This window comes from Aulonocara sp. 'chitande type north' Nkhata Bay, linkage group LG3 (genome assembly GCF_057382095.1).
Source record: "Aulonocara sp. 'chitande type north' Nkhata Bay isolate Kocher_YH1m ecotype deep benthic linkage group LG3, A_spYH_male_GT1.1, whole genome shotgun sequence".
Lineage (NCBI taxonomy): Eukaryota > Metazoa > Chordata > Actinopteri > Cichliformes > Cichlidae > Aulonocara > Aulonocara sp. 'chitande type north' Nkhata Bay.
Window position 1 is genome coordinate 42237799 of NC_141346.1, and position 57031 is coordinate 42294829.

Sequence of the window (57031 nt, forward strand, 5' to 3'; positions counted from 1 at the left end):
TAAAAGACTTTTAGAACAGTTTGAAATCAGGAAAAACCTGGTGGGCTGGATTTTAGGTTTTTTAACTAACAGGTCACAAAGAGTGAGAATAAATGGGATTCTGTCTGACCCAGTGTTCTCCTCCACAGGTTCTCCTCAAGGCTGCGTCTTATCTCCCTTATTATTCATTCTCTATACAAACATGTGTCAGAGCAGACATGAAAACAGGGCCATCATTAAATATGCAGATGACTCTGTTATTGTCAGCTTACTGAAAGAGGGTGAAACTAACCACGGTCCAGTCATTGATGACTTTGTTCAGTGGTGTGAGGAGTCTTATCTCCAGCTGAACATATCTAAAACAAAAGATATGGTGATTCCTTTTAGGAAACAACAAAATGGGCGCGCAGTCACTTTAATTAAAGGTCAGAAAATAGAGCAAGTACAATCATATAAATATCTTGGGACTATAATCAATCAAAATTGCAAATCAGTTTGTAAAAAGGGTCACCAGCACCTTTATTGTCTTAGGAAACTTGCTCATTTCCACACTGACCAAAAAATGTTAACTTTGTTTTATTGTTCTTTTATTGAGTCTGTTTTATCCTTTTGTTTGGTGGCATGGTTTGGTCAGACCTCTGTCACAGAGAAAAACTCTCTAAATCAGATAGTGAGATGGTCCAGTCGTCTGATAGGTGAGCCACAGTCTTGTTTAGCCTCCCTGTACTCTAAGCAGGTAGAGGATGGCTTTATCAATCCTTAAAAATGGTTCCCATCTTCTAAGGGGTGAATTTCAGCTTCTTCCCTCAGGACGGAGGTTTATAAAAATAGCTTTGTCCCCGTTGCTGTCACTGAATTAAATAAGAACTGTTTTTGATTCGAAATATTAAAATTACTATATATGTGCCGCAGTGAGGTTTATATCTTTACTAGGTATGTGTGTTTTTAAAGGGATGCCAAATGCTGTCATTTTTTCTGTAAAGCAAATTTACCTTGCCTATGGGTATAAATAAAGTAACCTTGACCTTGACCTTGATGATGGCTCTATCACAGTGTCCCATTATGTCAGAACACAAAATGCCACAACCCTAAAAGCAGCAGCATGGACGGCAGCCATCAGTAATCCCTTCATTTAGATGAGTGCTGATACCTTCTGTGATCAGCTCGTATGTATGAGAGCGTGTGACAGGGAAGAGTTGTGGCCTGTTTGCTGTTCATCTTGCATTTCCCACCTTTCATGGCCTGATTGTGTGCAGCGGAAGAAAAGAACTTTGAGTTCTCTCTCCCCCTTCACTGCAACATTTTACACACACACTGAGCCATGGCTGGCAGCGGTCAATCAAGGTTCCTGTGTAATGTGTAAACACATGTGTCTGGGTTCGCTAAGGTCACTCACCTGGCCCGCAGTCGTGTCCTTACACAAATAACAACGAGTGCGGAAGATTGATGGACTGATAAAAACACACTTTTTAACTTCTAATATTGCAACAGACCCTTTAAAACCCCCCACAGTTTCTTTCTTCTGTTTGCCTGCTGTACTTCACATTCACCACCCACAGCCATCTGCATTTCTGCAAACACTGGTCTCAACCAGCGCGGCCTTCCAGCCTCAGGATCGATAGCTTGTCCAGAACATGGCATATATGCCCTCTGGATCACAGGAATTGTGACAGCAGACACCAGCGAACTGCAGACTTTTCCACAATCTCTCTGCTCCTCATCCTAACTCGACCTCCATCTGCACCGCAGTGTAGCTGGACCAACCGTGGGCTGTGGGGACTGAACGCGGCGAGGCCTGGGTCAGTGAATGTGCTGCAGGATGACTTGGAAAGCAATGGCAGGTGCACTACTGCTCACTCTGAGCCTTATTTTGCTGGGGTGGGGAGCTGAAGGCCAGGAAAACGGAGGTGATAAGGTATGTTAGTGCAACGCACAATGCCTAGAATTAAAATGTGCACTCGGTGTGTGTGCGTAGGAAGTATCATCTATATGCACCTTTTCAGCCTTTAATGAAGTCCCTGATTCATTGTGTTTACCTAGCAAGAGAGTTGGAAGTGTGTTAGATTTGACCTCTGTATGCTAAATAAATCTGGGAAAATGTACGTTTTAGTGTACTGTACAAACATTTCAGGCGACCTCTCAACTATGTTGACATGTCCCACTTCACCCCAGTCACACACAGCGTTTGCCCTACATTTAGTTTGTTGGGATCTGGTCAAACTTGTAGGTGGCAAAGTTACAGAAGATGCCTTTAACTATTCTCTGGTCATCATAATAAGAGGATACAGAAGGAGAGCAGAAAATAATTCATTCCTAATTTCTGTCTAGAAGCAGCACACAAAGAGGTTCCAAAGAAATCTGAGTAGTAAAATAAAAAACAGTTCTGTTAATCGGAGTGGTATTTTTCAAGATTTTTTCTTTTTTAATCAAATGGTCAAAAACAAAACGTAAAAAACATGAAGTTAACTTTTTATTACTGTAGTTTACATTCACCCGAGGGCTCACCCCGCCTCCACTTGCAGCATCATTTCAGACGTAGTGCAGAAGCTGCAGGCGCTCTCTCCTGACGCACCAAACTTTATAATGGGGGGTTTTAACCATGTCTCTCTTAAATCAACTTTGGACAATCTGTATCAATATGTATCCTGCTGTACTTCACATTCACCACCCACAGCCATCTGCATTTCTGCAAACACTGGTCTCAACCAGCGCGGCCTTCCAGCCTCAGGATCGATAGCTTGTCCAGAACATGGCATATATGCCCTCTGGATCCCAGGAATTGTGACAGCAGACGCCAGCGAACTGCAGACTTTTCCACAATCTCTCTGCTCCTCATCCTTTTTTCCTTTTTCCTCGTAAATTTGTACATTTACCATTTTTTTCTCAGAATTTTTCCCTTTTTTCTCCCAAAGTTGCAAATTCTTTGCTATTATAATTGTCAATTAAATTGATAAATTTGCATTTGTATTTTTCTCTCAGAACTTTCTTTTACATTTTTTTTCTCAGGTAACTCGAACATTTCTTTCTGGTAAATTAGATAAGCTCCAGTTCTTCTAAAGATTTGTTGTTCTTGTATTGTTTTGTTGTTGTTGTTGTTTTTTTTAGTTTCATATTTTTAATTTAAACCCATTTTTTTAAAAATGAAAAATTTCAACTTAACCTTGAAAAGTAAAGCAATGCAGCTTTGCCCTTTTTACTTTATACATTTGAGTTTTTTCTTGTAAAGTTGACCATTTTTTCACCTAAATGTCTTTTTCATGAGTTTTCCTATTTTTTCTTCTGCGTTTGTGAATTTCTTTTCAATTTTTGTTTCTCTAAAACTTTTTTCTTGTAAATTTCCTAGTGTTTTTACCTCACAAATTTGAGACTTTAATCTCAAATGCCACTTTGTTTTTTTCTTGGCTTTACAAATGTGTAAAGCTATCCAAGTGTTCATAAACACTTGGATTGCCTTGTAATTTTCAGTCTTTTAAACACCACAAGACGAAGGCCACTTACTTGTTTATTAAAGTGAAAGCAGACATTTCCAAAACTGGCCACTCAAATGAGAAAAATCTTGATACTTGATGGATAAACAATACTAAACCTCGGGGGAGAAATATTTCAGTGAGATTCAAACTGTCTCTTTAATCTCTTCATGAAAAGGATGAGTCAGTCATTGTCTGGGAAATGGTTGTGGTCTCCTGAAAATAGTTGTTTCGGTTAAAGCCTAACAAACTGCTGAATTTGACTAAGAACAGATCCCTTTTTTCTACAGCACATGTTGTAGCTTTTGAAAGCAGGGAGACATAGATGGTACCATAGTAATAATAATAATGGCTCTATCACAGTGTCCCATTATGTCAGAACACAAAATGCCACAACCCTAAAAGCAGCAGCATGGACGGCAGCCATCAGTAATCCCTTCATTTAGATGAGTGCTGATACCTTCTGTGATCAGCTCGTATGTATGAGAGCGTGTGACAGGGAAGAGTTGTGGCCTGTTTGCTGTTCATCTTGCATTTCCCACCTTTCATGGCCTGATTGTGTGCAGCGGAAGAAAAGAACTTTGAGTTCTCTCTCCCCCTTCACTGCAACATTTTACACACACACTTAGTCATGGCTGGCAGCGGTCAATCAAGGTTCCTGCGTAACGTGTAAACACATGTGTCTGGGTTCGCTAAGGTCACTCACCTGGCCCGCAGTCGTGTCCTTACACAAATAACAACGAGTGCGGAAGATTGATGGACTGATAAAAACACACTTTTTAACTTCTAATATTGCAACAGACCCTTTAAAACCCCCCACAGTTTCTTTCTTCTGTTTGCCTGCTGTACTTCACATTCACCACCCACAGCCATCTGCATTTCTGCAAACACTGGTCTCAACCAGCGCGGCCTGCCAGCCTCAGGGATCGATAGCTTGTCCAGAACATGGCATATATGCCCTCTGGATCCCAGGAATTGTGACAGCAGACACCAGCGAACTGCAGACTTTTCCACAATCTCTCTGCTCCTCATCCTAACTCGACCTCCATCTGCACCGCAGTGTAGCTGGACCAACCGTGGGCTGTGGGGACTGAACGCGGCGAGGCCTGGGTCAGTGAATGTGCTGCAGGATGACTTGGAAAGCAATGGCAGGTGCACTACTGCTCACTCTGAGCCTTATTTTGCTGGGGTGGGGAGCTGAGGGCCAGGAAAACGGAGGTGATAAGGTATGTTAGTGCAACGCACAATGCCTAGAATTAAAATGTGCACTCGGTGTGTGTGCGTAGGAAGTATCATCTATATGCACCTTTTCAGCCTTTAATGAAGTCCCTGATTCTCTGCAGAAGCATGGATGACTGTAGTGACATATATTGTTTCTGCACAATTACATGCTACAGCTCCTGATGATTGGAAATATCTGCCTGTATCATTTAGATACATCTTTTTCTTCTAGAAAAATCTACTTTGTTGGCTCATAGGTTATGTTTTAAAGAATAAAAGTCTAAGGGGGAGGGGGGATCCCAACATTTGCTTAGACTTTGCTCAATTTGCTCAGTTTGTGGACGCATCAGCATAATTAAGATAAGAGAAGAAATACTTTACTTTTGTCCCAGTTTTGGGAAATTACTAACACAAAAAGAAAAGCAAGACTTGTTTTTCCTCTTAAATGTTGTACATACACATGGTTCATCTCCACAAGTGAGTGTTGTGTGGTTGCTCTTGTCAATGAAATGCAGTGATGTGGCACTTCATCACCATTTAATAATTTCTGCACACTGCTCTGTTCAGCTTTTTTTTAAAAGTCGAATCAATAACTGAATAAATTTAATCTCTCGGTTTAATGTGGTTTTAACGAGCAGCCAATGAAGATCTCTGAGTGTAAAATACTGAGGTTGAGTTCAATAAATTAGAGCTGCGTGTAATAAAAAGCTGTGAGTAACGACCTAAGTGTCAGTTCAGTGCAAGATGAAGCTTGTGTCTTCCAGAAAAAGGTGCCGGGCAGTTCTACCGTCAATCTGGGCCAGAACACCCACGACTGGAGGCCGCTGATCCACACAACGGTCAACCTTAGTGAGATCCGCAGGTACGTGTGCGATGGGGCAAATCAGTGCACCGTCAAGCCTGCACAGCAGCTCATCTGTGGGCAAGAAGGTGCACATGATTCTTCTGGGATTTCAAATTAAAACGTGACATTGAAGTTCAGTTTTTACTGAACAGGCGTACATGAGCTCTCTAAGATCATTCAAAGATAAATAAGCAGGTTGTCTTATTAATGCACCAATGAGCAGCCGTCACTCCAATTTACTGTATCTTTATTCTGCCACGCAGCATCAAATCCTCCTTTGAGTTCCGGACATTTGACCCAGAAGGTCTGATTTTCTACGGAGACACAAAAAACGGGGATGACTGGTTTATTTTGTCGCTGAAAGACGGCGTCCCTCTGATGCAGATCAACAAAGGTGTGCTCATCAGCGTAGCGGGCAACCCGAGGCTCAATGACGGGAAATGGCACACAGTAAGCATCCAGTGATCACTTGGAAATCAGTTTGTTGAACTCCAACTGGCTAAAGAACTGCTTTATGTTGCTTTTTAAAAACTCACCCCCTTATGCTTTTCCTTATTTTCTGTCATACATATACATATATCCTCACAGTAGTGGATGTTCATATTAAATATTGAGGTCAGTTTATATGCAAATTATTATGGTCATCGTCATATAAGGAAAACAGCTGTGAGCACACAAATTCCACCCATCTGCTCCTCGTGGTTTGTTTGCAAGAGACAGCCAATCAGAAGAAAGCTGGAGTGGCCTTGAAGGGGGAGTGGCTAAAACTGCTGGTTTGGGCCTGGAGAGAACTCAGGAGCTGCTCCAAGGCTCCGTATGAGAAATTATGAAGAGCTCCTTGAGAGCGCGAGAATGAAAACATGCTGGAAATGAGCATAACAGCTCATCTTAAAACTGGCTAACTGTACCGTTTGTTGTTCTCTTGATGCCACCAAGATGGAAGTGAGCAACCAGGGCAAATTTGTAAAGCTGGAGGTGGATGGCACTGGCGGGCTGGTGGTGGGCATACATTCCAAGCAGATGGAGGAAGTCATTTACGGTAAACTTCGACTGGCCCTTGGCGGGATTCTGATCAGCAAAGAAAAGATGATTCTTCAGGTACTGTGTGTATTTTGCACCATTTGTTTTAAACTGCACTTCAGCTGCAAATAGACCAGATGCTGTTTTCCTTTCCTTGCACAAGACCTCTGGAAAATAGCTTCTTGAACATGTTTGAACCGTCCCTCCTCTTCCTTTAGTTCAATCCCAAAATGGATGGCTGTGTGCGGAAAGGCAACTGGCTGAACCTCACCTCCCCATGGGTGGCAGAGGCAGACGAGCTACAGCCTTGCTATGAAAACATCCAACCTGGCAGCTACTTCCCTGGCACAGGATTTGCCATTTTCAACACCTCAGGTGGGAACACTCTGCTAAATTATCCCAGATACGAGCAAGTGTTTACACTCCTTTATTCAATAACAAGCTTTCCAGCTGGCCCGGATATTGCATTTATGCATGATATGGCATCTCGGGTAGCAATATTTCTCCTACTTCTAAGTAGGTATTCCTGATCAGATTCAGCACGTTAATTTGTATTTATCAGAAGTGGTTTTAACTGCCTCAACACATCAGCAAATGTACTTTTTTCTTCTTTTTTCCCCAGATTTCCAGATCGATGGAGATCACGAGGTCCATATTGAGCTGTGGGGGGATTTCAGCCAGATGGACGGGACCCTTTTGAGCATCAAAGCTGATGGGGAGGAGCTCATGTTCTCTGTGGTAGCTGATAATAACACTAAGGTATCCACATAAGTCAGATGTATTTGCCCTCAAAGCGGGATTATTAACTTAGCAATGATGTTTGTTTCATGCAAATAACACACACAGATCAGTGTATGTCACAGTTCTGTTTCCATTTGGCATTCAGAACTTCACATTTACCTCTAGAGAAGAGGTGTTCACCATGAAAAACACTTTCAAGAGGCTCCAAATTAAGTTTCTGAAGGATTCGCTGAGGGTGGTTAAACATGAGGAAGAATCATCGGCTGATTTTTCAGTCAGTGCAGGGAGCAACACCGGTTATTTATCAGCTTGGAGAGATGGTCATCTTGCCATCGGAGGCCTTTTGGGTGAGACTGCAGCTTTAAAGTATTTCAGTCGAATCCTGTATTACTGTGCAGCAACACAAAAAAAGGATCTGCTCTGTGTAACTCGTGAAGACGATTGTTTTCTTCATCTATTTTGTCTTTTCAGGTGAGAATGACGACGATGTCGGCTCTCAGTTCTTGACAGGCTGTCTGGAGAAGATCCAGGTCCAAGGGAAGGATTTGGATCTGGATTTGGCACGCGTGAAACACGTGTCCGTTTCCTCTCACAGCTGCCCCGCTTAAACCACAAAAGCATGCTTACACTTTAGGGTATGCTGAGTAGACATGGTGTTTGCAGTGATGAGCACTAAAGTGTTTTAAGTCAGAATTTTATACTTGTACCAGTGAATCTCTAAAGTCTAAATAATTTAGTGCTAAATATTAATATTTTACGAGATGTCTCTTCCACTTTCCCACTTTTAACACAACATACAGATAAATCTGATAAATGTGAGCAGTTTTGTGACCCTGGTACATGCAACAGCAAGTTTTTGAATAAAATATGACTTTCCCTAAAATGGTTTCTGATACATATTCATTTTTCTGGTATATTTTAAGGCACAATAGAGGAGTAAGATGTGTAACAAATAAAACTGTTATGTTATTTTGTTATGAACACCTTTATTCTTCAGCAGAGTCGGAACTCTCTTAGGCAGTTTTTTTTTTTTTGGTAATTTCTTTAAGGGGGCGTTCGTGGCTCAAGGGAGTTCGCCTTGTTGGGAGTTCGCCTTGTGATCGGAAGGTTGCCGGGTCGAGCCCCAGCTCCAACAGTCTCGGTCGTTGTGTCCTTGGGCAAGACACTTCACCCGTTGCCTACGGGTGGTGGTCAGAGGGCCCGGTGGTGCCAGTGTCCGGCAGCCTCGCCTCTGTCAGTGCGCCCCAGGGTGGCTGTGGCTACAATGTAGCTTGCCATCACCAGTGTGTGAATGTGTGTGTGAATGGGTGGATGACTAAATGTGTAAAGCGCTTTGGGGTCCTTAGGGACTAGTAAAGCACTATACAAATACAGGCCATTTACCATTTAAGAAGTCTCCAGGAATAGTTGTCCAGGCTTCCTGAAGGACATTTAAGGCTGCCTTTTGTCCTGTTCTATGTTAACATGATGGTCACCCACATTGATCATTTATCCAATCCTCTACTCTCGGCTGATTATCTATCAGCTCAAATACAGTCATTTATAACCCGGTTAGACCTCTTAGATCTTTTGCCACGAGGCTACCATCACTGAGTGTAGTCGATTTCCTTTAAAGCCAAATTTGAATTCTAATTTTCTTCAACTTACGTTCAGCCAGTCTTTTCACGCATGCCTCACAAGAACCCACTCGCTCTCGCCGAGTGACTGATCTTAGACATGAAAATTGCTCCCTCTAGTGGTTAATTAAACATAATGTAAAATTCATCAGAGACTTGTGTATGACGTCATCTATCCCATAAAATTAGATACACGGAAAAAGTCCAAATATTACTTATCAACTTTAAATTATGAAAGCAGAAAAGAAGAAAGATTAGAGCAAATATGAATGAAACGCTCAAGATCAGTTTCAGATAAAATGATGTCTGCTCGCTCGTTTCTGTATTCACTTATCGCTGCAAGAAGTCATCAAAATGTTATGTGCAGCTTTGAAATGAACTGGAAGATGTGAGAGGTCGGAGAACACAGACAGATAAATAGATTTATTTTCATTCAGAACATTATATACATTTGTTTCCCAAGACAGCATTAAAGTAGCAATAAATAGAATAAAAATATAATAACACCTATTAATATTTACCTAGAAAATCATATAATAATAAAAAAAAAACATACATAAAGCGATAAAATGCGAACTGATAACGAACGTGACTCTAACTGTAGATAAAGTAGAAAGTTTTTAGCCCTCGAGCCAATAAAGGAGAAATAATCAAAAACAAGTGTACGACGAGGCTACGTTGAATGTAAAAACGTTAGCTTCTGAACCAAAGCGTTTATATAGACTTTAAAATGACGCCACGCTTTCAGTCATTAAAGCCTGAGGTGCGGTTGCTAAGGATTCCACACATCTGCCGGCTGCCATAATGTTACTGTCGCAAAGCCTCGCTGTCGTGAATACTGGCCGCCCACTGAAGATGGCGGCGGAGCTGCATCCGCGGAGCGGAAAGCTGATCGGCCTGTCCAACTCGAACCGAACCGCCCGTCGCAACCAGCCAGTCCAGGAGTTCAATCACGGCCTGGTGCTTAGCAAGGAGCCGCTGAGGGACCGGGATGTCTTCACCGTCCGCATTGACAAGAAGGTAAACAAACTGCAGGCCCGCTGCTGGCTCCTCTGAGCGTGTGTGAGGGCAGCGGGACGGGAGTGGAGCTGGAGGGACGAGCCGGGGGTCTGTGGCTGTCCACGGTCTAAAGCTATTGCTGCTGCTAAGGCGGCACACACAGGGCTTGACAGTAGCCGCAGTGTTTACCGCTCCTCAGGCTTTAATTAGATACACCTACAGAGACTGGGGGGGACCGCAGGGAGCTGATAAACAGCCCGCTGTGGGCTGGATGTGATAAACAAGTCTCTTAGCTAACGATAGCCCGCCCGTGTTGCCTTGGTGCCGTCAGATAGCCGTGCTAATGAGCCGCTAGCAGGCTGGCCGGGGCTAGCCTTTCTGGAAGGTGCTACGAGGGCTTTGTCTGGCGCTGACAGGGACCCGATATCGTTTTATCGCGTGAAAGGATCCCACCTAAGCCGGTAAGTGCGGTTCTTTTAGGGCTTGTTTTGAAGGATCGGTCGCCTGTCAGGCTGTCTGTCCGATGGCTAATAACACTGCAGTGTTCATATCGTAGTGACTCAGAGGCCATGTGTGAACAGTACACAGTGACTACACCGAGGCTGTTACCACTGTCATTAATATTAACCAGAGCCTGTGTGCTGAAAGCCTCAGCTCTGCAGCCTCCGCTCACCTCTGTGCGTATGCAAAGCGTCTGCAGACCGCTAGAACTGCTGCTCCAAAAGTGGCTGACTACTTCATGCTGTTACTCATTAATTACATGCACTCTTTCGGCTGACTTCACAACCATTTAAACACAAAATCACGGATATCACGTGTCTAACTTTACTAGACCTGCTGCTGTTAACTGTTTGCATCATCAAGTTAAGTACAGGTGATCTTTTTCCTTTCTTTTTCCTTCATTTCCAGTCAAAGTCCTGCCTCTCCTCAATCACAAGTACAAAGACAGCTTACAGCTACAGTTCGCATCCACTGATGAAGCTTAAACCAGTTTTTAATTGTGACTTTTTGCAGGTAGAGGTGGCCCAATGTTCTCTTTCCTTGAATTAGCATTTGAATTGCATTAAGAGTGCCTGTGCACAGTGTTTACATTTCAGTTGTGGAAAACCTTCTCCGTTGTAATGGCTTCTGTCTCTGCAGTTGGCCTCCCAGCGACGCTTGCCAACAACATGGCAGCATTGGAGTCAGTGCCAAAGCCAACTGCCCCCCCACACACACGAAATGACAGTGTGTCCAGCCGTCTAAAAGCATAGCGTGTGTGCACGTAAAGCATCTGGTTTAATAGCACCTGCTGCATGCTAGATAATTATGCATCCCTGGTGGAGCTCTCAGCCTGATAAAGGCTCTCATAAAAAGGCTCACGCCCTGTCTTTGCATGCATTGCCAGTCTGAAAATCAATAGTTTGACATCACGGAGCACCCGCTGGTATGACTCTTGAGTGCTGACGTCCAGGGTGGGGGGACGTAAACACATGAGGGGGAATGAAGTGATTTATTGGAACAGGACTCGGCAGGTGTTTTAGCATTTAAGGAACTGATATGATAGGATTCAGTGGAAGATTCAACTTGTGATATGGAATACTATGTCATGCATTTTGTATACTGGGAGTTGCTTAAAGCTAAAATGATTAGCTGTGTTTTGTCTCGTGTGACAATATCAAGTTTTGAATTGTGCTTAATGGGATGAGTAGATCAATATAATTGGCACATTGATACTAATATCTACTTTGAAATGCCACTTTTCGTTTCTTGCTGTTACTGTTTAATTACGAGCTAACGCTAAAGTCATAGGTTTTCAAGTCTAACGTGTTTTAAAAGCACACAAATTCAGTAAATTGTGCCACTTTGTGTTCCTCAGTCATGCCGATCTGGCTGGAAAATTTTTATTTGCTCCCAAATAGGAGTTTGTTGTTGTGAGAATTCGCGCCGCAAAAGCTGAGCAGCTGCGTTTCCTCTCTCTAGCGGTGCTCCTCATAGGTGGTGCTTTTGAAATTGACAGACTATGAACTTCTCTGTTTCCCTATGAAAGATGCTCTGTTGTCCCGCTTAGTGTGTATATTTGTAGCCTAGAATTATTAGTCTTTTTGAGTTGAGTCGAGTGAATGACCGGGAGGCAGACGCCCACAGGCTGCTGTTACGTAAGCGAGAGCGCGAGGGAAGGAGATGTCTGTCTCCTCCACACACACAGACCCGGTCAGCCTGAGCTACTCCCAGATTTGTTAACCCAGATACCCTGGCTGCAGTAGCACACTGCCTTAGATAGCACCTGCCACGGAGCTGAGGAAGAAGTGGGCAGGAGGAGGCTTACTGTAGTGTAAAAAGGACAAAAAAAAAAAAGGTATTGATCCCGGGGAAAGTGTCTTTGGCACAGAAGTCAGCTGCAGAAAAACATCCCAGGAGCTGGAAGGGTTTCAGTGATATGGTCACGGTTATCTCTTACACTGGAGTCCTAATGGGGGTGGGGGTGGGTTATGACTGAGCATAAAACTGAGGCTTTTATCCACCGCTGAGGTTTTTGTCAGATACCTTTCTCCTTGAGCAGCAGGTGGAGTGCAGCCAGAACAGGAGTCGACTCCTCTTCAAGACGACGGGGGTTCGCATCTCCTGCGCTCAAGTGTTTTTAATCAAGACTTAAACATCAACGCCAGCTGCTGTTTACATTTTCCTTTTTCTGCTGCAGTCTCTCGTCCACGTTGTGGAGGTTAAACAAAAACGAACAATAGAATTCATCTCGGCAGATCAATAAAGTATCTCGTTGTCGTCAGCTTATGGTGAGCTTCGTGTTACCGGGAAGAAACAGATGCCTCGGGCTGCCTGTTAGGCGATATGAGGCCAATGTCGTGCAAAGGCACGAGGAATTTTTGCTGTGAAACGGGGACCAACTGCGCCATGAGTTTAGGGGATGGTGAGATCGCTGAGCTGAAGCTCAGGTGTTTGTTTTCTTCGAACGGGTTTAATCATTACACCTGGACCACAGAGCCGTCTGTGCTCTCTGCGGCTCCACTTCTTTTTATTATTTCAGTCATAAAACGGAGGAAAGCATTAGCTATGACCTCATAGTGAGAAGATCCTGAGCTTGTACCTGATTCAACTCTGTTCCTTTACTTGTGGAGTTTGCATAATCTGCCTTCAAAAGCTTGTAAAAAAATGTCCTGCCCCTGTGCCATATTTATATTATAAATCCCAAAAAACTGCCAGCAAGTTGGTGTACAAGTATACACTTAATGGGTAATAAAAAGACAAAAACATATAAACAAAACCCCTCACCCGTAACACAGCAGATAGTTGCCCCTCCCCGATCCAGAGGTTTCTTCCTGTCAAAAGGGAATTTTTCCTTCCTACAGTCGCCAAGTGTCTGATCATACGGGGTCATCTGATTGTTGACATTTCTCTAGATTATTGTAGGTAGGGCTGTGTGATATGACTAAAATCTCATATAACATGAGATATAAGAATTCTATCGTCCGATAACGATATAAATCACACAAATGTAACATTTTCTGTAAATTCTGTGAATCTCCGGCAGCTCGACTTGCGAGAAGTGTTTCCAGCTGCTCATGTAGCTGGAGTCGAGTGTTTTAACTGATGCATGAAACGATAGATTTTTAGACATAAGTTGTAACGGCGACGTTTTCTTTGTGAGTATTTATTACACAGCGTGCTGCGGGGAAAAGCCTGTTCTAACGTTTGAGTCTAAGGCTTATTTTTTAGCACCTGGCGGCTCTTTTTTACTTCTCATCCGTAAATAATCTGCTCTTTCACGTGATTAAGTTTATTTTGAAAAGTCTCAACAGGATCTTGAGCTTTATTGTGAAAGGTTTATGTGGAACATAAACAAGCAGACACGCGATGGTTTTAGCGTAGTTGTTGCTAACCACAACGGATAAAAACAGGCGCTTGTCCGTCCATAGTGTGGTTATATTAAATATAAGAGAAACAGAGAACTTTAAGAAATTAATATAGCCACTACAGTGACCATCAAAACGATGAAAAAATATTTCCGTAAACAGTTTATTTTGCGACACCACGAAACAAACGATAGCGTAAAATGAAACATAGACGTTTTTATATCGTCATCCGATATATATCGTTATATCGAACAGCCCTAATTGTAGGGTCCATAAAGCACCTTGGGGCGACTGCTGTTGTTATTGAATATAGAATTGAATTGAATTATTTACATACTAGCAATATTTCGTTACCTAAATAATCTTCCGATTGCTGTCAGTGCCGCTGTATCATAGCAGCCCTAATCTGCACACACACTGCAACATGTATCATTTCAACTGTGCTTTTTGTCATCAAGCTAATGGGACATCAGACAGATGACAAATTGGACAATATGTAGGGACAAAGCTGATTACGTCCTTCTGATGTCGTGGTCAGTTGCAAGTTGTTGTTTAATTTTTTTCCCTCTTCTGTTTGATCTAAATATAGAGCAGGATGTGTGAAACTCACCCTTCAGTATCAAAATGTATTTAACTCCCATCTTGGCAGTAAGACACCGGTATCATAACAGTGATCTAATGCAGCACTGGTGGTTTAGTGAGTTTTCTTCCAAGTTCATGTTCGTGCTGTTAAACATGACAGTGCAGCGACAGAGTTACTGTCAACTAATCTCTGACAAATTTTCATATTCTTCTACGCTCGCACTGTCCCGCTTTATTCTCAAAGGAGCGCTGCCTGAGCTGTGCTCGTCACCGGCAGATCGACTAAAAATAACAGCGGCGGATCATACACGACACGCCCTTTGTTTTCCATAGATATCTACTTGCAGTTTTTAGCACAGAGCTTCACTTTTTTAAGAGTAACTCCCACGGCACAACACAGCTCCACTCGGAGTCAGAGAAAAAATAATAATAATACATTTTTACTACTTCTGTGCTTTTTCTCAATATTTGCTGTCGACTTCACAAAGCTACATGGCTCTGACGTTATTTTTGAGCGTTTTTAAATGTTTTGCTAAATGTGGGACAAAGACTCGGTCTATGGTAAGGTGTAAAATCCATACTTTGTTGTCTTTTGCTTTTTTAAAAATGGATCTTTAATTAGGAGAAAGGTTAAAGGTCACACTGTGTCTCCTTTCAGGTGAACTCGTGGAGCGGTTCCATCGAAATCGGCGTGACGGCCCTGGACCCCGCCGCTCTGGACTTCCCCAGCAGCGCCACGGGCCTTAAGGGCGGCTCCTGGATCGTGTCGGGCTGCTCGGTGCTACGCGACGGCCGCTCCGTCCTGGAGGAGTATGGCCGCGACCTGGACCAGCTAGCTGAGGGCGACCGCGTGGGCATTCAGCGCAGCTCCCGCGGAGAGCTCCACCTCTGGGTTAACGGGCAGGACTGCGGCGCGGCCGCAAGCGGCCTGCCACCCAAGCTGTGGGCGGTGGTGGACCTGTACGGGAAGTGCACGCAAGTGACAGTTGTGAGTTGCGAGCCGCCACCGCCCTCTGCGGAAAGAGAGAGCGAGACATTAGAGCGGGAGGAGGAGGAGGAGGATGAGGAGGAGGAAGAGGTGCTAGTGTGTGGGGGTCGGGAGGACGCGGGGATCGCGGCACTGATGAATGTGACAGCAATGAATGGAATGATGAATGGAGATGAAGGTAAGAAGCCTTTGCTCTTTATCGCTACGGTTCTTTTTCCTTCTCTGTCTGTTGGACTGTGCTGATCTGCTGTCTCCTATCTCTGCCAGTGCCTGAGCTTAGATGCAGTCACAATAGACCAGACAAGTTCCTCAACAACCTGGAGCCCGATGCTGGTAAGAACATGCCCCCCAGAACCATCAGCGGACACTTTCCAGCTGGACTGGCGCTCACAGCTGTTCTCTTCACGTGTCTTTCAGTTCTGACGGAGCACCAGCTCTTTGACGTGTTCAACAACGCAATAGTGTCCTTTTACCGCTCCGAAGATGAGGGCGGAGGGGAGGATGGCGGAGGAGGCGGTGGTGGTGGAGGGGGAGGAGCAGCAGGAGGAGGAAATACAGGAAGCGACTCCTCTTCCAGAAATGACAGAGGGAGCAGCAGCGGAGGAATGAACAGCGACAGCGGGACGGGGACGACAGGAGGAGGAGCGGGAAGTGCCGGGGACAGTGGAAATTCTAACAGCAGCCCTGCTGGTAATGGAGGCGTGGGGCCGGGAGCGCTGACAGGCGCGATGACCACCAACGACGCGCTGCTGTTCCACGAGAAGTGCGGCACGCTGATCAAACTGAGCAACAACAACAAGACGGCGGAGCGGAGGAGACCGCTGGACGAGTTCAACAACGGCGTGGTGATGACCAACCGGCCGCTCCGACACAATGAGATGTTTGAGGTGCGTGCACGTATTTGATACAAAGATTTGCACATTAACCGGAAGTAGCACAAGGACGTGACAGCAGCATTAAGGGTTTATGAAAGTGCAATAAAATCTTTGGTTGACATTAAAATCAATGAATAATTGTGACAGATAATCATAATACTCTCTGCTATCAGATCCGTATCGATAAGCTGGTGGACAAGTGGTCAGGCTCAATAGAGATAGGTGTGACCACACACAACCCCAACAACCTGGACTATCCTGCAACTATGACCAATCTGCGCTCAGGTAAGGCACGAGTAATGACACGGGGAAGTCTGTTTGTCTGCGGCAAATTACAAGGTGCTGATTGTTTCTGCTTCTTTAAGGTACAATCATGATGAGCGGCTGTGGGATATTAACCAACGGAAAAGGAACCCGCAGGGAATACTGTGAATTCAGCCTCGATGAACTTCAGGTGAAGCACGTGAACACACGCGTAAACATCTCATTTAGTCTTTTTCTGGTAAATCTGACTTTACTTTCTCCGTTATCGACTTTTAGGAGGGAGATCACATAGGGTTGATGCGCAAAGCCAGTGGAGCGCTTCATTTTTACATCAATGGCATCGATCAAGGTGAGACGGATCACAGCCTTTGATGAGGAGACAGAAGTCCGGTCCAGGACTTTGAAGCTGCAGGCGCAATATGGTGGTTATGAATGAGTGAGAGATGTAGCCAGTAACCACAAAGCAGTTCATCTGGTGGTGGAGATTTCTTTTAGTTATTTACACCGATCAAGGATAACATTTTGACCACCTGCCCCGTATTGTGTTAGCCCGTGCCACGATGAAGAGATAATCAGTGTTATTTACTTCACCTGTCAGTAGCCATAATGTTATGCCTGATCGATGTAAATATGTTTTAGCTCCTGTGTTATTCTCGGCTGTTCATCTCTGTATTAAGATGTGTCTGAAGATGTAATCGTAGAATCCACACTTGGATGAAGTATTGAGTGTAAAGAATTTTACTGTTCTTGCTTTGTTTCTCCCAGGCGTCGCAGCAGCTCAGACCCCCAACGTGGTTTACGGCGTGGTCGACCTCTACGGCATGGCTGTCAAAGTCACGATAGTCCACAACCACAATCACAGCGACCGCCTCAGACGCAACAACGCCATCATGAGAGCGCTGTCCCCCGACGTGGGCCGACCCCGGACAACTCTCTCCGTCACCCCGGACGCAGAGCTGCCCGACCGTCTGCTCTTTCACCCCAACTGTGGTCAGAAGGCCGCCATCATCAGCGATGGCAGGACGGCGCTGCGACCTCAGTGAGTTGTCCTTTCTGCTACTTCATGTTAACCTCGTGATCTGAAAATACTTGTTACGGGTAATGCACACAACTACACCGCGTTCCAAATTATTATGCAAATGATACGTTTCTCTGATTTTCCTACATAGTTGATTCAAATGACAGCATCATTTTCAAGTCATCAAGCATTAGAGTACAATTCAAATGTCTTAACAGGTCAAGTTACATATTAACATGGGACCCCTTATTTGATAGCAGTTCACAGTTCTTGCACTCATGGAACTTGTGAGTTTTTGGAGAGTTTCTGCTTGAATGTCTTTGCAGGATGTCAGCCTCCCAGAGCTGCTGTTTGGATGTGAACTGCCTCCCACCCTCATAGTTTTTGCTTGAGGATGCTCCAAAGGTTCTCAATAGGATTGAGGTTAGGGGAGGATGGGGGCCACACCATGAGTTCCTCTCCTTTTATGCCGATAGCAGCCAATGATGCAGAGGTATTCCTTGCAGCATGAGATGGTGCATTGTCTTGCATGAAGATGATTTTGTTGCGGAAAGCACGGTTCTTCTTTTTCTACCGTGGAAGAAAGTGGTCAGTCAGAAAAGCCACATCCTTTGCAGAGGCCATTTCCACACCTTCAGGGACCCTAAAGCGCCGACCAGCTCTCTCCCCGTGATTCCGGCTCAAAACTTGACTCCACCACCTCCTTGCTGATGTCACAGCCTTGTTGGGACATGTTGGCTGTCCATCAACCGTCCACCAACCGTCCACCGCTGCATCCATCTGGACCATCCAGGGTTGAATGGCACTCATCTGTGAACAAGACTGTTTGAAAACTAGTCTTCATGTAGTTCTGGGCCCACTGCAGCCGTTTCTGCTGTGAGCATTGGTTAGGGGTGGCCGAATAGAAGGTTTATGCACAACAGCAAGTCTCTGGAGGGTCCTACACCTTGATGTTCGCAGGGCTCCAGAGGAACCAGCAGCTTCAAATATCTGTTTGCTGCTTTGTAATGGCCTTTTAGCAGCCACAAATCTCTTAACATTATGCTGATCACGCTTAAGTTTTCGTGAAGTATCTAAGGTTTTCATTACGTGTCCGAGTCATTCAACTATTTCACGCTTTTCAGCAGCAGAGAGATCCTTTTCTTTCCCATATTGCTTGAAAATGCTGGTCTGCTTAATAATGTGGAACATCCTTCTTTAGTGGTTTTTCCTTTAATTGTTCTCAAACCAATGTGTCCGAGATTGATTTCAGTGATCCAAAGAGCCCTGAGACACAATTCCATACATGAGTTTAATTGACAAACAACTTATTTAATCTTTATGCCACTTAAACACAATTTGCATAATAATTTGGAACGTGGTGTAAATATGTTCTTGCGGCTCAATATTTTTAGTGTTTACTCATCTTCACACTAATCTTTGCTGCAAAAGCTCCTAAAACCTCTGAACAACACGCAGGTTACCTGCTTGTCCTCTGCTGTATTTTTCATAAGTACTTGTGAAGAAAGTTGATATAGTACTGCAGTATTTCAATCACAGAACAGTGATGGAGTGTAAACAGTGCCGCTTTTACAGCGCCACTGACGACTTCAATCACGGCGTGGTCCTGAGCAGCCGGCCGCTGCGCTCCAATGAGGTGTTCCAGGTTCGCATAGACAAAATGGTGGACAAGTGGGCGGGTTCCATTGAAATAGGCGTCACAACGCACAACCCCGCCTACCTGCAGCTGCCCTCCACCATGACAAACCTGCGCTCAGGTGAGATGAGATGGAGCAGCTTTTGTAGTTTGGATAACTTGCTGCGCCGGGGTTACTGATCCCACTGGGGATGTTTTCCAGGGACGTGGATGATGACGGGGAACGGTGTTATGCACAACGGAACGACTATACTGGATGAGTATGGACACAACCTGGACCGACTCAAGGTTAGTGGTAATAATGTTTTTTTTTTATTACTATTTTAAACATGACTGTTTGTTTTGTTTTTAATGCATTGTTCTCGTTCCAGGCCGGTGACACAGTCGGTGTGGTGCGTAAAGAAGATGGCAGCCTTCATTTCTTTGTGAACGGCGTGGCTCAGGGCCCGGCAGCTTGGAATGTCCCCCCCAGCGTCTATGCCGTGGTGGATCTCTACGGCCAGGCTGCACAGGCCACCATCATGGACGACATGGGTAAGACAGGAGAGCACGAGAACTAAGAAATGTCTTTAAAAAGAAAATATTATCATCAGAGTTATTTTTCTCTGCTTCTTTCTCTTTCAGTAGACCTCCCTCCTCTTCCAGAGGACAGCTCCGAGGGACCCACAGCCATGTCCCCTGGGAGTCCTTGCTCAGTAGGCGGAGCCACCACAACCACTGACTTGCGTTTCCACCACCTACATGGCACCAATGCTGTCATCACCAACGGGGGGCGCACCGCCCTGCGTCAGAACTGCCGCAGCGAGTTCAACGATGCTATTGTCATCTCCAACAGGTGAAACACGTGACGTCAAAGTGACCTGTAGTGACTCTTAATCCATCCATGGAAGATTGTGCTTTATATAAAAAAATAAATCTTAATCCTGCAATCTTCCTAACAGCCAGCAGGGGGCAGCACCCGTTTGATTATATAGAAGTTTATAAGGAAATCGCTTTGCTCCTCTCTTGATCTTTGACCTCATAACAAAACATTTCTCACTCTCAATCACTAGTTTTCTGTTTTGTTCAACAAAACGTGCACATTTTGTAAATTATCAACCCAGCAAGAGTTAAAAAGACAGTAGAGCCATGTTGGTTTAGTGTGGGGCTCCTGTATGAGTGTGCGGCGTCTCTAGGTTTGTCCACCACTTGTCACATCTGGTTTCAAAACACCAAGATGAAACCAGTGATGGCGCTGTCCATCTTCTTATACAGTCTATGCTTAAAGACTATCCACCTCTTATTCACAGGAGATGGGCGGTGTCACCATGTTTGATTTGCTCATTAGGTGAAGGTGTAAAGCGTTTCTCTGTGGAGCCGCTAACATTCCTCTGTCATGTCTTAAACTGCTGCAGGTGCCTTCGGGACGGAGAGCTGTTTGAAATCGTGATCCAGAAGATGGTGGACCGCTGGTCGGGTTCGATAGAAGCCGGTGAGATGTTTGCCATGTGTCCAGCAGCAGGTCACTTCACACTAGAGCAGCAAAAAAACAAAAGTGTTCCTCTCCTCGTCTTCCCGTGTTTAGGAGTGACAGCCATCAGACCAGAGGAGCTGGAGTTTCCAAACACCATGACAGACATCGACTATGACACGTGGATGCTCAGGTACTGATGCTGTATGCCAATGTGATGTCATCTTGAAACTAATGTCTGTGCTTTATTAAGAAGGACTCAGTGTATGTGTGCTCAGCATGACCAATGCAGATGTGCACGTTCCCAGTTGTCTCTTTTTAACCTATTAAAACTGGTGTACAGAGAAGATAATTGTTGGAAAGTCAAAATATTTTTCCAGAACTTTTTTTGTGGAAAAATGTAAAATTTTGGTTTCAACCGAGAACATTTTTTTTTCCCTTTCTGCTTTCCTCGCAGTGGGACGGCCATCATGCAGGATGGCAACACAATGCGCAACAACTACGGCTGTGATCTGGACTCCCTGACGACGGGCTCGCGGATCGGGATGATGCGCTCAGCCAGCGGAGACCTCCACTATTATATCAACGGTGTCGACCAAGGTGTCGCCTGCTCTGGCCTCCCATCAGGTAGGAAATTGTACGAGTTGGAGGACTTGACTGAAGCAACACATACCACTACTACTTCCTCTAAATCAGCCACGCTTTCCCTCTGCACATCCAAACCATACATACTTGCTTCTGCTGCCTTTCATTCTGCCACAGGGTTGAGATGGATTATGGTAAAGGAGTCAGATTAACAGATGTGTGTGTCTGACTCTTTCAGAGGTGTATGCTGTGATCGATCTGTACGGTCAGTGCGTTCAGGTGTCCATCACCAGCTCATCGGGCCCGCTGGACAACAGCCTCTGTACCAGCAACGTCACAGAGAAGAGCTTCCCCATCCACTCACCAGGTAAATGTCAGGATCCTTACTTAGTACCAAAAGCAAAATGAGTAGAAATGACGGGTGGTTCAAGAGTTTTGCACAGCACTGCATATTTCAAAATGGAAGAAAAAGACGAAACTATGTTCTCAGAGTCTGATGTGTTTGTTCTTCATTCCGTGTGATTGCAGTGGCAGGTGTTGCCCACCGGCTCCACAGCAAACACGGTAAGAACGTGGTGCTGCTCGGCGAGGGCTGCCAGGCCGTCCGAGTCGGAGGTTACGCTCACGGCATCGCGTTCAGCGCAAAGGAGCTCAAAACGGATGAGCTGTTTGAGGTGAGGAAGAGGTCACGGTGACCAGATATTTCAGAGATGGCGGGCCTGATTTGCAACATTTGAAATGCTTAAAAGTAGAAAGGAAAGGTTTGAGTTCTGCATTTAATCCTCTCCTGCTCCTCTCTCCCTGCAGGTGAGGATAGATGAGGTGGATGAGCAGTGGTGCGGCTCGCTGCATATCGGCCTGACCACGCTGGCTCCTCTGGAGCTGCCATCCTGCCCGCTGTCAGGTCTCTCCCCCTCCCTCCCGCAGCTCCGCACCAAGGTCACCTGGCTGCTCTGCGGCTCCGAGGTCCGTCGCAACGGCGTGCTGCAGCGGCAGAACTACGGCTGCTCACTGGACCGGCTGATGGTAAGCCACGCACACACCCCCTCCTCCCCCGCCGGCTCTCTGAGCTGTGCACCGAAGCTCTTCACGGATACCTGTAAGCGGCGCTTCAAGTAACTCATTAAATTTTAAGGATTTAGTTGAAGATCAAATTAAAGACCCTTAAACCTGTTGACTTAAGAGATTCTCACAGCCTTTCAGAGAAGCTTAGAAGAATCTGCTTCTTTGTCTCCTGCACGCTCACATTTTTGTCTTTTTTATTTTGTGTTTTGTTTTTTTTAAAATTGGAGAACCACTTTTTAAAAATACAAATTTTAAAGGCACCGTCTAAATAGCTGGATCGAGGGCTTCTCACTGTTCACTGATGATTAATATTTAACATTATCTGTCCATCATTTGAAGTTGACCCCAGGGTATAAAAACCTGCAGACTTAAACACGAGCACCCACGCTCTTAATCTTCAAGTTAAAATGCAAATCCTGAATAGTTTGGAGCTGAATACTAATCGGCTTACTCCATCAGTCTTCGGGCTTTTTGATTTAAATATTGATTCATTTTCTTAATGCAGAGAAATGCTGTGATTCCTTTGTGTTGTTTATCTGCTGTGGCTGAATAAAGCTTTAAAACAGAGCGGAAACTAATGTTTTGAGACTTTTTCTAAATGTCTCTTATCTTTGAAAAGCATTGAAGCTAAAAACCAGACGAACAGCAGCAGTGTGTCATCGCCGCACGTCACTCGGAGGTGTTAATTGTGTCGTGACACAGGCGGCGTTAAACCCGGATTTGTGTTTTCAGGTTGGGAACCGCGTCGGAGTGAAGAGGTGCAACGACGACACCATGCACATCTTCATCGACGGAGAAGACATGGGGCCCGCCGCGACAGCCGTAGCTAAGGTAACCACCGCTCACTCTGACTCTCATCAGTGATGTCGGTCTGCGATGCCACTCAGCGCCTCTTTCTTGCTCCTTGCAGAACGTTTATGGAGTTTTGGACCTGTACGGGCGGATAACTGCGGCGTCCATCGTCAGCTCCTCGCTAACGGAGGACGTGGAGAGCGTTAAGGCGCCCTCGCTCTCCTCAGACAGCTGCAGCGAGGGCGAGGAGGACAGCACTCCCGTCAGAGAGGTATGAAGGATATTTAAGAGGTACCCTCCGCCTGTTCGATTTTTAGAGAGAAAGTCTGACTCTCTGTTGCCATCTTCAGGCCGAGAGCGAACCGTGCGTGCTGGTGCCCACTGTCATGGCATTCCTGGAGAATCACGGCAAAAACATCCAGCTGTCCAATCAGAACCTGACAGCAGCCAGAGTGTCGAGCTACAACCAGGGCCTGCTGGTCACCGCCCAGCCGCTGGCTCGTCAGCAGCTGTTCCAGGTAAGAGTAAGGCTTAACGTAATCATTCGGATCCTCCGAGCGATCGCTTCGATTTCGGAGGTACCGTCTTAAACCATCGCTGTTTTTGCCCACCAGTTTCACATCGACCGTCTGAACCCGTCATGGACGTCGTCGCTGTCTTTAGGGGTGATTGGTCACTCCCCCGACCGGCTCAACTTCCCCTCCACGGCGTGCTGTCTGAAGCGCTCAGCCTGGCTCCTGCAGCGAGACTCTGTCTTCCACAACTCCCTGAAGGTGTGCACTGAGATCACACAGATCTGTCATCGGGGAGGATATTGATTTATTTTTTTCTGTCTTACATGAGAGAGTCTGTTCGCACTGACCCTCAAATTTGACTTCCTTCACTTTCACTGCTTCACTTGTCTCCCCCTCTTTTTTCCAGATATGTGAGAACTACGGTCCTAACCTGGATACGTGTCCAGAGGGGACGGCGTTGGGTCTGCTGGTGGACGCCAACAGTTGTCTCCACCTTTATGTCAACGGCATGGACCAGGGCGTGGCGGCCCAGGACATCCCTTCTCCCTGTTACCCCTTCATAGACCTCTACGGCCAGTGTGAACAGGTTTGCGCACACATTAGTGCATGTTTTGCATAAAAATCCAGAAATGATTTGTAGAAGAAAACAAAGAGCCGACTAACATTAAAAAGAACATGAAAGTGTAAGCTGAGAGTGGATTTGTTTTATCGTGTTTAATGAACTTTAAGTCCAAAAACAGACCAGAGACTTCATTTCTGTCACATTTGAAGATTGCCAAAGTTTAGGGGTACGGAAAGCCAAAAGGGTCATAGCAAACCATCAGGTGGCAGCACAGTTAGCAGTGTCACCTTTCTGTGTGGAGTTTGCATGTTCCCCCCACAGCCCAAAGACATGCAGTGAGGTTAATTAGTGATTCTAAATTGGCTGTAGGTGTGAATGTGAGTGGGACTGGTTGTTGCTGTGTACCTGTCTTAATAGATTTCCATCAGGTGTTACATGTGCTACCTCGTCACAGCACAGTGTTGACCTCACTACAGAACCAGAGCATCTACAAGCTTTTATTAGATACCCACGTGTGATGAGCGATGGCACTGAAACAGACCCTGTGCGTCTTTTAGGTTTGTGCAGCTCTTCCAGCTGCTACCTTTAGACCTTCGTGTAGCTGAAAGCTGTGAATACAGTTAGTGTGTGGACTGTGAGGCAGCATGTTTATCATATGTCATGTGCTGACGGCAGGTTACAATAGTCACCAACAACGTGCCAGCTGTGGGTGGAGAAAGTGGTGAGACCCGCTGTCAGGGCGACATGGAGAAGGCAGACATGGTTGATGGTACGAAGCTGACTTTTTTTCTTTTTTTTTTTAAATATTCAAAGTGCTGAGGCCGTCAGATTGATCAGTTTTGCCTCCTTTTCTTTCACAACAGGAATCAAAGAGAGTGTGTGCTGGACGCCGCCTCCAGAGGTCAACCCCAATAAGACCTGCGAGTACCAGGCGCTGTGCTCGCGCTTTAAGGACATGCTCACGTTACCAGGTGGGTGCTTCATCTTTCAGCTTTTCTTCCCGAGACTTCATCTGGATCTAAAACGCAGCGTCTCTGTTTATTAAGATGGATACTTCAGTGAAGATGCAAAGTACAACCTGTGCTACTGTGAGTCCTGCCACAAACTCCGGGGGGACGAGGCGTATTACAAGAGAGGAGAGCCGCCCCGGGACTACGCCCTGCCCTTTGGGTGGTGCCGCTTTGGCCTCAGGTAAGAAGACGGCCTCAAGCTGAGCAGCGATGACATCACTATCCGTTTGACCTGAAACTAGCGAGGGAGTCCACGTTAATCCGTTCAGCTTGCTTTGTGTTTGCGTCAGTAACACACTCACATCTGTACAGGATGAAGTCCCACTGTGAGGTTTCCAATGCACTGAAGAAGTGGCACATCGCGTACCACGGCACCAGCGTGGGAGCTCTGCGACACACGCTGGACCACAGCCAGCTGTTGCCGGGTAGAGAAATCACCGGCACGCCTTTTCTGTATTCACACGACGACTCCAGACACACGCGAGTTGTTTAAGGAAACACCTTAAAGCAGCTAAAACAACATTTTGACGCTTTGTCTCCACAGGGATGTCGTCCATCTTCTCGGTGTCTCCAGCGAAGGTGGAAGGGCCGAACGGCTACAGCGAGCCGGAGGAGAACAGCGCCCCCGGCAGGGAGGTGCCCAGGGTGCGACTCTCCCCCACCATGCGCTACTCTGGCTTGGAGATCTTTGCTCCCAAAGTGCAGTAAGTCACATCTGCCTGTTTTATGAGTGCTAACAGGAAGTGAGGTGGCTTTTTGTACTAACAGCGCACTTCTCCTCACGCAGATTTCGGGACCCCCGTTCTCACCGCTGCCACCAGGCTCAGGTGGGATTCCAGGTGTGCGTGCGCCCGGGCTCCTACAAGGTGGGACCCCCGACGCTCGGCCACAGCGAGCCCCTGGACCCTCGCTTCAGCAACTCCGAGATCGAGTGGATCACCAAGGAGCAGGGCGGCACGCTCCTCTACGGACTGCTCGTTCGGATCGAGTGAACGGAGCAATGAAGGAAGAATTTGGGTGGAGGCGGGGTAGCTCCACACGGCACTCCTAGTACTTTTCGAACAGAAGAAAAACTTGACAACCAAATCCAGCCCTGCCTTGAGCGAGAGACTCCTCTGGAATCCAGCTGTTCCTGCTGTGGAGTGTTGACACTTCAGCATCTTTGATTTAGTTTCGTTCCTTTCGCTCTCGGACTCTTTTAGCGGCGCCGCGGCGGTTTCAAAGGACAGACACTGCCTGCACTTTATGTTTCAGACACTCGTGGGCGATTTTTAAACTTCTCATCCACACAAAGCATTCGTTCATCCGCTGTAGGGGTTTTTTTTTTAATCATTTTTATTACACTTTTCTTTTTCTTCTTTCTTTCCCGGAGCCTCACAAACGGCTTCTCTTTTTGGCACTTACTTTTAACACTGTGCTGGTCAGTGTTTTACTTTGGGAGGAGCTGCACTCCTGCCAGTCTGCACGTTAACAAACTGTCACCTAAAAACACAAATGTGGGTAAAAAAGAAGAAAAACAAAACGAGGAGAGTGAGGATGTTTTCACACACAGACAAAAAAGAAGACACACTTGAATCTGGAGGGATTTTAAAACTGGAGTGGGTGGGTTGGGGGGGCTTGTTTACACATGTACCACTGTATGTTGCTGTCCTCTTCATGTCTCCACATTAGCAGTTTGGCTTTTTTGTTTGTTTTTAAATCAGCCCCGTTTGCAGTCTTGTCCAGCATCACTTCTTTATCGAATGGGAAAACAAGTTAGGACCTGGGACCTGCCCCCGCTGCACGTTTGGGATTGTCAAAGTGCAGGTGATGAATGATAACTAACGCTCCAGCCTTACAAGTTAAGGAGATATGAAATATTTTAAGATACTGTAGAATTAAACACAAGTTTATAGTACACTGTTTAATTTAAAGAAATTACAAGCTTATTAGCATCTTTTTTTTGCTTAGATTTTACCTTTCACACCTGTATAATGATTATGAAGCTACAGCGAGCCCCTTTTAAACCTCTCCCACATGGTTCCCTGTGATACCTCACCTCATTTTAAAGGTTTTCAGACAGTATTTTTTGAGTTTAAGGTTTACAAGAGAAAGGGATGAAAATGTGGATGAAGTCGTAGGTTTAACAGCACCCGTAGCACACAGATGCTCTCCAGGTTCCTCTGGAAATGCATCTCTCACTGTTGCTGTTGTTGTCAGCGATGGCCTGAGAGAAAACGGTAACTTCAGGATGCTTCCTCTAGAGAAGCATCCTGAATCAGTGCCACTGCTCTCTATTCTTTAGTGCTTGTGCGGTTTAAACAGACCAGCGTGAGAGGACGTTAATTACCAAGCTTCAGAGGACGCGGTAGCTTTGGAGAGTCCTACAGGCTGACTGTATCTTCATGTGAAAACGCACATTTCCCCAGATGTTTAGCTTCTTCTTCTAAAGGTCAGCGAAATGGACTCACACCAAAAAAGGTGCGACCACCCTTTCATCCTTTCAGTTTACACTCGATCCACCCCCGGGAGCAGAGTCCGTGTCCCCGCGACCTACGTCCAGGTGTTTACACGTGAATGTTTCTTCATGATTTACACTCTGTGTCAAACGTTTATGCTCAACATCCACCTTGACTGCATGTCAGCTTCCCACTCTTCAGTTCAGTTTCCAACATTTCTTTCATTTAAAGAGCCAAACTCACTTCACGATCGAAGCTCGCTCACCTTCTATAAAAGCAGCTGTGACGGGGAATCTTAAGAGGAAAAGAAAAACACTTCCAATCAAAAATGTGAAAACAATAAAGTTATTAAGTGGGTTTATTTATGGCCCAGTGCTGCTTTGTACAATTTAATTTGTATTTTTTGGGGGGTTATTTCTGTTTTCTGTATGTCGCGTTGTACAGGCTGTTACATAACAGATCATATCTTCCTGATTTATAAAAAATAAAACTGACAGACAGTATGCACACATGGATGGGTAAAGTCTGTTTTTTTCCCCTTTGAGCTGAAAAACAAACAGATGCTGAAAAGAAAAGACCAAACCAGCTGGTGCTTTTTGCTTCCTTTTTTTTCACATTTTATTTCCAGTAGGAAAAAAGAAAAGTCTGGTCACTGACACGTTATTGCAGTGTTGCACACTTAATCACACCACCTCCAAAATCCTGGTGACTTGTAACTCTTTAAGGCCGATAGTGGGATTTTTCATAGCTTTTTTGTTTTCTGTACAGAAACAGCGGCTGCTTCGCGAGAAGCTCCATCCTGCTATTTAACAACAAGCACACACAATGTGATTAAAAAAAAAAATGCAGACCCAGCAAAGTGGCAGCTGAAAGTCAGAGTGAGGGAGTTTGCTGCTCCACGAACAAAAGATCTGACTGTAGTACTGACGGGGCCTGATCTACTCTGTGGTCCTGCTGGGTTGCATAGTCGGCGTCTTTTGCAAATCCATCCTCAGCGGTTAAGTTGTTTCTGCACCAGCTTCACTTTTAAGTTGGACCCTGAGATTTATTTATTTTTTTATTCATTTATTAATTTTTTATCGTCTGCTAACAGAGCTGTTCACTCTGCCTCTTTAGCTTCATTTACAGGGAATAGTTGCATGAGAACATCTTTCCTTTGAGTGAATTAAAGTGACACAGGTGAGCTAATCTCTGAGGACACTGACTGACAGAGAGCACATGGACGACCAGAGGGTCACTTTTCCAACCAGAGCCTGCAATATCCACCAGCAGCCGAACTTCAACGAGCGAGCGAGACTTAAAGTGGACTTTATTCAGCTCGTTTCCACCTGCATCATTTGTTTGCGCCACTTAGAAATAATCCTCATTTCTGGCATCCTGGACCCTGCTAGAGTCTTTCAGTTCATCCTTTCTCTGAAATCACAAAGTTTAAAAGATGGATGTAGCTCCTACAACTTCACCCACTCATTTCTGCTGCTGCCGTCCTTTTTCCCATGTGACGAGGAGGACGTCTGACTGAAACCACATGCTCACTGGCTAAAGTCGTTAGCTAATGAGTGTTTATGACAGGGACGCTACATGCATGCTTTATACTGGTCTAAACAAGCTTTTTTCTCTTATTCTTCTTTTCTTCCTCTGATTGGTTGTCATAAGGAGCAAGTGGGTGGGGCTTTGCGCTCACTGACGTCCTACAGGTCCAATAATAGAAAAAAAAACACCGCTTAGAAGAGTGAAGTGTGAGCTTTTAGCTCATATGGATTATTTCTAGACTGTAATCTCATAACTTTAAATTAGGGCTGTCAATAGTAATGCAGAATTAATCTGTCGTCACGATTAACGCAATTAAAAATTTTAACCCATCTGGAATGGAGAATGACTCAAAATCCCGGAAATGTCTGTCAACGCATTTCAAAAGTTCTGCACTCCAAATGGGTTAAATATGTTACAATTTTTATTTTATTTTTTAAATTTGAATCATGATGACGTGTTAAGGCGTGAACCTTGACAGCCCTAATTTAAACTCTTGCCATATAAATACAATCATACGTCACTGTAACAGTCTACAGTGTGTAGCAAATTAGACCACTTGTCTTAAAAACTAGAAAACATGTTAGAAATCCATCATAAGCTCTTTAAAACTAAATATAATAACAACTGATATTATTTATTATGCAAATACAACAATAACTCACAATTTTGAGGGGTTACTCTCAACTTCTCTAAGAACTCAGGAAATAATCCACCACCCAAATAAATTTTCTGTTCAGGATTTCATGTAAATAACTGTAATTTAGCATGCCGACTTAAATAATAAGTCATAATTTAATGTTAATAAACATTAAAGTCAATGGATGAAACATGTTTTTAATTATAGAAACATAATTATTTTGGCATTTACCAACACTGATGATTTAGGTCAGCTGTAGTATAAACGTTACACTGCGTGGTGGTCTAATAAATGAGCACTGTATAAATGTATACGACAGAAAATAAGGCATAGGTCCACTTTAAGTCACTGATGCCGCGAAATGATGGCAGTGCCGCTCACGGCAGAGTCATCTTTAACTGAAGTTCAGCTGCAGTTCCTCCTGCTTTAATGGACAATCGCCTGCTCTGATTTTCTCAGCTAATTCTTAGCATATTTTCCAACATGATCAAGTATTCCTTTAAACCTCCAGGCACAAGCACGGTTTAGCTAAACTGCTTGAAGTCTGGGTCGGTTGTATAATTTAGCAACGAGCTCACATTTTAAGTCTCAGAACCAAAAAAAGGGCATCTTTTTTTTTTTTGCTACGAAATATCCGTAAAATGAAGCACCTGAAGGAGAGGAAACCAAAGTGCGGCTGTTTATGGTTGAGTTTTTTCTTTTTTTATCCTGGAACAGAGATGTCACTTTAAGCAGCACGTCTGAATTAAAGATGAGTTCAGAAGGTAAATAAAAAAGCAAACAAACAAACAAACAAAAAGAAACAAGAAAAACTCTCCAGGATGAGCTCCGAGCAGACAAACGGACAAAGACCAAGTAAAAGTTTGGTTCAGCTTCTTTCAAATATACATCTTAACTTGCACGCGCGCACACGCATACAGAGTCTTTCAAATATACCAGAAACCAACAAGAAGGACAACGACAACAACAAAAAGAATAAGAATCCCACACAGATTTAAAAAAATAGCGAAAAGTTCTTTGTACACTTCGAACAACTAGTAACATGTTCTCACCCCTGACGTACAGCATTCACTCCCAGACGCAAGGTTGCAAGCTACAGCGAGTGCTTTATAAAAACGCATGGTCACAGTAGTTCAAATGAAATGGCTCCTTTTGTTTTTTTCTGAATAAATAAAACAGTTGTGACAAAACAAAACAAAAAAAAACAACCTTCATTACAAAACAACCAGTGCAGGACTTCCACGTCTTCTGACTTATTATTTAAAAAGAACTACAGCAGCTGTTTGTTTTTTTGCTCCCAGTTTGGAAATAATTTTTTTTTTTTTTTAAAGAGACTCATGGGTGGAAAAACCTTTCCTGAGCCCATCAACGCACGGATACAGCCCACTGCACCACATTAGCGAACTGGAAATGAGAAAGCTCTTCGTAAAAACCAGAGGAAATCTTTAAAAGTCGTCGGTGCTTACAAACTCTTCTCGCTCTAAAAAACAAAACCACACTCTCCTCTCTTTAGGTTTGCGTCAGGTACGTGAGGATGCCTCCTCGCTGCCCTCTGACAAAGTCAAACTTCTCTTATGTACCGCGCTGACGTGATGTCGAGGGGTGGGGGCGGAGTCTGGAAGCAGGAGGAGTAAAAAACAAACAAACAAAAGTGGTTGAACCGAGAGGAAGAGCAGGACAGCAAAACTATGGACAAAGGACTCAATGTTTTTTTTCTCTCGGGGGAAGGAAGAGGAGGAGGAGGTACTCAGGGAGACAGGAGGAAGAAAGAAGGAATAGTTCTCCCAGAATTCATTGTGGCTGGTTGTTAGGAGAACAGTGAGGAGGGGTGGTTCAGAGAAAGAGAGACAAAAGGAAGGTCACTAAAGAGGAGGGGAAGGCGAGCAGCAATTAGATTTGAGATTTGTTCTGTCTCTCATCGTCTACTTTACAGAAGTTTTGTTGGTTTTTCTCCAGATGAACAGCTTCAGAACTTCTTGGGGCCCCAGGCCGATGCCTGCTTTGGGGCTACGCCTGTCCCGAACGTGGGGAAATCCTCGGCGCTGCTCATGTCGGGAGCCTGGAAGGAAAACACACGGTCTGATGGGCCCTTACTGCACAGACATCCCTCCAACAACAGGATCATGTCATTAAACTAAGACATCCCACCTTGTTCCCAGCCGCGTTCCAGGGAGCGTCCCGCACCACAAAGCCCTTAGCCGGACCCCCGCTGCTGTCGTCCCCTCCACCTGCTCCGCCTCCCCCTCCGTAGCGAGATGGAGGCTTCATGTAAGCTGCCAAAGTCTCTGTCTCCGTCACGCTGAGCAGCTGAGAGAGATGAACAGAAGGAAAACTGCTCCTGAAAACAGCCTTTGTTGATGAGTCAGAATGATTTTCATTTCCTGGCCGGGATCCTGTGGATCTACTTGTTACCCCGAAGGCATGTAAAGCAATATATTAAATTTAAAACATAGTTACAAAATAACAGAAACGTGATTGCAAATATACCACAAATCTCTTTATCTGGTACAATAACTCGCGAACCGCAACAGATAAAGTGTTTTTTGGGGGGATTTCTGTCACAATTTATTGGAAAAACACATTTTCATCGGTGGGTTTTAATTATGATTATTATACCTCAGAGTTCATTAATATCATGAATATTTCCTCAAATCCAACAAAAACAGATTTAAAAATACAGAAATGTAAAACAAGCAAAACAACCAGATTTAAATTTGGCTGATCTCCCCTTCAAAGTCGTCTCCTCTTGTACCTCTGTGCTGCTTTGAACCTTGCTGCTGTTCTTAGATCGCGTCCTGTTTCTGACTGCTAGCGCTTGACTGAGAAGCATGCTCGGTATGTTTAACCCTAGAACCGCCAAAGAGGTCATTTTGACCTCCTGTGATTTTAAAAATCATGCAACGCCGTTAAAGTAAAACCCAATCATCTCATATTTCATGACCTTTCCTAAAATGCGTTTGTTCATCACTGCTGAGGATGGAATTTTAGCCGCATGTGCAGGACGTGTGCTGTAACTGCATCTCTGTCTTATATTCAGTGAACTCACATATTCCTCCTCCAAGTTGAGCAGGTGATCGATGGCGTTATCAACCGTCTCAGGAAGGCCCGTCACCGTCACTTTGTCGGGCTCGTCCGACCCGGGCTGAGGGAACCGGATATCCACCTGAGAAACCAGAGGAGTGAAGATCAAACATTTCCTCGTTTAACTTCAAAACGAGCGATCTATGAATCGATCCAAACCAACCTTGAACTCCTCCATCAGCTTGCGGATGGCTTTGCCGCGGGCCCCGATAATGCGGGCGTGGGTCCTCGGGTCCAGGTGAACGTCTTGGCTCACCATCTCCTGCAGCTCAGCGACAAGCTGCTGGATGGCCTGGCGCGCCTCCTCCACGTTACGCTCGTACCCCGAGATTACGATCAGATCCTGGGAGGAAAAGGAAAGGATTTGAAGTGATCAATGGGAACGGTTCGGCACAGAGCCAGGAAAAGACAAAAAAGGGAAACGGACCTGCTGCTCGTCTCCTTTGTCGGGGAACTGGATGCTCACGTCGTGGTCTTTTCTGATCTGAGAGATGACGGCTCCTTTGCGGCCGATAATCTTGGGATGAAACTTTGGATCCACAGACATGGTGACCTTGAAACTACGCAGGGCCTGAGAGGAGACAGAGCCACTGTTTTCTTTCTTTTTTAAATACATGTTAAAGAATAAGAGATACTACACACGCTACACATTCACTGCTATCAGGAAATCATGACCCCTGTGGTAATCTCCTAGCTTTAAGAATTAAACTTGTGCTTCCATTTTTTCCCCCTTTCAAAGTTTTTTAAAGAGGTTTGTCTAATCTGGATGGATGGCGTAATGATTGTGGATGATGAATAATCTGAAAATCTGTCGCTACGATCACGAGAAGCAAATGAAAAACTGAACTGTGATGATAAACATGACACAGTGTGTGCTTGTACCCTGTCCTCCTGCTCGGCCTGCAGTTCTTTCACCCTCTCCAGCAGCCCCTGTTTGGCTCGCTCCACGTTGGCTGCCAGGCCCGTCACCTTGATCACATCCAGCTGCTTCTCAGGCTGCGGCACCCAGATGTTCACCTACGTGCACAAAACCCCAAAGTTCACACGTTTGGAAAGCACGGGTATAGAAAGTCCCAGTAGATGGCACCAGAGAGCAGCAGCGTGTCGCCTTACCTCGTAGTCTTCCATCATCTTCCTGATTCCAATGCCCTTCTGGCCAATGATGTAGCGATGCAACTCATAAGACACCTCCACATCCTCTGTTATGGGCACCAACGCCTGAAGGAGGAGTCACAGAGCGTGTGCTCAGAGATATTAATGAACATTAAACAGCGTCACATCTCAGCTTAATGAAGATAGCGCCTACCAGCAGGGCTGCTTTAGCCAGCTCACATTTCTCTGCCCGCCCAGAGATTGTGATGATGTCACACTTGCGGGGCACAAACTCCGCCTCTGGACTGACCTCACCGTTCTCCTGTGGCGAAACCTCCTGAGCTGCAAGTTTACAATGAGAAAAACAGGGATTAAAAGTTTATATTTTGATATACAACTCTTAAACACTGATTTTTTTTTATACATGTAAAAGAATACGAAATACTACACATGCTACAGACTCACTGCCATCAATAGATTGTGATCTGGTGGAACTTGAAGGATTGAAGAATTACACTCTACCCGACTCTGCTAGGAACAGCTAATTTTGTTTGTGTTGCCATCAGGGAAAGTGCACAGTGCTGTGCGACTATGCAGCGTCAACAATCATAACACTGACTGACCGTTATTTCTCCCGTCTCTTCTTTGACATTTTAATTTCCCTTTATCAGCTGTTCTAAATGTTGATGCGGACAGATGAGCAGGTAGGGAGGAAACTTGAGAAAGGCCTGCTCATTTCTAACCTAGTGTGCTAAACTGCAACATAAACCCCTCTGCAGCGGCAACATCTTCACAGCAGCAGCAGGACGTAGCTGCGGGTGCACGTCGTGGGTCGTTTCTAACCTGCAGCGCTGTCGTCTCTCTCGGGGAACTTGATTTGCACCTCGTGCTCTCTGGTGATGTGCTGGATGCGGCAGCCTTTGGGGCCCATGACGGCGCGATGGTAGCGCTGAGGGATTGCCACCTCCACGGTCACCTGGGACTCCTGCTCGAGAGAGAGGAGGAGGAAAGAAGAAAACACAAAAGGTGAGCACACCGGGAGCAGGTTCGATTCCAATTATAAATAATGAGCTTATTGAAGCGTCCTTGAAATAACATCCATGTCTGTCCAAAGTAGAAAACTTGCAGCTACTTTTGACAGCATTTCTGTGACTTTCACACAGTCAGATTCTTATAAATCAGCTTTGACCTGAGTGCAGATAGCGACCGTTTGTCTCTACGTGATTTCCGTCTCTCACCAGATCCTCGATGATCTCCTGGATGCGTTTCTTTGCGGCCTCCACGCAGTCCTTCGCTCCCTTCAGCGTGACCCGCTGGCTGTTCGCTCCAGTGCGAGGGAAGCTCACAGCCACGCCGCCGTACTCCTCAGCCAGCTCCCGCAGCACCTGTCCTCTCCGACACACGAAGTGGCGGTGATGGCGAACGTCCACCACCATCCTGTCCTCCACCACGTCGTCCTGCAAAGGGAGACGGCGAGATTGTTGATTTGAAAAATCAAGAATCAAGACATGAATTAAATGGTGATGTTTTGTAGGACAAAGGTCGTCACCAGATTTTTGACCAGACTTTCCAGCTCCTTCTGGGCCTGACGTACGGCTTCTTCTTTCCCTACGATGGTGATCAGCTCCTGCTCTGTGTCGTCAGGCGACGGGAAGATGATCCGGGCGCCCGTCCGGTCTCGGACGCGGCGAATATTGGCCCCGCCCCGTCCGATTAAGAACTTGTGGTACTCTGGTTTGGCCTGCAGCTCAGCGGTGAAGTTGTTTACTTGCTGCGAAAGGCAGAGGACGGGAGGAGGATGTAAGTATTTAAACTTTTAGTCACCTCTTCTATTTATTCGCTCTTTCCTGCTCACCTTCTCTTCCGCCAGCTGCAGCAGCTGCTTCTTGGCTTTCTCCACCTCACCGACGGGCCCTCTGATCGTGACCTTGTCGGAGCCGGAGCCCTCAGAGGGGAAGTGGATGTGGACGCCGCCGCAGTCTTCCATGATGGAGCGCACGAGGCAGCCCTTTGAGCCAATCAGAGAGTTGTGCAGCTTGGCTGGGATGGTGACCTCTGCCTCTTTAATGTTGGCCTGGAGGGACGGAGAGGGACAGGCTGAGATTTTCATGCAGTTTAAAAACTGACGACAAAGACGAACATTTTAGAAGACGTAATTAATTCCCAACAGAGGAAACCAATAAATATTCAGTCCATCCACCTTCTGCTGCTCATCCAGGCTGGGGTTGCAGAGGGCAGGTCTGAGCAGGGAACCTCAGCCACCTCCTACAGCTCATCTGGGGCGATACGGTGGTGTTCCCAGGCCAGCCAAGAGATATAATATCTCCAGCTTCTTTTAACAAAGAAATCTTAACCCACTGTCATTTTTTCCTCTTTTTAATATTACTTTGGAGAATTTTGTACCCTTCTGTGGGATTGGAGAGATGATAAAAAAACAAGAGAAACCGGATTTTGGCTCAGAACCATATCTAATAGTTCATCTCTGCATATGTGGTTTCAAAAAGTCGAGCGGTGTAGGGAGAATTAAATTCTGCTTTTTAAGTCTAGAACTGCCAAAATGCTAAAGATGCCGTTTATTGAAGAAGTTAAGTTTATATCGACTCTTTAAAATATAAAATAAGATTAAAGCCAGCAAGCAACCCGCTGATTTTCCTAATGCAAGTTAGGAGTGTTTTTTCAGGTTAACAACTCCACTGATCGTCTATGGATATGACTCTAATCGAAAGATTTAATAAATTATTCATCCAAGAAACAAAAAGAAAGTAGATTTTAAAAATCTATTTTCTTCAAAACTCTTCAAGCATCAACCAAAAGCAACCATGTCTCACCAGCTCTCTCTGGATGGCGAGGATTCGGTCTCTGGCCGCCTCGCAGTTGTTCTTCTTGCCCGTGATGACGATCATCTCCGAGTTACTGTTCTCCGTTGGCAGGTCGATCTTGGTGTTGGTCTCTTCGCGGATCTGGCAGTGCGAGCGTCTGCCGTTAGTTTTTGTCTTAAACGCTACATTCTGATCTAATAATTTTAGGAGTCAGATTTGGACAGAACCTGTAAAAAAAAATAAATCTCACCTTCTTAATGTTGGCGCCCCCTTTGCCAATTATGTTCTTGTGAAACTGCTTGAAGATGGGAACGGAGAGCGAGAAGCTATTTTCAATCTGCGAGAGAAAGAAACCTGTGTAAGGGCTGAGGACAGGGAGAGGCAAGACGACAAAAACAGAGGGTCGTACCAGGTCAGCGATGATTTTCTGGAGAAACTTGGCGCATTTCTCCACCTCATTTTTTGGACCTCTCAGCTGGACGATGTCGCTCTTTTGCGACGGGTCGGGGAAATTGATAATGACCTAGAAGGCAGCGAGATGATAATCACCAAATTACATTACAGCTGAGTCAAAACAAATCATTGAACGGTGATGACAAGGCCAGACAAACTCTCGGGTCACAGAGGACGTTCACCTCGGGAAACTTATCTCGAACTTCTTTGATTTTTTCTCCTTTCTGTCCGATGATTGTCCGGTGAAACTTCTGCTCCACGATCAGATCTTTGGTGCGCTCGTTTTCCTTGAAATGACAAAAACGTAAGAAATAAAGCTCTTTATGTCATCTGGCTCTATCAAACCAATGAACCTATGCTTTGAGTCCATTCTCACCATCCTCTGAACCATCTCCATGAGCTCTCTGCGTGCCAGCTGTACTCCTTTAGGATCTCCCTCGATCCGCACCAGGCCACTTCGCTCAGAATCCTGCGCGATTCGAACCGACACCTTGTACTGCTCCTTGATACGATTTACTGTAGTGATACAGGGAAAACAGCAGAAATGAAATAAGAGTGAAAACCTGACATCACCCACTCTCACACCGGCACACTCACACTGAAACACAACCTGAAGAATGTCCTGCTTCACTGCCCCTAATACTCTAAAGGAGACCATGATTTAAAAAACAAACATCAGGACAAGTATCCATCGGAGTATGAATGTGTGTCAGTGTTAGCTGGTAACCACTTAAAGCAGAGAAGAAAGTGCTTGTGTGAATGGGTGAATGTGGCATGTTGCATAAAGCGCTTTGAAGGATCCGGGAGAGCAAAAAGCGCTAAATAAGAATCAGTCCATAGAGAACTATTTCTCTTAAAATGTTTAGAAGAAAACGTGTCCAAAAGGTTTTGAAAGTTGGTTCTTTTTATCTACATGCAGTGTTTTGAGAGGGAGAAATGTTTCGTCATTCATCCAAGCCTGAAGTAGTAGAATAAACATAAGTTCAAGCTCCATAGAATTGTACTAACTCTGTTTTGTCTTATATAGTACATGTTTGCACGTTTTAATAAAATGCTGCAACCATTTCCTATTTATCTAACAAGATATAAAGAAATGAAGGATGGAAAAGATTTCTGCAGGACACTTTAGAAGCTAAATCCATGTTTCATAGCGTCTATCCACCTTCAGACGTTTCCAGGTCCAAACTCAAAACAACACCGTGGCATCGCTGAGAGTTAAAAAGTGTCTAAAGTCTTTCATCTTTAATAAAATGATCAGTGTGGCTGCTCTACCAGGTGTAACAATTAAGTTTAACATCCACGAAAACAGGATTAATGAAGCTTAACAGAGTTAGAAGTTAGCAGGGAGTTAGCTCGCTAGCTTTCATATAAAGATGATATACCAGGTTCTGACTGAGGGATTTCTGTAAAACTAAAACGTACAGCTCTGCTATCACTTTGGACATAAATGAAGACAGAAAACTAAACAGCAGTGACTTTTGTGGGGTTACTGAAGTTGGGCTAGCTATAATGATGTGCTACGTGGTGGCTAGCTACACAGCTATGGTTAGGATAATATAAACACCTGAGCAAAGGGAAGTGGGAGGATGAACGCTAAATTTTTTTTCCTCTCAAAAAAATTAACATGAGGGTTCCTGATTGTTAGGGACAAATGCAAGGCAGGAAAAAGATGCTGAAAATTGACCAAACTTCAGAAAAACTGAGATGATCGATCATCAGCACGAGGTTGGTCATCAACATACTGCTGCGTGGTTTGGATTACTCGCTATGACAAAAATCCTGATCCTCAGCTTCATGTACTCATTCAAGTCTTCGTTAGCCTCAGAATGACTCTTTTCTGACCTGTTCAAACATCTGGTGGCAAACCATGGGCCGTAGTTACATCGCAAGGTTTTAAAAACTCAGCTTTTTCTGCTGCAGATGAATAGTGGTAATAAAAACTCAGAGAGGCCGACAGAGATCATTGACTATTTTTAGGGGCTTGTTCAGATTAAACAGAACAAGATACAAAGCATTAAAACATGTTAAAAACACAACAGCATTAATGGACGCAGTTTGGACCTGGAAGCAGGTCTCATACGTCATCACTTAACAGCCAGATAGGATTCATGCTCAAAGATGGAGCAGTTTTAAACCTGCTGGAGAACACTGATGTGCTGTAGGTAAGAGCCTGACATCTGTTATCAAAGACTAGCTCTCATGACGAAAATCAGGTCACTAACACCCGACTCATGACTCACAATCCAGTTCCCTGCTTTACAACACAAACACTGCAGGAAGTCTGAGATCAGCGACAGCCACATGACAACTTTTCAGTTTAAAAATCACTCAAAACCCTGAATTTGATGCTTTCCATTAAATATTCTACCCCAGGCAGCATTTGAATTATCTAAACTAAAAGCAACTAGAATGACTGACAGGAAAAATCTAAATACATCGATATGTGTGGATCAAATGATCTTTACCATTATATAAAACATGAAATAAAAGCACTTTTAAAAACATATTCTTTGTTAGTTTTGCAGGTAGGGAGACAAACTAATGAGGTGCAACAAGGGCTCCACCTGGGAGTATGACAGATTTGCTACAGTTTAGTTTTCAGGTCAGGGGTAAAGCGATCGACTCACTGTTGGCTCCGTTCTTTCCGATGAGGTGTCTGTGGAAACGCTGATCTATGTTGATTTCGGTGTAGTCCATCCTCACCAGCTGGACACCGGGTAAGAAAAAGGAGATTTGGATTTATAAATGTGAACCAACACTCAACCAATCAAACGTGATTCTCTCTTATCTCTCTTCGGGTCTACCGAACCATAAGTGTGTGCGGCTCTTCCAAAGCTTTGTCCAACACAGCAATATTTCTTTCAGTGACAGAAGACAATACACGTCATGTCTACCGTAGCTTTGTTGTGTTGGTGTACGTGTGTGTCTGCACTGACCAGGTCCTTGATGATCTCTTGTATCTGGGCCTGAGCCTGCTCCACCTCCTCCGTCGGCCCTTCAAGACTGATGCGCTCCTCGCCATCGGTAAACTCTATGTGAACCTACACACACAGACAGGAATAAAGGCAAGCCAGTTAGGACGTTTCCCCTTCTGTGTTGATTCTTCCATGCTGTAATTCATCTCAGCTGACGTCAAGTTTCTAAAATCAAGTGTCCTCCGCAGTCACTTTTCTCTGTCTGTGTTTTGTCCAGCATTTTTTGCTTTACTGGTCCCATTTTGCACAACAACTGCTGCCGTAACACAGCCTCCCCCCACAAAGCTTTCTGTCACGCTGCAGGAGCAGGATGTGAGACTTCTGTGTTATCTCTGGCTTTTACCTCAGATCACCCCACGCCTTCTTTGTTCTCCTTTCCTTACCCGTGGTAGCTGCTGTGTGATCCGCCCGATGTTCTGTCCTTTCTTGCCAATGATGAAGCGGTGCAGCCAGGCGGGGGCAGTCACCTCCACCACCATTACGCTCTTAGCCTGAACGGGTACAAAACATTAAAACCATGTTTGCACTGACAAATCACAGAAATAGTTTTTCTGCAATGGCTTAGTTGCAACTTAAAATAAAGGGGTTATATGGGGCTTTTCCTTCTTTCCATATTAAATATTTAAAATGAGATCAGTGTACATGCAAGTAATCCCTGTGAGCCAAAGCTCAGGCTTCAGACTACTCTACACGCTCAGTCTCCAATGCTTGTACCGAGCTGACTTCAGCTCACCACGGATTTCCTTTTATGGTCACGGAAGCTAAAGCAGCTTGTTTCAGACACAGGGTGAGGTGGAGTACGTATCCTGACCTGGTGGAGCCCAAAACCAAAGTTTAAAGGAAGACTTAAAACCAGATGTTGCTATATGACTTCTGGATTGGTCAACAAATCCATCATAAATGTTTGCCTCTAATATTGATAAACTACATATAGATTAATCATTGCCCAACTTTCCCAATTTCTTTCACTGTAAAGATGTGGATGTGATGTACTTGCTGAGGTTGTTAATCTTGCTGCTCTGAACTATTAAAAATAAATACATCTAAACATAAAGTCTCAAAAAAAAGGAAATCTAGGCCGTCTGAGTACCTCTTGGATGTACCCTGTAAATGCAACTTCAGGGACTTTTATTCCCTACATTTCTGCCATAACAAAAGCTAATTACATTAAGCAAAATGCAATCCCCATCTCTGTCCTTTAATTACAGTTTTCTCGTGTTCTCACCTTGGCGTAGACCTGTGTGAGTGCTGGTCCCAGTTTGTCAGGCTCCCCTCTGAGGATGATGGTTTCTGAGCTGGAGTCCAGAGGAGGCATCTCCACCGACACCCCTGTGGCCTCCAGGATCTCCTGCAGGGTGTTGCCCTTCGGACCTATGATGTACTTATGCTGAGACTTCTTCACCTCCACAGAGATAGTCGTGGTCTTCCGCTTCTGCGAGGAGGACATGGACAAGTGATAAGACAATCGTGGCGAGAGGATGTGGGTAAATCGAGAAGCTCGTTGAGGGATGGATGGAAACATAAGAGGAGACAGAAAGAAGAAAGAAATCAGGGAAGCAGGAAGGAGATGGGAAAAGTCAAGTAACAGAAAGACCGGACATAACCCTGGGGAAGGAGAAGGGAACAGAAGGAGGGTGACTGACAGATGAAAGTGGGAAGGCAGCAGAGAAAGTACATTTGTTTTTGCTAATCATATATATGCACTAAATGACATTAGCATTCTCATCCTGTTGTTCTCTGGGGAAATCCAATTTTCTCCCGTTATTATCTCCGGCTTGCCTATCATCGGAGCTCATCTGCCACAAACACGCAGTTCCTCTGCTTCACCCATCCATCTCACAGAGCTTCTTTAAAGTTGAGATAATGCACAAACTCTAAATAACCTCCTTAAATACAGAAACACATTAAATCAAACACCTTTGGTACAGATTAGCTTTATGGTTCATGAGATGGAGCGAACAAGTAAAACAAGACTGGTGAAACAAAATAACCACACTGAGCTGCCTGCAGTCATGCGTGTCCTTCAGTAAAACCCTAAACTAAACCGCGCGCTGCTTTCCCACAGCGAGTCGTTCGGGGTAACAGAAACACCCGAGCGTCTAAAATGTCAATGCAAATTTAGCCCGGATGAAAAAACTGGCACAAACGACTGAATAAAGCAAATAAAAATCATGCATGAAAATAACAAACACAAGACTCCCCTTTATTAAGTATGTGATCCTATTTTTATCATTTTCTTTGTTCTTTGTTTGGATTTCTGCAAAATCTTAAAGATTTGATTATATTCTGAGGACAAATGCAGCTGGAGTTGTTATTCCTGCTAAACTGCTTGCAAGTCCACTTGAAATCTAACGCACATGCATAGTTTGCATATTGTGATGTAAATTTTCTCTGGACAAGACACAAAGACGCACAGGACCAGTGTGATGACCGAACTTGCTTTACTCTGACCAAAAGGCCCCTGAGATATACGGAAAGTCTTTATTTTATATTTTTGGCTTGATATTTTTGACTCTGTGTTTTTTTAAAAAACAACAACAACAACAAAACAACAACACGTCATCATGAGTACTGATGCAAATTAAGTATTTTAAGGTCAATGACACAAACAAGTGGACCACAAAAACAAAAAGAGGAAAAAGAAAGGCATTGATGGAGCAGACAGAATCGGATGATTTCCAATCAGCCACTCAGCTTCCCATATGTCCAATGAGCCAGTCATGAATTTGAAACACATGAACAGCAGCTCAGAGAAATAGTCACATGAACGCTCACAGCCACACGCTAGCATGCTGTTGGCATAGAAACGCTTCACTTTGAGCGCGTACACAAACAAAGGCATAACTGTGAAAACGTTTGTAACAGCACAACCAATGACACACTTAAACCCCCCCTCACCTAGGGCTGGGCCATATTATACCGTTCACGGTAATACCGGTATAACGTTATATCGCGATAGAATATGAGTAAAACGCGCATGCGCAGTGCCTTTGTTTTCATACGCACATGGCCGATTGTTGAGTGAAACAGATGAACCAGAATTGGTTTGTAAAAATGGTGCAACTTCAGTGATGTGGAACTGGTTTGGTGTTTGTCCGTCAGATACACAACAAAGCACATTTTTTTGCAGAACATGCAAGCGGCCATCGTTATTGTCGTATTTGTCGGACTAAGATGCTCTTAAATCTGGGAGTAATCTGGGTCCTAAACTCAGTACACTTCAGGTCAAACAAACACTGCAGCATCACTGAGAGTTAACTGTCTAAATTCTTTCATCTTTAATAAAACGATCAGCATTGCTGCTTTACCAGGTGTAACTATGAAGTTTAACTTCCAGGCATCCATGAAAACAAAATTTATTACATTTAACGGAGTTAGAAGTTAGCAGGAAGCTAGCGAAAGTTAGCTCGCTAGTTTCGCTAGTTACCTAAACATGATATAGCATGTTCTGACTGAGAGATTTCTGAAAAAAATCAAACGTACAGCTCTGCTATCACTTCCAACATAAATGAAGGCAGGAAACTAAACAGCAGTGACGTTTGTAGGGTTACTGAAGTTGGGCTAGCTGGTATATAATGATGTGCTACGTGATCGCTAGCGACACAGCTATGTTAGCATAACATAAACAGTGAAGCTGGAGGATGAACACTAAGGTTCCTCATGGTTAGAGACAAATGCAATCGCATGGCAGGATGCTGTAAACGGACCAAACGTCAGTCAGGAGAACAACTGAGATAATCCATCCACAATACAAGGCTAGTCATTAATATACTGCAACAACATGGGAATAGAGCAGCTGCCAGAGAATTCAACATCAATGAATCAATGGTACAGAAGTGGAGGAAGCAAGAAGAATGAGTTTAATAAAGTTTGATTTATCTAACTGCTTTGTTTAGCTCAATGTGCCTTATGGTCCAAAAAATATGTACTGCACACTGCAGTTTAATGTTGCAAAGCACCTCTTTTTAACTTCAGTGGATATTATACATGGTTATGCTCAGGATATGTCAGCCCATTTCTACTGGAAATGCCTTTTGGTTAAACTTTCAGCAAGGAATTTGCATTTGCACTGTTACATTTTTATAAAGCTTTAATGTACATAAAAACCAGCTTCTTGTTTAAGTGAAAATAAATGGAAGGTTGTCTTTTTGCGCTAGTAATGTTGTGGAGTTGTATTTTGTCTCGCATCAATTATATCGTCAGTTATATCGTTATCGCAAATTTTCAAATGTATATCGTGATAAATATTTTTGGCCATATCGCCCTGCTCTACCCTCACCCCGCTTAACATGGATATTTTAAAGAAGCTGAATTTTTTATTTTAAAGAACCTGACATTTGTCCTTTTATATAAATCTGTTACACCTGCTTTTATTGGGTAAAGGTGGCTATACAGCAGCTCATTGCACATCTATAAAATACAGAAATAAAGAATAGATATATCAACTAATACAAACAATATTAAAAAAAGAAATGCTAAAAAGGCAGCATCATGGGTACAGAAAGGTCACAATTCTAGGGGGTACAATTTACAACCATACATGATCCCACCAAGCAGCAGACATCAGTGGAGGTCGTTTTCTGGCTCAATCGCTTCGGACAGTAATGGCCTTTAAGAAAATTTCCCTATCTCTCTAAATTTGGTTAAAAGCAATCAGTGAAAACTGTTCAGGCCATTACAAAGATTGACTTTAATCCATCTTCAACGCTGACTTCCTTTATTCTGAACAATTTTCTATGGATCTGAGGTTTAAAGTTTGTCTAGTCAACAAATAATGCTACAAAACCTTTAAATTAGGCTTAAATTCAGCACACCCAGAGCACCTAGCTGTTATCTTTAACTCAAACACGTGTCTCTGTTTCTTCGAGTACCACATTTGACTGATGCTTTGGTAGTCAAATGTGATCAGACAGCCGCTCCACAAACACAGTCTAGTATTACCAAGAAATAATACAATTGAAAAATACGAATTTAAATATGAAAATGTGTCGAGCCAACAAAGGTCTGGGTTTCGATCTGCTGATCGTCTGGGCAGTTTGAAAGGAGGAAGAGATGACCTTTGACCTTTTAACTCAATGTAAACATAACAGGGCATCTGATTTTTGGGGGATTTTTGACCTAAGAGGACTTAAAGTCGCTCATGTCCCATGTCTGCAGGATGGGGCATGAATAATCTCTGGAAAACAGTCCCACCTTGTCTTCGTAGATGGCTCGGATGCGGCTGACAGCCAGCGCGACCGCCTCCTTCTCGCCGGTGATGACGATCTCGTCCTTAGGCAGGCTGGACGGTGGGATGCTGATGCGGGCCCCTGTCTCAAGGCTCAGCTCCTGCACCAGCCTGTTGTGGGCTCCGGCGATGAAGGGGTGGAAGGCTTTCTCCAGGGACAGACGCTCCACCGCGCGCTTGTCCTGGTGAGTGGGTGAGGAAGAGCAGGAGAACGACGGCAGACAGAAGAGTCGATCAAACGTGACGTCATGGTGATGTTTCAACACGATTCAATATTGAATAGTAAGAAACAATTTAGTTCCTAATGCTACTGTTTGTGCATCTTTTCACATTGCGAGACCAATTAGTTTCAGTTGAGCAGAAATTAGTTATTAAAACAACCCCCACCCCCCTATCCACCCACCCATGTCTGACCTGCTCAGCAGAGATCAGCAGGATCTCATGGCGAGCCTTCTCAATTCCCTCCTTGGTGCCGGTGATGCGAATGTTGGCGCTGGGGTCGTCCGGGCGTGGAATAGCAATCTTGGTGGCAGTCTTCAGCTCCAGCTCCTGCAGCTTCTCACCGTTCTTCCCAATGACAAATCGATGGTGCTCCTTGGGGATGGCGACCGTTGCCGACGCCTAGAGGAGCAGGAGAAAGTTTTCAGGAGCAAGTAAGTTAGATTTGTAGTGTTTCCCAATGGAAATAAGCCTTCTTATTTATCAGGGTACAGCCACAGAAATCCCTTTTAATTCTAATGTTGGTGGAGCTTTGTGCACATGTACAGAAAATACCTTTTTTTAATAGTCATCATCTACCAGGGAAAGTAACAGGATGACATAAAATTCCTACTATCAAAGTTTTCTTTAAACTTGGTAAAAAGCATTCGACCTTGAAAAGAGAACAGAGAGCCTCTGCACTTTTTTCAACCAGTAACTGCAGCTCAGTGCACCAACTGAAGTGGAAATCAGCATGTTTGCTGCTGAGGCACAAAGGCCACCCCTGGGAGCTGATGGTCATTTTCCGGCTCAACTTTTTGTCCTAAACTGGCCTGATAGGATTATTCGAGCCGCAGCCGGTATTTGCCCTCCGTGTGTGTGTTTGGATCACGTTTCAACATTACGCAGAGCGAAACAAAAACATTTTTTAGCCACCGGTTACACTGTTCTGATGTTTCTGCTTCACAGTGATTTTTGTTCAAAGATAGATGGCTGCGTATTCAAATTCTTTGCTGCGGGTTTAAGTTTATCTGAGTTTCAGAGGTTTCACTGTTTTTGCAAGTCACACAAGAATGAATAACAAATGTAAAGCCTGCACTGCACAAATACTGACAACAGACTGTCTTCTGATTGGTTGCCCCTCACAAACAAGAGGTTCGAACAGCAGGCAGATGGAACTCCTGTGCTCGCGGCCAACGCTGTGTACCTGAGATGACCATATTAAGGATATCCTGTCTCTTTAACTTCGTACAGAGCTGGGGTATTAAACATAAGGCCTGAAGGCCAGAATCGGCCCAGCAAAGACTTCAATCCGGCCCACTGGAAGGCTTCAGATAACAGGAGTACATCGATTTTGAACAAATGAAAAAATTTTCCCTTGCGGTATCAATAAAGTATCAAACTATTGTCTTAAGATTTGCATATTTTCCTCCTGATAAAGTTTCCACCTGCAGCGTCATTCATTCCACACCAAAGAGTTTGGTAATAGGTGAACAATTAAATGACTGAAAAGTTCCACTTTTTCCAGCATCTACTAGAACTTTTTGTTTTTCTTGTATGTGTTATAAATACAGCACACTCTGAGCAATGAGCTAACAGAGTTTTACACATTTACAACGAGGAGGACCTCACACGTACTATTGAAATTATTCTTTTGTCTTTTTTCTTTAAAAAAAATTAAACGTAACCATCTCATATGTTGAGTTAAATCTCTTTATACTGACAGAAAGGGCAGTTACGCTGACCCACTATGTAAAATGACTTTAACATCCCTGTGTTAGAGCATTAATAACTTTTTGCTCACATTGATTACTTGTACACACTCTGACCAGCTTTTCAAACAGAAAGTAAAAAATTACATATATGTATATCCTCCCAATATTTTCCAAATCCAGATCACTTAATTATACTGTAAGTAGTACGAGTGCATTTACCTGTGTCTGCAATCGAGCTACGATTTCTTTGCGAGCCTTCATCACGGAGTCCACTTTGCCAGTGACCATGATGGACAGGCCCTGGTCTTTGGCCAGAGACAGCTCGATGTGCGCTCCCGTTCGCTGCATGATGTCCAAGCACACTTTGGCCTCCTCGCCCTCCCCAAACTGGCTGTTGTCCTTGTAACGACGCTCCTCTAGGGGCACGTGGAACACCTGGGTACAGACGAGTTGAAAGTGTTTTTTTCTTGCTTGTTGTTCCCAGAACATGCATCTTTCATTAGACCAGCTCTACTGCAGCTAAAAGGCTTGAGGCTAAATTCAGTTACAGCCATCATCATTAAAAGAGCTGAGAAATGCATTCATTCACTTTTAACAGTCCCCACAGTGGGCTCCTCACCTGGGTGATGACAGAGGCTTTGATGGGTCTGATCTTGCTCCCCCATGCCGAAGGCGGCTCTCCAGCCTTCTCCCCTGGTGCTCCCTTCTCCGGCAGTGGAGGGAAGGCCTCCAGATAGGTAGGGATGTAGGCCTCATCCTCCGGGACGCAGCCTGGCCCGGAGAGATAAAGATAAAAATGGCAAGGAAGGAGTAAGAAAACAGTATGTGTAGGGAAGGATTGTTAACAACAAAGATACCAAACAACAATAAAAATAAGCCTGTGTCAAAAACACAAAATGCACATATCAGAAAATCTAAACACATTAAACTTGGGCTAATAATTTGCTCACTAGTTTGGGCTCGTGAGGGGAAAACTCTAGCAAGAATAAAAATAAGTGGGAAGGTGCAGGTCGTTACCTGTGATCTCCTGGTCCTTGAGACCACTGCGATGCTCTGCAAAGCTTTCCGGGGTCAACACTGCCACTGAGCTCATGGTTCAAGACTTATTCCACTATTCCACTGAAACGGAAACATGGGAATATTGATTTTTTTTTTTTTAAAGAAAAACAATAAATCAGAACCTTAGAGGAGGAAACGCACTGCTGTGTTTTCATGAAATCTCAGACTGATAAAGCACTAACTACGATCAAATTGCTTTCACATTGTTTCCCTCCCTGTGCTCTCTAGGACTGCTTAGAGAAGGCCCTGAAGAACCACACTCCCTCTGTGGCTCTGCCGCGTTGCACCGATGCTGCACGCTGCACCTGAGATGCTCCAATTAGCACTTAACAAGCGTCAGATAAACACACAGTGCTGCGAAGCCTCGGGGACGGGGTTATCACAGGTCAAACGCTCAGAGCTGTCCAAGACAACTGCTGCGGACATTCCTCGTGATGCACTATCACAGGTCAGATCTGCTCAGCTCGCATCACAACAGTGGGTCCCATAGGATTGTGAGTCCAAAACATAACCCACAGGACCTCCAAGATCTCTGCTAACTCAAGGTTCGAGGGGTTCATGCACAACTAGACTAAAAACATCTATTTATCTAGCAGCACATAAATAAAGACGCTGTTTTGGCGGGTCTTTAAAGTCGAGCTGCAGCCTGTCCTCTGCATTTAACACACACACAGTGGACAGCAAAGAGATGGCGATGAACTTAAGTGGCATAAAAAGAGCACTTCGTTCTTGCTACAAGTATTCTAAAATGTGTAATCAAAACCTTCAAAGAAGCTGTCAAATAATACTTATTTGGCCCTTGAGTTAATCCACTACATACAAGTCATTTTAAGTCATTTTAGCTCCTCTCACTTTGAGGCCATCCTCCATTTAAGCCACGTTTCTTCTGATTGGCTGCCCTTCATAAAAAGTTTTAAGCTTTCTGAAGACTCTCTGAGCTCACAGGGATTAGCTGCACATATGCTGCGACTTTGACCATGTTTAACATCAGCATCCTCTGCTGTCACAGTATATTTACACCCACAGCAGGCTAAAGCTACACCCTGACCACATGAGAAGGTGACAGCACCCCATTTCTGCTGCGATGTCCAGAAACTCAAGGACAAGCCTTCGAATGAGTTATAGAGATAGTCATACACTTTATGCAGTTTAAAGTATAAATATTAACATATTAAAGGAATGCAGTTTGAATTAGAAAGAATGTTAAAATGTAGTGTACTTCTATTGTAATCTGAGATAAAATGTTATTGAGGAGAAACATATCATTTCATTTATTTTCGCTGCAGCCATAAAGTTCTTTATGCGAGGGGGTGAGGACGTGGGGGTGAGGGGGTGGCAGGCACTGAACTCTGTAACTGTGCATTTTGGGAACACTGATACAGTCTTGTGATTAAGGGGAATTTTTATTTTATTTATGGCAACAGAGCAGTAAAATAAAAATCAGTGAATACTACAAGCACACATTTATGAGTCCAATTAGCAGCTGAGGAAGTTAATCTTACAACTTTTGTTGAGTTGTTTTAAGACAGTTTTTGTTTTGTTTTTTATCTTTCCGATAAAAATGTAAGTGATTGGGTTTTTTTTATTGTTTTATTATCTAACATCTATGAAGCTCTCCAGTCGAGCTTTCTCTCCTTAAACGTGACTGTGTGCTCTCAGGGATGCCATATGAACCAAGCTCTTCAAGTCCACCCGCATTGCAAATGATCCAGCAGTTGTACCCTCTAAAGACAAAGCTGTGGAGGATGTGATCATTCAGAAGTAGTATTGTCTGCCAGAACTGTAGAAAGAGAGCCCAGGCTTACCTGCAAAAGGTCAATTGCCAGAGAGTCCGTCCAGTTAGCGGCTACCGTAGGCGCTTCAGTGTGAGTGTGTGTTTCAGCTCCTGGATGCACAGGAAGGAAAATAAAAAGAAAGAGTAAAAGTGAACAAAGGTAAATCAAACAGCTCTACAGCACGGAGGCTGGGTAAACACCCACACTGCACTGCACCTTATACCGTCTCGAGCTGATTCACTCTCCTCCTCAATTCCCTCCCTCTCCTCTGCTCTCTAACAATCCTCCCTCTGAGATTTCACAAATTCAACAGCTAAGGAAACCTGAGAGCAAACGCTTCCAAACACCACATGTGACAAAAAATAAATAAAAAAATAGATGTCCCGCTACTTTTTTTTTTTTGCCCTGTAAGCAAAGCTGCAGTGTCTCTTGAAAGTGTGTTTAATAGCTTTAGTCCAACAGCAACCAGCTGGTCAGATACAGGAGCAGTGCCATTTTAAATGTCATATTTCAGGATCATATTTGTGCGGGATGGAACAAGCTAAAAGAGCAATTACAGCATAATACCATTTTAACACTGACGTTACTTAAGGGGGAATAAAAGGGATACTTAAGTGGCAGTGGGGTCTTAAGATACCCTCAGACTTTACACAGTGGGAGCAAACATAAAAACAATCTTTTGAAGAGCTTATAAATAATGGACGTGCAGCACTCTTACAGATAAAACTATCCGAGACACAGTAATGTAAGCAGCTGAAATTAGCTCCTCGCTAAATGCGTCTTTACACATTAATGAAGCAGCAATAATTAATGGAGTTACAATGTAATGTAACCGTCTAGGGTCATTTAACTTCAGGTACATTTTGGAGCTATTACACAAGTGTTTTTTTTTTACCACAGTGAACGTTTTAAAAGCGGGACTTTTGGCAGTAGATGCGCTTTCCGTTATGGTGGTGGCGGTGCTTCGCAGCACGCAGAGGGTTGTGGGGGTTAAACGGGCTCCCACTGTGGGTCACCACCTGCTTCCACGATGTTAGTTTGCTAACATTAGGCGAGAAAACTAGAAACAAACGGAGGAAATAGGAGCACCGTTATAACTATCAGTTGCAGCAGCTAAATAAAAAAGGCAGCCGTACACGGTGCTAGCTAACAGCTTCGCTAAACGCACCTTTCTCCAGCCGACTGATGTATTTCTTGCTAGCTTGAGGACGCACTGCACGGCTGGTCCTAACTAACTAACATCGGTTAAAAGCAAACTAAAGGTCTCAAAATATTAGTAAGCACTTTCGCTGAGCTAACACGCATCGCTTCGCGCCGACCTCAGCCAGACATGATTAGGCGCAAGGACTTTCTGATAATCGGCTAAAAAACAAGCCAGGCGGACGGATAACCAGCTCCAGCACGCTAGCTCTCGGGACGCTAAGCTTGCTATCCCCGGCTGCTTGTCGCTTGCAGGCGAACCGACTCTATCGCCACCGTAACTACACTTTAACTCCCCCAATGCATTCATATGTGCATTAAAAAGTAAAGATAAAATAAACCTAGAAATCCTACCTTTCAAAGAGAAAATCTACCAGAGGGTGTGTGTTTGACAGGTGATGGTGTAAACACAGATGTGATTGGTCTAGGAGCATTTCCTCTGCCGGCGGAGTGATACCAACCAAGCGCTGCGACTCAACGAGTATAAAGGAAATGCCGCAGTATCTTTGAGCGGCACGAGCATCCCAGTTAAATAGGTCCTAGTGAAATTAGACTCACTTAGCTCATTTGACTGTGAAATTTAACCGCATGATATTTGCATATAGTTTTCTGATTGGTTAAAAGTAATTTAAAAAAATGTTTGTATGTTATTAGCCATTGCAGCTTCTCACGTCCATCAAACTGACCGGCTCTACTTCTCATTCATAATGGCTAGCATGCTTTTCAGGAGTCAGCGCATCATACTTTTCCTGAAGTCTACAAATGTCTGACCTGGAGTGCAAAAACGATCACGTACAACTAAATACTGCTGTTTTTTTTTTGTTTTTTGTTTTTTTAATTTTCCAAATAAGATAAATGTCACTTTGTGTGTATGTAAATCGTGTTTAAAGGATATTAAGTTATCTGTTTGTAAGCTAACTTAACATTATGGATTTTCAATAGGTCAAACTTTAAACTAAAACAGGTTAGGTATAGTTGTGGTTGGAAATTTTCATCCATGAATGCCATGGTGATTTTTGGCTTTTTTCCAGGGTGGAACGATTGTACAGGATAAATCTTTATTGACTTTAAAAATCAAAAATTGGGTGCACAAGTTTGAATTTCTTTTAGATTTTCTCTCATCCACACAGAATCAAAACTATACATATGGGCTCAATATACATATGTCCCTACAAATATTTGGTTAAATGTCCCTTAGTAACTTGCACTTCAACAAGATGCTTTTGGTAGCCGTCAATAAGCTTCTAATATAATATAAATTAATATTTTTATTATTAATATTATCTTTTATGGTCAGGTTTTACGCATCTGTTGATTTGAGGGGAAGTAAAAAAAAAAATTGGAGGTAGTCCTTCAATATTCCAGCCACTTTATCCAATGTATCAGTAGCACTGGCAGCAAAACAGCTCCAGAGAACTATTTTATACGGTGGCCCCTAGAGACAAAGCACGTACAAACTCCAAAACACTTACAAAATCCAAAACACGTGCAAAATCCAAAACACATGCAAGCTCCAAAACACTTACAAAATAAAAAACACATGCAAAAGACAAAACACGTACAAAATACAAAAAACATGCAAAATCCAAAACACGTACAAAATACAAAACACGTGCAAACTCCAAAGCACTTACAAAATAAAAAAACACATGCAAAAGACAAAACACATACAAAATACAAAACACGTACAATATACAAAACACATGCAAAATACAAAACACGTGCAAAATACAAAACACTTACAAAATACAAAACACATGCAAACTCCAAAACACTTACAAAATACAAAACACATGCAAACTCCAAAACACGTACAATATACAAAACACGTGCAAAATACAAAACACGTGCAAAATACAAAACACATGCAAAATACAAAACACGTACAAAATACAAAACACGTGCAAAATACAAAACGCGTGCAAAATACAAAACACGTGCAAAATACAAAACACGTGCAAACTCCAAAACACATGCAAAATACAAAACACGTGCAAAATACAAAACACGTGCAAAATACAAAACACATGGAAAATACAAAACACGTACAAAATACAAAACACGTGCAAAATCCAAAACACGCGCAAACCCCAAAACACGCGCAAACTCCAAAACACATGCAAAATCCAAAACACAACGGAAGTGCTCCAGGACGCTAGGGGCAGTGTTGAGCTTTTGTTACCTAGTAACTACACAAGCCAGGAAGTACCAATGACCGGATTTGGGGTCTGCAGCCTTAAAGGCCGCATTTTAAGGCCGATTATGTCACAGCGACACGACAAAGACTGTCCCAATTCAAAGGCTGCTCGAAATGCGGCCCTCAAATGCGTCCTTAATTTCCCTGAATTTTAAGGATGGGTCTGTGTAGCCTTCATGGCCCAACATATCCCAGACTTCATAGCGCGGCGGTGGTTTGGATAATTTTGCCGAAAAAAAACGGCGGAAGCGGAGCGGACGAAGAGTAAACTTCCAGAAGTAAGTACTGAATATTATGTCACTTATTTATGCGCAAATGTTTTTATAATGAAGAACATTAAAACATTACTGTTGGCAACATGTCGGGAAAGTTATGTGACATTAGCGACGTTTGTACTAACTTGGTTTTAAAGCCTTCACTTCAAAATATTCGCCGTTCAATAGCTGACTTTAATCTTACAGAGAATGTGATGATTTTATGCGTAATTAAAGTCAGTCATGTCAGTCAGCTGACGGTTCACTCCTTAAGCTGAAAGAAAGATGCTTTAATCACAGGAGTCACACATGTGTCCACTGTACCATCTGGGAACTCTTCTTGTTTAGCACTCGTAATGACACAAACACTAAATCCTCCTTCTCTGGTGCTGTTTTGTAGCAGTGTGTACACCTGAGACTGTCACCTGTCTGTCTGTCCTGCTCTCTCTCTCTGTTTCTTTCTCTCTGATTGTGGAATAAAAGTATGAACATGTATTTATAAGTTACACTTGTGTTTGAATCCTGCAGCTTATCACACATTTGATTTCTATGTGTGACACCTGCAAGTGTCCAGAGTGAGGACAGACTGAGGGACCCACTGCATTACATCATCTGTGAGGCTTTGCACCCCTGATGATCCACCAGGACAATCTCAGCAGTATGTGAGGAAGAGGAGGAGGAAGAGCCAGCAGCAGCTGACAGATGGAGAGAATAGACAGACTGTTCCCTGTTTGTGAAGGACTGCTAGAAAAGTTTAAAATAACTAATTGTCTGTCCTGAATCAGTCTTATTAGGTAATGTTCAAATAATTTTATCATTCCAGTGTTTCCAGTGTGGGAGAAAGTACTCAGGGCCTTCAAGTTACGCACTATGAAAGGCAGCAACAAGTTTAATGTTCAGAAACCTAAAGTCTGTATCAGCAGCAGAATGGAACTAAAAATAAATGTTTGTTTCAGTTCTATGAAGCTTTGAGTATTTTGGATCAGTAGCACTGCTGTGTTTGTTGCATGATATTGCTGTAATTGTTTATATGCTTTATATATTCTGAGGTAAGTTGATCTATAGTGTTACATCATATTCTATAAGGATGTTATGTGTTTGTATACTTTCTGCCCAGTTTGACCCATTTAGCAGACGTCAGCCTGTTTAAAGCTCTGATATCTATTCTGTATGACTTAAAGCAGTTATGACATGGTCTGATTTTCTCACCCAATAAAGGAATATTTAATACATCAGTCTACTCTTCATTTTATCAGAAACATATATATACAATTATATATTGTACATATATTTATTAGTTTCAGATGTAGCCATTCTTGTATTTTGCTTGTTTACATTATTGTATTTTGCACAACTCTGTTGCTTGTGAAGCTCGCACACAAGAATTTCACTCACATGTGCTGTACCAATGTACCTGCACATGTGATGTGACAATAAAAGTGATTTGATTTGAAACAGCTCACAGCTTGTACATTTTCTTTTTACACATGTATGTAAGCATTTGAGCCAAATTTAGTAATGCCAACATACTGAAGGAACAACATTTGTCTCTTATATATGATACACCTATATATGCACTGTCAATATACATTTTGAACCAGCTGCAGATGTCAGAGTAACAACTGACTGACCCCCACATAAAGTGCGTTACAGTAGTCCACAGGGGAAGAAATAAAAGCATGGATCACGGTTTCAAAGTGCTGCCTAGAAAGAAACGATTTCACTCTTGCCAGTCGCCTTAAATGATAAAAATGGACTGGTCCAACTTAAAACCAAGGGCAGTAACAACAGGTTTAAAATAAACCTCCAGGGGTTCCAAATGAAAAGAAGAGGACTCACAGGGGCCACTGGGTCCAAACACCAACAAATCTGTTTTCTTTTCATTCAAATTTAAAAAGTTTAGAGCCAACCAAGCTTTAATGTCATCTAGGCATGTCAAGAGAGGTTTTATTCAGATGCCATCCTTCGGCTTCAGTGGCAAATAAATTTGGCAGTCATTCCTATATACTTGTCTTTGAGTGAAGATTTAAGGTGGTAAGACATGTAAATAACTGCAACTTGAATCTGTACTGAAGCTCAGTATTTGACAAAGAGTTCATGTTCACTGCTGTAATACCTAATAATGACTAATATAATAACCATAATATTGGCCATATTATATTTACATTACCAAAGTGATATGACTTTAGTCTCATGAACAACATTAGCTAATTGTTATTTACTAGCTAATCTTAAATGACTGTTCAGTACAGAAATGAAGCCCAAAAATCATGTTTTACTGTCCTGTGGTCTCAGCCTCAGATACTTATCAAATCACACAAAGCTCTTGTAGAAACAAACAAACAAATGAAAAAAAATATGTTCTCCTTCATTTCTGTCAAAAAAAGTTGTATGACACGTTTCCAGCTGTTAGTATCATAGTTGCTAGGCAACCTGGGAGACTAGAGCCCATGTGTTTGCAACAAACTTGCCGTTTATTTTACAAATCGAGCTCAACACTGCCCCTAGCGTCCTGGAGCACTTCCGTTGTGATTTGGAGTTTGCATGTGTTTTGAATTTTGTATGTGTTTTGGATTTTGCACGTGTTTTGGATTTTGCATGTGTTTTGGATTTTGTACGTGTTTTGGATTTTGTACGTGTTTTGAAGTTTGTACGTGTTTTGGATTTTGCACGTGTTTTGGATTTTGCATGTGTTTTGGATTTTGTACGTGTTTTGGATTTTGCATGTGTTTTGTATTTTGCATGTGTTTTGAAGTTTGTACGTGTTTTGGATTTTGCACGTGTTTTGGATTTTGCATGTGTTTTGAATTTTGTACGTGTTTTGGATTTTGCACGTGTTTTGGATTTTGCATGTGTTTTGGATTTTGTATGTGTTTTGGAGTTTGCACGTGTTTTGAATTTTGTACATGTTTTGGATTTTGCACGTGTTTTGGATTTTGTATGTGTTTTGGAGTTTGCACGTGTTTTGAATTTTGTACGTGTTTTGGATTTTGCACGTGTTTTGAATTTTGTACTGTTTTGGATTTTGCACGTGTTTTGGATTTTGTACGTGTTTTGGATTTTGCATGTGTTTTGGATTTTGTATGTGTTTTGAATTTTGTACGTGTTTTGAATTTTGTACGTGTTTTGGAGTTTGCACGTGTTTTGGAGTTTGCACGTGTTTTGGATTTTGCACGTGTTTTGTATTTTGTATGTGTTTTGGAGCTTGTACGTGTTTTGGATTTTGTACGTGTTTTGGATTTTGCATGTGTTTTGGAGTTTGCATGTGTTTTGGATTTTGTATGTGTTGAGGAGTTTGTGCGTG

At 43.7% G+C, this 57031-nt stretch overlaps 3 protein-coding genes across 7 annotated transcripts; 2 read left to right on the forward strand and 1 right to left on the reverse strand.

The window, feature by feature from the left end:
• Nucleotides 1-1066: 1066 nt before the first annotated feature.
• Nucleotides 1067-8155, forward strand: shbg (sex hormone-binding globulin). 2 transcript variants are annotated; one of them, XM_086281485.1, is made up of 9 exons: nt 1070-1894; nt 4507-4672; nt 5432-5529; nt 5775-5961; nt 6448-6609; nt 6750-6906; nt 7154-7290; nt 7418-7619; nt 7744-8155. In XM_086281485.1, exons 2-9 carry the CDS (start codon nt 4565-4567, stop codon nt 7878-7880), a joined length of 1188 nt encoding a protein of 395 aa, XP_086137611.1. In that variant the 5' UTR covers nt 1070-1894; nt 4507-4564; the 3' UTR covers nt 7881-8155. The 2 variants fall into 2 exon arrangements, with proteins under 2 accessions (XP_086137613.1, XP_086137611.1); XM_086281487.1 differs by lacking the exon at nt 4507-4672 and having other exon boundaries at nt 1067-1894.
• Nucleotides 8156-9688: 1533 nt separating this feature from the next.
• On the forward strand, nt 9689-28026 carry neurl4 (neuralized E3 ubiquitin protein ligase 4). Of its 2 annotated transcripts, none has more exons than XM_086281488.1 (29): nt 9689-9908; nt 14976-15483; nt 15573-15638; nt 15723-16192; nt 16354-16465; nt 16546-16634; nt 16721-16793; nt 17210-17483; nt 19038-19219; nt 19301-19386; nt 19470-19632; nt 19723-19933; nt 20493-20569; nt 20663-20741; nt 21006-21175; nt 21372-21500; nt 21662-21807; nt 21941-22159; nt 22931-23029; nt 23109-23261; nt 23341-23508; nt 23605-23763; nt 23912-24091; nt 24743-24836; nt 24931-25038; nt 25114-25258; nt 25390-25502; nt 25622-25781; nt 25865-28026. In XM_086281488.1, exons 1-29 carry the CDS (start codon nt 9693-9695, stop codon nt 26067-26069), a joined length of 4854 nt encoding a protein of 1617 aa, XP_086137614.1. In that variant the 5' UTR covers nt 9689-9692; the 3' UTR covers nt 26070-28026. The 2 variants fall into 2 exon arrangements, with proteins under 2 accessions (XP_086137614.1, XP_086137615.1); XM_086281489.1 differs by having other exon boundaries at nt 19726-19933.
• Nucleotides 28027-28108: 82 nt separating this feature from the next.
• hdlbpb (high density lipoprotein binding protein b) lies at nt 28109-51732 on the reverse strand. Of its 3 annotated transcripts, none has more exons than XM_086281492.1 (28): nt 51631-51732; nt 50107-50186; nt 48260-48353; nt 47862-48013; nt 47462-47677; nt 45744-45950; nt 45296-45511; nt 41328-41534; nt 40486-40593; nt 40064-40168; nt 39755-39833; nt 37504-37643; nt 37310-37414; nt 37084-37197; nt 36925-37011; nt 36684-36815; nt 35711-35929; nt 35405-35626; nt 35094-35312; nt 34699-34840; nt 34070-34197; nt 33877-33981; nt 33646-33780; nt 33191-33334; nt 32927-33106; nt 32729-32845; nt 31831-31989; nt 28109-31741 (listed from the first exon to the last, which is right to left on the reverse strand). In XM_086281492.1, the coding sequence occupies exons 3-28, from the start codon at nt 48333-48335 to the stop codon at nt 31649-31651; spliced, it is 3807 nt and encodes a 1268-aa protein (XP_086137618.1). In that variant the 5' UTR covers nt 48336-48353; nt 50107-50186; nt 51631-51732; the 3' UTR covers nt 28109-31648. The 3 variants fall into 3 exon arrangements, with proteins under 3 accessions (XP_086137618.1, XP_086137616.1, XP_086137617.1); XM_086281490.1 differs by having other exon boundaries at nt 48260-48361; XM_086281491.1 differs by lacking the exon at nt 51631-51732 and adding an exon at nt 51245-51555 and having other exon boundaries at nt 48260-48361.
• Between the last annotated feature and the right edge of the window lie 5299 nt (nt 51733-57031).

What these genes read in the sequence shown, in the direction of transcription:
- neurl4 (XM_086281488.1), top strand. Translation starts at nt 9,693, where the DNA reads ATGTTACTGTCGCAAAGCCTCGCTGTCGTGAATACTGGCCGCCCACTG. An exon ending in CATCAATGGCATCGATCAAG is followed by an intron (nt 16,794 to 17,209) that starts GTGAGACGGATC and finishes TGTTTCTCCCAG; the next exon opens with GCGTCGCAGCAGCTCAGACC. An exon ending in GGACATGCTCACGTTACCAG is followed by an intron (nt 25,039 to 25,113) that starts GTGGGTGCTTCA and finishes CTGTTTATTAAG; the next exon opens with ATGGATACTTCAGTGAAGAT.
- shbg (XM_086281487.1), top strand. Translation starts at nt 1,787, where the DNA reads ATGTGCTGCAGGATGACTTGGAAAGCAATGGCAGGTGCACTACTGCTC. An exon ending in AGGAAAACGGAGGTGATAAG is followed by an intron (nt 1,895 to 5,431) that starts GTATGTTAGTGC and finishes TGTGTCTTCCAG; the next exon opens with AAAAAGGTGCCGGGCAGTTC. An exon ending in TGCCATCGGAGGCCTTTTGG is followed by an intron (nt 7,620 to 7,743) that starts GTGAGACTGCAG and finishes TTGTCTTTTCAG; the next exon opens with GTGAGAATGACGACGATGTC.
- hdlbpb (XM_086281492.1), bottom strand. Translation starts at nt 48,335, where the DNA reads ATGAGCTCAGTGGCAGTGTTGACCCCGGAAAGCTTTGCAGAGCATCGC. An exon ending in TCACACAGGTCTACGCCAAG is followed by an intron (nt 40,594 to 41,327) that starts GTGAGAACACGA and finishes GTACCCGTTCAG; the next exon opens with GCTAAGAGCGTAATGGTGGT. An exon ending in GAGAGACGACAGCGCTGCAG is followed by an intron (nt 34,198 to 34,698) that starts GTTAGAAACGAC and finishes GTAAACTTGCAG; the next exon opens with CTCAGGAGGTTTCGCCACAG.